At 43.9% G+C, this 55,322-nt stretch overlaps 3 protein-coding genes across 6 annotated transcripts in view; 2 read left to right on the plus strand and 1 right to left on the minus strand.

The window, feature by feature from the left end:
• Nucleotides 1–15,994: 15,994 nt before the first annotated feature.
• Nucleotides 15,995–30,586, minus strand: CMPK1 (cytidine/uridine monophosphate kinase 1). The gene is made up of 6 exons (XM_084211813.1): nucleotides 30,218–30,586; nucleotides 21,252–21,398; nucleotides 20,233–20,385; nucleotides 18,915–18,991; nucleotides 18,734–18,830; nucleotides 15,995–18,270 (listed from the first exon to the last, which is right to left on the minus strand). Exons 1-6 carry the CDS (start codon nucleotides 30,290–30,292, stop codon nucleotides 18,229–18,231), a joined length of 591 nt encoding a protein of 196 aa, XP_084067939.1. The 5' UTR covers nucleotides 30,293–30,586; the 3' UTR covers nucleotides 15,995–18,228.
• A 465-nt stretch (nucleotides 30,587–31,051) lies between these two features.
• Nucleotides 31,052–49,267, plus strand: STIL (STIL centriolar assembly protein). Its single transcript, XM_084210982.1, has 16 exons — nucleotides 31,052–31,106; nucleotides 32,144–32,251; nucleotides 32,580–32,695; nucleotides 32,810–32,997; nucleotides 33,957–34,204; nucleotides 35,026–35,109; nucleotides 35,228–35,314; nucleotides 36,962–37,109; nucleotides 38,247–38,356; nucleotides 39,162–39,276; nucleotides 40,056–41,108; nucleotides 42,400–42,565; nucleotides 43,309–43,534; nucleotides 45,396–45,588; nucleotides 46,191–46,444; nucleotides 48,242–49,267. The coding sequence occupies exons 2-16, from the start codon at nucleotides 32,160–32,162 to the stop codon at nucleotides 49,059–49,061; spliced, it is 3,900 nt and encodes a 1,299-aa protein (XP_084067108.1). The 5' UTR covers nucleotides 31,052–31,106; nucleotides 32,144–32,159; the 3' UTR covers nucleotides 49,062–49,267.
• Nucleotides 49,268–53,214: 3,947 nt separating this feature from the next.
• TAL1 (TAL bHLH transcription factor 1, erythroid differentiation factor) overlaps nucleotides 53,215–55,322 on the plus strand; it is a 10,658-nt gene continuing 8,550 nt past the window's right edge. The window contains exons 1-2 of one of the 4 annotated variants that reach the window (XM_084211109.1): nucleotides 53,215–53,340; nucleotides 54,653–54,701. In XM_084211109.1, the coding sequence (XP_084067235.1) occupies nucleotides 54,673–54,701 (29 nt within the window). In that variant the 5' untranslated portion in view covers nucleotides 53,215–53,340; nucleotides 54,653–54,672. Of the gene's footprint in view, nucleotides 53,341–53,738; nucleotides 54,803–55,322 lie in introns of those variants that run through there. The other 3 variants (XM_084211111.1, XM_084211110.1, XM_084211108.1) reach the window with 3 other exon arrangements.

Genomic DNA, 55,322 nt, shown 5'->3' on the forward strand with positions numbered 1-55,322 from the left:
CACACAGTGTGACAGTTTCTGGCACAAAGAAACACCCAAAGCACAGAGAAACATCCTTCAGTTAAAATACCCAGTTGAATTAAGGCATCTCCACTGCTGAAAAGCCTCTTTGTCCAGCAGATGAGGAGAAAGGCAGGGCACTCTCCATTTCGAGGGGGAACACATGGAAGCTGCTCCCAGGCCAGCTGCAGCAGAACAGTTTTGCATGGGATGAGTCCTTGGTGCCATGTGTGAGATGAACACATCATGTTCCCCAAACGCTTCCAGCTATTTAAGAGTGGGGAGCAGTTTGCATCCTTCCTCCCAGCTGCACAGCCCTTGTGACCAGATGAAGCTCTGGGAACAAGATCCAACCAAACAAGCTGCCAGAGTCCAATCCAACCTTGGCTTGGTCCTCCCACTGCCCTTGTGGTGCCAGCAGCACAGCACAGGTACAACAGTCACAATCTGAGGGACACAGACCTGGTAACAAGGGACAAAGCCTCCCTGGTGCTCCCCTGCCCACAGCACTGTTCAAGGGGACAAGTAGTCTCTGTGGGGTAGATATTTTGGAAATAATTCCATAGGGAAAGATGTATTAAAGAGGCTCTTAAGGCAAAATGTCCCTTTCAGAAAAGCACCAACATCTACCATAAGACTCACTTGAGTTTTTGCCTCTCACCAGATCGTACATTAATTTGCTTCAGCCCTTCACCTTCTGATGCTTAAAACACCAGTTGATCCATGGCCAGTTTATCCCTTGCTAGGGGAACCAACAAGATTCCTGAACAGCCTCCCTTCTCCCTTTGGGTGTTCAGTCACAGTGTTGCTCCTGCTCGTGCAGGGAGCTGGCTGGGCAGGGATTGTCCAGGACAGCCCAGGGCATGTGCCAGGAACTCTGTCTGCAGCTGAAGAGCAGGATAATTTTTCAGGCTGTGTCTCAGGAGGGGAGGATGGGGAGCAGGGGGTTGGTCCAGCCCCTCAGAAAGAAAAAGCAAAGACAAATAAACTCCTCACAGGAGGAATTACCAGACTGTGCACAAAGAGGCAAACCTGAAGAGACTTGTGCCAGGAATGCCTGGAGTGAGACAGGCTGATGACTGACAGCAGCACCCTCCCTCTGCAGCAGGCTGTGGCAAAGAGCAGGAGAGGTGGGCTCCTCTCAGCACCTGGTGTCTCCACACAGCAGTGGAGGTTTGATGTCTCAGTCCTCAGCTTGCATTTTCATGCTCCAGCCATCCATGAAGACTAAGGAACCAGGTGGACTTGGATGTGATACACAAAGAGATTTCAACCCTCACCCCCACACCAGCCAGACGCAGCAGAGATGCCCCAGACTCCACTGAGAACCCAACCAGTGTCCCAAGGGTGGTAGAGGGGGCAGGTACACTTTGGGGCACACATCTTTGCTCCCCAAGGCTGTCAAAAGACCCTCTTCACCTCTAGTTGTGCTTGTAAATATTTATGTCAATAAATATTTACACACCCATGACCAAGGATTGGCCATTGGGATGATTTATGGAGGGAGACCATCTGCATGGTGGAATATTCATGTACAACTCTGCAAAGCCTTGGCCCCCAAAGCAGAGCCAGGCTGAGAAGCTACCATTCCAAATGCCTGCAGCTCCAGGCTGCAGTTCACTGTCACACCCCCAAAAGGGATTAGTTTTTAACCCAGACCATTTGGGTGTCCAGCTAAACTCTTGGCCTTATAAAACAGCCACATAGCCTAAGGGATGGGGAACTGGGGCATAGCTGGGAGAGCAGCTGGGCCAGGAAAAGCTCATTTTCAGCCAAAGTGAGTGAATCATCTATGACTTCAGCAAAACTGAGTTGACACCATCTGCAGCCCATCCTGGAGCAAACTTCTAAAATGATATCTCATGGTGAAGGAAACCTCCAGAAAGCAAAGACAACAAAAGCCTGTGGAATGCCAAGGGTGCTCATCCATCACCTGCAGGGCTAAGGCATTTCCCCAAGAATCTTCTCTTCCATGCTTCCCCTCAGAGGGACATCCCACATTCAGTTAACAATATCCAAAATTGTAATATTTATATTCTTTCCATTTTCAAGGCATGTTAATTTCAAAACAAAGACACAAGACACTGTCCTTAAACATCCCCAATATTTCAAGTGCAACTTTGTTTCAACATCCCTAAAACTGCGTTTTTCAACAATTAAACAATTCATCTTTTTCAGATCCACTTGGGATCTCATCTAGATACACATTAATCTTCCTGATCTCAAAGCCAAGGAGAAAATAGGCATTTCTTTCCCCTCATCCTACAAAACAATACTGCCACAATATTTGCCACCACTTTCAACCCAGGCTGTCAATGTGTTCAGACACGAGGCTTTCCTCATGTCGCGACTCAACCTAAAATATCTGATTCTCACTCTCATCCCATTACATCATGCTCTCAAAATCCTAAAAAAAAAAACCAAAAAAAACACCCCAAATTCAGCCACTTTTTCAACAATCTGCTTCCTGCTGATGGCCTCAGAGGGGTCTCAGGAGCTGCTGTCTCTGCTGGAGATCAATGCATCCACCAAAGAAGGGGAATGATCTGTTCATTCACCCCTTCCTTAACCCAATTCCTCACCATTTGACCTCACCCACTCCTACACTATCTTGCATTCAGGTGCTGCTCCTTCCTCTTCTTTCCTCACCTCTCCACTCTTCAGGGGCTGCAGCTGAACCAAGATTCACTCTCCAGCAATTTCTGGAGCTGGTCCTGATATGCTGAAGTGGAAGAGAAGCTTTGGGCCAGCACCAGCTCTCTTCCCTTTCCCAAACGACGTCATTCCCATTCTGGAGCAGAGCACGATGGATGTTTTCACCACTATCAATACAGACAATGTACAATGCAACACAAACACTCTCAGGGTTTACAAAGCATATTCCTCCCCTCTCCTCCTGCCTTGCCTGCTTGAATTCAGAGATGGCCAACAACTATTAAACACATCAATGTAAATGTTAGTAGATTGCTTCTAATAGGAAACAAAAATGTTTTGAGCAGAGCTAATTGCCGGGAAATAAGGTCGTTCCAATATTTCAGCAGGGGGTTATAAATCTCTTGGTTCCTGCCTCCTTCCAGCATTAAGGTTTTACAGATGTTGCTGTCAGAAGGAGAAGAATGATTTCAGATGCTTGTTTCCACTGTACATTAAAAAAAGAAGGGCATAAATGTGTGCAGCAAATTGCTTGGCAAGCTTTCTTTCTAAAAGAGAAAAACCACAGAAATCTCAGACAGCAAAACATAGAAAATCTGCATTGGGACCCCTAAAATCTTATAATGATACAAAATGCTCAACACACTGACAACTGACAAAACTTTAACACGTAATTCAAGCCAGCCAGTTGCACTGACTGCCAAATTGCTTGTTCCAGTCCTCTGCTGCTTTTTTACTCTTCTGCACCACCAAATATTCACTGTACATGGAGGGACCCTCTAGACCCAAAAGAAGAATGTGAACCATTCATTTTTTCCTGGGCTAGAATAGGAGGATGAGAAGAGTCTAAGCAGCTGATAGACAGGACAGCTGTTTTCTTGAGAAGCTAGACCTAGACCCAAATTCAAATGCTAAGAGGGTGGGGAGAAGGAAGAAAGCTTATACTGAGTATAAGACAATGATTCAGGAAGAAAAGGAGACTTGGTGACTGTCTCCAAGTTGTCTTGCCAGGGTAGTTCATCATTTGTGTGGGAAATATCCGTGAAAGGGGCTGGCTCAGCTCCTTTTCCCTGGCACAGAGTGGCTGATGAGCTCTTGGGAGCACCCAGACAACTCCAGAACTGGGGTGTAGCTCCCCACCCCAGTCCCATGTGACACCCCATGGAACGTGCTGTACATGGACACTCAGTGTGCTCTCTTAGGAAACTATTCCTCAGGCAGAAGGATCTCAATAATTTAATAAAAAAAAAAAAGGAAAACCTACAAAAATAAAGCTCTCATCTGCACAACCAATTTGCTTCCTGGAAAGATGGGAAGCAATGAGAGGACCAAAGACAAACCACCAGAGACTAGAGGTGAGTCCCTGCAGGAAGATGCCCATTGAGTTTCTCATCATTGTTTTAATTAGGATAATGTAAGCATTACAAAGGACAATGCTCTGGCTCCTGCTTAGCACCACCACAAGACCTGGGTCACATCCCCAATCCAGCAGGTGTCCACACTGTCAGCAGCGCCTACACCCAGCATTCGAGCCTGGCACCTGCCAAAGGAGGACCTGAGTGGGCTCTGGATACCCACACCCAAAACTGCCACCACACCAGCCAAGGGAGCTGAAGCCCTGATGGGGACACGTACATCAAAGTGCACAGCTTTGCTCAGCTTTAACTCAGTGGGCCAATTTAGCTTTCACAGGTGTCACCATCACACATTGCAGTGCGTTAAGGTGACCTTTTTTCCAGCAAAGCACAATCCACTCATTCTCCTTCAGCTTCACTTCCTTTAACAACACCATCCAAAGGAGAGGAGGGGTCTGCATCCCCATGCCCAGCATCCCCAGTGGTCTCCTTGGGGCTCTGTGGCTTCCCTTTCAAGGCACCAGATTTGCTCCAAACACGCCTGACTCGAGCCAAGGGGCCAGGACCTCTCACGAGAGGTATTTGGGCTGCTTTATTTTTCCAATTCAGCAGAAACTGTGACTCTGCTGCTAAGAAGCCTGGAGCCCACTCTGAAGACTGTTCCAGATTTACACTGTTTTTCCTTAAGCTCAGAGATCACCACTGAGCTGTCTCTCATTCTGCTTTTGGCACTTTCTTTCATTTTAAAACGCAATCATACTCCCTCCCCCAAAATAAACCAACAAAAACAACACATCCAGACAAGGGACCATCCAGTTCTGCTCCTTTAACATTCCCAGGACAGCAGTACAACTTCTCCAACCATGGTGGGGTTACACTTTGGATGTGATTTCCACTAGACACAAGTGGCACCGCTTAAAAAAATAATCCAAGCCAGAAATAACCCACAGGGACAGAAGAACTGAAGTCCAACATCTCTCTCGAGCAGAGGGATTCATGCTTCCCTCAGAAGCCAGACAACCACCACATATGAAGAAGCAGCTCTGTGTCCATCTCAAACCTCTCAGTGCTCACGCACAGCTGGACCCCAGGGCCTGTATTCATGTTCCATTTTCTATCTCATGGCTACTCTGCAGGACCCATGAGTGGGGTTTTGTTTGGGCCAGCTGGGCCTGGGACTGATACCTGCAGCTGGAAGAGATAAGGATGCTGAGCTGGCCCATTTCAGGATCAGCTGTTAAATGACAGAGGGCAGTGTGGCATCCCAGGTCAGCACCTCCTGAGCTGTGAGTCAGCAAACCCAGTGAGAAGGAGATGCCCCAGCAACTCCACCCAGGACAAAGCCCCAGCCCCGTGCAGGGGGGTGGCACAGCTGCCAGGTGTGCACTCCAGGGTGCCCATTTTGGGAAGGCTCCCCCCCCCAGCTGTAAATACCAGTTCTGACCACAGGATCCCAGCAGCTCCCCGTGCTCTTCCAGCAGATGTGCCAAGACAAGCTGATGTGGGGCTCTGTAATCCGAGGTTTGTTGGTCTCCTGGGAGCAGTGAAAGCCCAGGCTGGGGACTGAGCTGCTGACTCGAGTGCACAAGCAACAGAGCTCTGTGAGGGCCACGAGCGACTGTGGAATGATTTAGGAGATGAGACCTTGAATTTGCCAATTATTTATCTTGTTGATGACTCAGACAAGCAGTTTTACTATCCAGTCCTCAGGGGAAAACATGTGGAACTAATCAGGCTACGCCAAAATAAAAAAGAAAAAGATCAAATTAACATGAAATAAATTGAATGACACACGCAATACCAAACCTGATTTTTCCTTCCAAATGGGCACTGTATCTGAGATGTTTGTTCTTGCTCATTTATTATTGTTTAGCTTTTAAAGGGCAACACATGGCAGCAGAAGTCATTTTTGCAAGCACAACAAAACATAATCTTTTCACAAAGAAAGGCAATAGCTGTTTATTCAGCAGGCCCCTCCTATTCATGACGTTGCCATCTGGAAATAAGAATGTCAATGAAAATAATAATAAACCAAGACATTTTTGTGATTAACTTAGAAAGACACCAATTTCAGTATTAAACCAGCCAATATGAAAAAGGTTTTGTGCTAATAAGAACCATGAGTTTGTTGCCTGTTAATGCAGGCTAAGGAGGAGACAAGATGCTTTCATTCTTTAATGTTGGCTGGGATATTTGGAGGCATTTACCTTTTGTGCCCCAGAATCTTTGGGGAAGTCACCTCAGCTCCACTAATCAGGAGCTAGATGCCTAGCTCCTACTGAGATCCACAATTTGGGATCTTGTAGGATTTGGGACCTGTGATGGGACACAGTGATGTCCAGAGCCTCACCCTTTCCCAGACAGGATCTATGGTATGTTAACCTCTAGTTTCAAAGGTGTGCACGCAGATAAAAACTAAAACTTTTCTTAAAAATTACACATTCTGATGAAATTTCCTCTTGGGGGAGGGAGAATTAAGTTACCAACCACACTAAACAACATGCTTAGAAACAGAACTGAAAACTATTGTACCCAGCATCAGAAAGGACACAGATAAAGTTGAGCCAGCTTAAAGCAGCCTCAGCCCAGCCAGCTCCTGCAATGCCTTGCATCCCTCCCCAGCACAGGTGACTCAAATCCCCTCTCCCACCAGCATCACCCCTCCCTAGCATCTCAAGGCTTGACTTTGAGCCAGGGGCTCTGGCTTGCCTGCCCATTTCACTGCCTCCTCCTCAGCACAGCTTCCCAGATAACATCAGTCCAAGGTGATTATGTCCTTCCCAGGCCAGCAAACCAGATTTTCTGAATGACCTGCCCAGATCACTTCTCATCAGCCTCACGCATTGGTCGGTGCCAGAGCTCTTCCTCTACACGAGTCACCAGGTATTGTCCTGGAGCCAGACAGCTTTTCCCTGCTTGTGTTCACTGAAAGACTGAGAATTTCAGTGCTGGAGCCATTCATTTCACCCACGCTCCAGTGATTTGTGTCCCTACCCCATCCTCAGGTCACTCAGACTTACCCTTCCCCTGAGCTCTTCCTGTTTGCCTTCCCTTCTCCACTGCCCTTTGACTGACACACTTAAAGGTGGCCCTGTCAAGTGGGCTGTGGTCTGGGGCCAAAAAGGGAAAAGACCCCACTCAGCAGGGAAAGGTACCTCCTGTGAGAGCTTGCTTCATCCCTGTCAGAGGGATTATGTTTCACCTGGGGTTTAGCATATCCCCACTGAATCAGCCCAATGCTCTCAAGCCTCAGCAGAGAACATCCCAATGCTGGTCCATCCCCCAAAGCTTCCTGGCAGCTGCTGGTGCATTTGTTACTCATGATGGGCATTTCAGGCAGTTTCATGGTTTTCTATCAGGGAGCAGCAGCACCCCAACTTCTGCTTGCCTCGTCCTCTCCCACCCCAGAGCTGGGCTCTCACCCATGAGGAGAGGGGTGACTCCAGGGTTCCTCTCACCCACAGAGTGTGGGGGACCTGCAGCCACCCTGGGTGTCTGTCATTCCTCCCTTCCCTACCAACAGCTCTAAGAGACCACAGTGACCCCAACAACAGGTCTGCTCACAGGCCTGCAAGCCTTCCCATCAGCCTCACTTTCCCTAAAACAACCCTTTCATCAGGAATGCACCTTCACTGGAGCCACGAGGCAGAGGAGACCAGGCAAACACCACAGAGCAAGTGACAGCACACCTTAAAACAGAGTCACAGCCTTATGCAGCGTCCCAGACTCTTTCCTTTTAGTAAAAAGAGTCAATCAGCATCCAGGCTGACTTAAAAGATTGAGCAGGATGATGACAGCTCCCATTTTGGGGAGAAAGGATTTGGTTTCAGATTAAACCCTTCAGCAGGCTCCCATGAACACATACCCAAGGTCACAGGTGGGAGGCAGCTTCTTTAAAATAATAGGAGAGCTCAGGGCTTTATTTACCTTCAGAAAGGCTTTTGGACTCTGCTGGTGGTGGCTTCACACCCAGGACCTAAATGTCACCCCTAAATAAGCAGGTTTTGGGGACCAGTGTCTGTGGGTGGGGATGGGGACAGCAGAGCCCAGACAGGGGTCCCATGTCCCCATGGATGTCCACCTGGTGAACTCATCCCCCAGACAGGGTTTCACACCTACAATGCACAGCCCAGCACTCCACTGGTGCCCTGTCCCCACCCTGCACAAGGCAGGGTCAGGCTGACTGCCAGCAGCAGAATTCCTCCCTTGCACTGATCCCCAGACACAGCCATGTTCTAATGCACACCCCATTTAGGCACACAAAGGACCCAAGACAAAAACACAAAGGTCAAGGCCAGGGGTTTGCTGGGAGCAGAGGGTCTGTCCCTGCAGCCAGGCACAGCCACAGCCAGCAGGTCCACAGCAGCATCTCAGCACTGGGACAAACACTTCCCATTTGTCTTATGCCTCTCAGGTGATAAAAACATCATTCTGCAGCAGAAAGGGGAAAATGGCTTCAGCTGTACATGAAACAGAGAACAGGGCTGGTGGGTCATGGTCCTTCTGTCTCACCTCTGTCACCTGCAGAGGAGGGGTCAGGGTTTACTCATGCAGCTCACTTACTTATCAAGAGTAAGTTAATAACGTAGAGCTGGCTCTGACTTAAAACCAGCCAAGAAAAGACCAACCTCTCAGCATCACACCTGCTGCTGATCTGTGGGCTGAGCAGAGCAGGCAGATCCTGCCACAGGTCTGATAAACCTGTTCAGGGCAGCTCCTCCAGCAAGCAAGGCTCACTGATTTGCTACAGGTGTCTGATTAACTCACTTAACCTTCAGCATTTCTTTCACTTGTTAGCCTTTACTGGTTTTCTCCATTTAAATTTAAAGCCTGCAGTACAGAGACGGCAAGGGAAGTTTTCTCACTGAATAGAGCTAGCCATGCTTCCTTAAAGCTTGCAATACTGGAGTCAGAGGGAGTTGGGTAGGATTTTTTCCCTTTAAATAAAGCTCCAAGAGATGATACAGAAATCTGAGTCCACTTAAAAAGAGAGAAAAAAGCAAACCATCTTTCCTACTCTTTGTGGTTACTGGAAAGAAACAAACCAAAAAAAAAAAAAAAATGGAAACAAAGAAAGAAGAAAAAAAAAAAAAAGACAAAAAACCCCCCAAAACCAAGCTCCAGATGATTTCTAACTGGATTTCATGCTCCCTGAGTGCCTGGCAGGCTTTCCAGTCACGGAGGTTTTGGGGCACCAAAGTCCCTCCCCTTAAGTAACTCCTCCGTCATCAAACTCCTGAATAACTTGGGAGCTTTGGGGCATTTACTGGTGGGGAAAAGGAACCGGGAGCATGGGAAAAACCTAAGCTTGGTAAGAACCTTTGCCTAAGGGATCCCGAGGTTTTGGGCTCCAGCAATGCTCTATGAAGGGAGCTCCTTAGCACTGGTCAAAACCAGCCCAGCACCTTCCCCTCACACAGCCCAAAGGACCCAGCAGCTTTTCCCCGGAGCAAACGGATTCAGTAAGAACCAAACCGAGAGCTCTCACCTCTGCTCCTTGCCCGGCTCCCCAGGCTGCGGCGGCAGGAGCAGCCCTTCCTTCGCTGTGTGCGATGTCCTGTCAGCAATTCCACGCTGACTCCTGGGGACCAGGAGGAGCCCGCTTGGTAAATGCCTGTCCTCACCCGGCTGGGCTGGGTTCGCTGCTGGAACCAATTAGAGCAATTAGCAGCACAGCAGCGTCTGTGCTAAGGACTCTCACATGTGGGTGTTTGCCAAAGACCTTACCCATTTCCTCGCTGTCAGCATCTCCTCTGCTGTTTGTGGGGGCTCCTCTCCCCCTTTTCCCCAGAGCTCGTATTGATAAGGGACTGTGCAGTTCGGGGAACAGCAGTCTAGATAAGGCACCAGTTAATTAATTGCTCATAATGGAAGAATAACAACCAGCTAATTAAGGGTCTTCATATGCCTCCTCCAACCTTCATTCGCTGCTGTGGTGGCCCTGTACCTGCTCAGACAGCAGAAACCTACCTGGTCTCTCAAAGAGACCCAAAACCTCCCTTCTCCAGAGCAGTCTCTATCACAGTGCCACTTCATGGATGCATCATTTTCCCCTAATTTTCGAAATTAAGGCTAAGACTTTTAATTCTTATTATTGATGCTTATGTCACTTGTGCCTTATCCTTTTCATTAACTGTTGTTTTTAACTTTTAAAAACACATGCCATCTGAAACAAAATTATCTACTCTTTCGCTCTGCAGTGCAGATGGGCTTTAGCAGGCTGGACATGACTGCTGACAGATATCACATCCTTCAAGGACAACTGGACATCCAAGCTAGTTTTGGTTCTCAGACTCTGCCCACAACTATGATAAATTGTTCTTGAGGCACTTCTTTACCAGTATCAGCAGGTGCTCTAAAAATTGCAAATTTTTCCAGGGAAAAACCCCTCTCCTCTCAGTCCTTTGGAAAAACAGCAGATTTAACATCCTTACTTAAACACCTGAACTAACTCTGGAGGCAAATTGAAGAGATGCAGTGAGTTCTCCTAAACCCCAGTAAGCCTGCCCTTCTTAAGGGACCTTGTCCTGCTAACTGTGGTGAGCTAGGAGCCAGTTTGGTCAAATTTGAGCAGCTGCTCTTTGCAAAGGCCATTTCTCTTTTTGCCAGAAAATGTACTTCTGTCAAATTTGAGAGTCTCTTTGTACATTGATCTCCTGGTCTGTAATACAGGCTGCTCAGAAAATGGGAACACATCTGAGCAGAGAGGAACAGATCTGCTGCAAAGGGGCTACAAACTCCTTAGTGCTGAGCCCCCAGGCAGCAGTGCTCCAAAATCTGGGGACTGTCACAAGACATAGATGTCACTGGAACAGCAGAGATGCTGAGCCTACCCCGGGGGTGGCTGCTGGTACCAGTCCTGCTCATGCCCCATGGTCAGAATTACTGGCCATGCCCCAGCACAAAGTGTTGTCAAAACAAAGTCTAACCCTGCTGGCACCTCCACACTTCTCATTTCTGCCCTGCACCAGCCAAGATGCCAACCCCATTCTGTCTCTTCCCATTCCTCTACCCTGAGGTCCTTTTGGGAAAGCACGGGCTTGTTATTGCTGAAGGATACTCAGGTAGCATCTGCACAGCCATGCCTGAAGAGTAAACTAGTCCATGCTTTTCCACCAGTGTCATTTGGAAGGAATAACAGGATAGAAGGGCAACTAGAAGATTTTGACAAAAAAATATCTATGAACAGACGCAGCAATTAAGGTTTTGACTGTGTTGCTACTGTCTTTTCTCTCTAAAATTTTCCTGTGGAAGAGAATCAGATGCAATGCACCTGTGAAAGGGAATCAGGTGTTTACCACTCAGCTCTTCCCAGGAGCTTCCCTTTTAGTGTCCCCTCTGCCATCCCAGGGTAGAGCTCACTTTTGAGGCACTCTGTGATGGAGAGACACCAGAAATACCTCTCTGCCATGGTTTCCAGGTATCAAACTCCTTCACTAGTGACAAAATCTCACTCAAGATTATCTGAGAAAGTTACCTTTTGGTCCATGCTGTCACGAATGTACTTGCACAGAAGAGCCAAAATAATTAAGTTGTCCCCATCCAATTGCTCTCATTAGATGCAATTAAATAAAATTACTTAAAAAAAAAGAGGCATGGCAATGACTGTTGTCAAGTTACCAACATAACATATCCATCTCAGTGCAACAAAAAACTAATCAAAAATCTATTTCTTTATAAGGATTTTTTTTTTTTTTAGTTACACCGTTAAAAATAGTCAGGCTTTTAAACTAAAAATCAGGTCTTTCAATATACAGCGCATCCCACGAATGCCACTTCCAAGCTGCATCCTGCTCTCCGCGAGCCTTGCACCCCTCCTTGTGGTGCATCGAAGCAACTGTCGTGTGAGAAAAATCCTCTGCTGGGCTCTGGCTCCCAAAAAAGAGCCCAGAGACATCCATCATCTCTGGCACCAAGCACCACCTTCTCCATGTTGTGAACGTCTCCGAGCTAGAGATATAAACAACTTCTGCCTCTTACTAGAAGTCAACTCTAAGCACACGTTTCAAACATCATTAAACTGGAGGGAGTAGAAATGTGTGACACATTGAAACAGTTACACTTCTCAATCTTAATGTTTGTTTAAAGGTTACTTTTGGATGAAAGCTGGTTAGAGAATAAATAACAGATGCTGAAAGCATCCATTATGTATTTTTGCAATTAGCAGAAAATCTTGGTACTTCTCTTAAAGAACATACATAATTTTGTGGGATGTTTATTGCTGGAAGCAATCTGCTCTTGCTGGCAGGAGCAGCATCCAAGAGCCCAGGGAAGCTTCACAAGGAGTCACACATAGTAAGCCAAAAGCAATGCTTGCTTCAGGAACAGCACTTAAACCCCTGTGCTTGCTGTTGCAGGGAAGTGGTCAAATGCACTTTCTTTCCACAGACAATTTTAAATTAGAAAGAACATGGTGAAATCATCCCTGTTTCTTTTCCACAGACATTTTGATTACACAGCAAAAAAAGTGGTTCCTGATTATACTTTCATTTGAAAAACTCACCCAGGATGTTTCATGCTGTTGTTGTCTTCTCTGTCCAAAAGGCTTCTTCCATGGCCCAGCTACCACCTCCCCTCCTGGGGTATGGAGATACTGCTGTGCCTTGGGAACTCCTGTGCATCCAGCATGCATGGCCTGGAAGGGAAAATGGAAGCAAGGAAGCCACTACAGCTCCCAGAAAGTATCTCACTCTCATCAAAATTTGTGTGTGGAACATGAGGTGGAGCAGCAGCTTTACCTGTTCCAGTCCTCCCTCTCCCTGATGATTTCCATCACATGCAAATGCAGCTGGAGGGGGTATTCAGACAGAACAGAGGTATTTGACTTAGAACATACTACACACCTCAGCATACTTGGTGACCATAGCTGGAAACTTCAGCTGGTTCTGGTTTAAGAGGACAACAGTAGTAATGCCTGCAACAGAAACCTAAAGAGCTGCCCTCTGCTCAGCCACGAGAGAGGACCACCAGATATTACATCTGCCATTCACCCTGATAGATCCTGATAGTCCTGAAGACCTCTACCATAGATTAAGCTTTGATCCTAAGACTTGATCTAATTCTATCCCCAAATCTCTTTTTATACCTCTTGGCGCTAAATAGAAGTTGTCCAAGACACCATTTTCACGTACCATACCCAGCCCATCCCACTTTGGTAGTCACACAGCAATCCGTGCCATTTCTCACCACACAGAAACAGCATTGTGCTGAAAAGCCCTCCAGAGTAAAGCAGATAATATCTTTTGGGATGGTGCCTTGTATTTTCCAAGAGTTGTCTCACTGCAGCAGTTATTACAAGAAACTAAACCAAACCCTCCTGTTTGTAAATTGGCTAGAAAAAGCACTACTCAAACTGGTATTTGGTTTAGGACTGAAGGGTTCACACAGTGCTTAAGAAGCATTTTAGACAAAAGCAAGCTTTCTGCCAAACATTTGAGGGGGAAGAGAAAACTTCTGCTTTGCTGTCTGAACGCAGTTATAAGCCAGGATGATGAAAATGCCTGGCACTGCTGCCCCCAGTGAAATACACTGTGCATCTCCTACCTCACATGCAAGGCTCATGTGGCTTTCATCCTGCCCAGTTTAGTTTTTACAGTGTTATCCTGAAGAAAAATTCCTGTCTCCACAGCCCCTGGCATTAAAGGTAACAGGGTCAACAAGGGGAGGTGAGGAACTTGTAGGCAGGGAGTGCTTTTGCATTAATTTCTATACAGCACAATCATGAAACAGCAAGACCCCACAAGCACTGCTGCCCTATAGAACAGGTATTTAACTAAAGCTGAAGTCTTACAAGTGAGGCAGAATTGACTGAGCTTCTCTAAGCATCTTCTCTCCCCTCTTCAACCATTTCACTTGCCTCCACTGTGCACAACTCATCACTGCTGGTTTAACATCCAGTGACTGAGGAGGTTTTCTCATGCAGCTGCTGCTAAGCACTGTGCTGAAGCAAGGCAGACACAGCTGATCTGACTCACACAGGAGAAAAGAGCACAGGTACTACACAGATTTCCTGTAGCTGGAAAAAAAAAAACCAAAAACCAATGTGCTTTATGTTGGTTTTGTAACAGCTTATATACCAAGTTCATGTCAGAAACAGGTTCAGATTGCTCCAGAGGAAGGTTTAAAGGTTTTCTTTATTTAGCAAGCACATAGAGATTGGCAAAAGCACCCCCTTCCCTATCCCAAAGAGCATCTGCAATTCAGAAAGGTAAGGAAAAGGCATTAAAAGGCAGAAAGCAAAGAGGATAGAGCATACCTCAGCTGAGGAGATTAGAAGACTCAATAAAGACACCTATTGTTACCAACAGAAATACTCTACAAATACACAGGCTGAAACCTACCATCTTAAATTAAGCAATCCATGAAAAATAGCAGAGATGCAAGATTAAATTCTTCCATGCTCCCCTATCTCCCCTGGAAGGCTTATAAAGGTCTGCAGATCACAAGTGTGCACATTGCTGCTATATGAAACCCTGTATTAATATTTTTATGTTATCTAATGTTTTGTCTCCTTTGTTACCTGATCAGGCAAATCCTCTTCACATCGTCTCGCAGTTTTCATTAACCCTGGGATGTTTGGACTGTGACAAGGGCACGGCTCCGGGTCTTCGGGTCCTGCTGCACCACAGCTTGAAGAAATAACCTGTTTGTGCCAAGGAGCCAACTGTTGGCCCCCAGAGCAGAAGGCCAGCAGAGCTGTCACAGATCACAGCCTTCAGAGACATCTGTGCCACAACAGGGACCAAACAGGTCCTGAAGCTCACAGCAGAGGAGGAAAGTAATCCCCTAAGCTGCAACTTTCCTAAATGCTGGCAGCCAGAAACTGCCAGCCGGTAACGACAGCTGGCAGCTCCACTCTGAACTGAGAGGTTTTTCCATTTAACTCTCCCCTTCTCCCCAGCTCAGCCTGGGCAGCAGCACACACATGTCCCCACAGCTGTAAGACAGAATTTTCCACAAGACCTTGGAACTCCCTCAGGAGCCAGCTCTTCTTATTAAGGACAAATTGTTCCTAGTGGGGGATATCTTACACTGAGGCAATCCTCAAGTGCATTAATGGTCTTCTCTGCTTGCTCCTACTCTCAAAGTGGGAAATTTAACTCAAAATCTCTGTCCAAAAGGTTCAAATCCAATGGGCAGCTTTGCCCCTTTCAGTCTGTCCTTGAGATGCTCCAGGGTGAGGTTTCAGCAAAAGTTTAGTCTCTGCAGATTTACCAGCAGAAAGGTATCTAGCACTACTGAAAAATCCCTTGCTTTTCCCCACCCCTTTCAGACCAGCTCTGCAAATCTTTCCAGTGTAAAGTTTCAAGCTGGAAGGGATGATCTGCCTTAGAGGTCTTTTCCAACCCAAATGATTCTATGATTTTGAGTTCAACAAGTTGTTTAATGGGAAGCCAAACTTGACAAAACAACCTCTTTTCTAACAGACTTTTACATAAAATGGGTTATTTTAAAATGAGCCTGGCAACCTCTCAGTTTCTTTTCTAGAGACTATTATGCTGTGCAAATCTCCTTTAAGAACAGCCTGTATAGCACGTACACATGTGCTGCAGAGCCAGCAGAATAGCAGTCAGGGGATCAGCTGCTGATTGAACAAGGAATCATGAGAAATCCAGGCCAAAAATGTCTCCAACAGCAGGTGCACAATAGGTTTGTGTTTCCTAGACCACTCCAAGTCACTTTTCTTTCACACATGTGCCAAATGGATTATCACTGCACAACTATATGAATACAGTCATTAGATAAACCTGTATAATCAAGAAAAGGTATCAATGCCTCAGGCAATGGCTTGATCTTCTCCTGTGCCTAAAAGGATCTTCAGGACTTCAGTTTTGATGGTGAAAACTGAACTTTTATACACATACCTGTGCATGTGGCCACATGAAGTATTTAACTCTAATAAATACTCATTTTATATAGATGGATACATTTGAAAACTATCCCTTGTGACAGGTAACTATAAGGCCAGCACTCATTAAGCCACAGAACAAAGTTTATTGGATCTCCTCAAATTCTTTATACAGTTTTGCTGCTAAATGGACACAACACATTCGCATATTGCCTTTAATTTTTATTTCAATCATGAGTCCATCTTGAAAGAAGTGGTAACACATTTAATGGCATCTTCAATAAATAAAGTCACAAAAAATCTAGTCCTTGCACAGATACATTACAATCCACTCCAAATTCAATACTGCCAAAACATCGTTGGGTGTTTTTCTAAAACTTGCTTCAGAGGTTGTTTTTTTGTTTCAGCACTTAAATACACAGAAAAATGTATGATGAGAGAAAATTCTGAACAGAACTTGTAAAAAACAGTAACTTAGAAACAAGAGTTAATGAAATCTCTGTAATTGGATTAAAGAACCCAGTTTGAAGTATTTTTTGAAAAACCCTGATTCTAACCTTCATATTAAAACATGCAGTTTTGCTGGATCCTATCCATGTCAGCATACTTACACAGGAAGAGTTAAATTCCAGGTTTTCTTCTTTTATTTTTTTAAATGAGAAATTCATTAAGTGAGAGCATTGGCCTCCCACACTCTCAAAAGCAGTCATGGTCCATATATTCAGCAGTAGTAAGCAGCTATTTGTGGCCAGTCCATTGCCTGAACTCCTACCAGACTGGAAAAGCTACTGCAGTTTACCCTTGGTTCTGCACCCATCTCTTGCCCAGTCCAGGAGCCTCAACAACCTCAGCAAGATGAGAATTCCTGAAAATACAAATCTGACTCCAAGATGAGGACCAACACATCTGATTCTGTTTAAAAATGAAGCTTAATTTAAACCTTCTCCTAAATAGAGAAAGTCATGAATAAAGAAAAGCTGAGCATCAAGATTCCAAATTGCAATTCTGTGTAATTAGCATGTCACAAACCAATTAGAATGTCAGTTAATGTAGGAACAACCACTCTAGCACTCAAATTAGTTAACACTCTCATCTTCATGCCATCAGTGGAAGCTTAGGGCACAAAAGGAATGCATGGTTGGGCCCCTCTGGACCTATGCATACTATATAGGGGACAGGAAAGCTTAAACAAAAGACAAAATTGCACCACATCTCTGCAAACATTCCAACCAGGTTGTTCCAGGTGAGTTCCCTGCTCACCCCGCTCCTCCTGCTGACTGCACTTGGCTTATTCAAGAGAACATGGGGAAGCAGGATTCTGTTTCAGGGAATGAAACTTTTTTCTGCAATTCTCTTCCCCTCAGCTGACCACATTGTAACAAAAGTGCAATAACTTACAAACTTCTCAAACAAACAGCTATTAAAATTATACATTTTTAGGGAAACATATTCACTAGTTTAACCATAAAAATATTTCCCCAGGTAGCAAACCTTAAAGCATTTGGTAACATAGTATTTCAATAATAATAAAGAAAAACCCCTCCACTTGTTACAAAAGACACAACTGTCAGATTTTGCCTACTGTACACTTTTTAAGAACTTTGCCATCTTTTGAAGACTATGCTGTAGTTAAGAACATAACTATCATTTAAGATAAATGAGTATTGAAATACTAAACTGACTTTCTTAATCTTTTGAAAACAAGGAAAAATCCAGGGCCATGTCATCCAAAAACTTGCAAGACAGTTTACATCCAGAGTCATAAGAAAGCACCACTTTCCATAAAGTACTTTGTATGTCTGTTCCTGAAAAGCATATTTAACAGTTTCTTGGCAACTGCTAAAACAGATTCTCTCACTAACTGTAGCTTGACTTAGAGAATTCAAGTCTGGGGATATAAGGGAATTTTGGGCAAAATTATACTTTGAATAAAAAAAAACCCTGTTAAATTTGGTCCAAGCATCCAAAAAACCCCAAGGTATATAGGTCCTTCATTGATTAATGCTGTTCAGTTGATCTTTAAAAAGAAAGTAGGTATACAGCAATAAGGAAGAAGAAGGACTGCCCATGACAGGCACAGAACTGCGACAGAATAAACAGTTTCTTCAGAAAGATGTATTAACTGTGTTTCTGCCATGTGAGTAACTGGACTTGCACTAATGGAGAACCCTGAAACTTGTATACTATAGCCACGAGAAATGATTTCCTATTTAAAAAACAGATCCATTTCTAATCAACTGTTTTACCAATCATCATTAGATATGTGAAAAAAAATAAAAAAAATCTTTTAAAATAATTACAAAGAGTGGACTGCAGTAGCAGCTATTCAAGCAAGATTCAAGCACAAGTTTAAATGGAGTTTCAAGCTGGGAATTAGCCTTCTTTGTCGAAAATTTGTACAACATTTTCAAAAACCTAAAAAGATAAAGAAGAAATTTGATGAAGCATTCATCAAACAGTTACTCCAAGTTAAACCAACTTAAACAGTATTTTCAAAAATATATAGGGTTTTTTAGAACATTCACAGCAATTCTTTAACAGTGAGACTGGCATCAATTTCAGGAAGCAGACAGAAGAGCAACACAACTTGAGAAGAGCAAAAGCTCATGAAAATGTAAAAGGCAAGACCCTGTTAAACACAGAAACACTGGAAATGTGTTTAGTCCAGCTCACACTCAAGCAGAACAGATCAATTTCCTCAAGTTATTCACATCTTACTCGGTCCTTCAAGAGTCAAATCAAGAGCTCCACAACATCCCTGAGTAAGAACATCAGTGCTTAATTAGCAAGCTAATCACACACACACACATCTCAGAAGAATGCCAAAAATATGCACCCTGCCACCCTGTCATCCCCATATTTTGGCCTATATACTTACTTCATCAACAGATTTAGAGGCATCCACTTTTCTGACTTTTCCCATTCTCTCATACAAATCTATGATAGGCTTAGTAGACTGCAGATACGTATGAATTCTAAGAGAAAGCACAGGGAGAAAAAATCCACATTACATAGAAAAATGAAAAGACAAGGGACCAGAACAGTTTTGAAGACAGTACCTCTTCTCCAGGCTCTCCCGGTTATCATCGCTCCTACCACTGCTCTTGCCTCTCTCAAGACAGCGGCCAATACAGATCTACAAAAAAACATCAGAAGGATAACTGCAGCCAGGAACACCAGCTGCCATCCTGAGAGCAGGAACTAACAAAAATCCTGGAAATCTAAATTGACCTGGCACACAAAATACAGCCCAGATCTGGTGGATGTAACCAGAAGTCACAGGAGAAGTTAGTTTCTTCTAGAGAAGGATGATGGTTTACAATCCAGTTTATGAAGATGAGATTGGGGTCAGAGGAAGTAAAAGCAGCATCAAGCTCTGTGATTTGACTGGATCCCCAACCTGAGACATTAAAAAATGAAAACCAACTGATTTTCAAGGATGTGTTTCTGAAAAGCAGCATGTCAAATGGGACTATTAATATATGTCTGTACTAAAGGAAAGTCACTGTATGTTGTCTCAAGAATTTTGTAAGGCAAACTGACAATAATAAGTTACTGTCAGTTAAAATGACTGGAATCACAAAATTAATGCCCCACCAAGTGAAAGAATTAATTTAGTCTTATTTAAGGTTTTAACAGAAAAACAGTAATCCCTCATGTGCTCTTTAAGATTACAAAATGATTGCAAATAAGTAAAAACAAAAAAAAAAAACCACAAAAAACCCCAAAATCTCAGGAAACTGGGGAAAGGGGTAACAGGAAAAAAGTCAGCTTAAGGTGCTGGGATACTCATAACAGTTTTTATGTTCAAGGGCACTGACAAATTAAAAAGACAGCACATCACGGCACTTGTTAAATATATGCAATGCATCACTGTCAAAATGCCCTTGTAATTTAATGACTTGCTGAATAAAATGTTGATTACTGACCATCCCATAGCACAGCTCATAACTATGAAAATAAAGATTGCTGCTGCACTTCAGAATTAAAGCAGACGTTGCACCAAGTTAATTTTGGACTAAACAACAAATAACTAAGAGTAAACAGAGTAATATTTTCTGAAAAATAACCAAATAATTTTGTAAAACATATTTAAAGTTTTGATAAATTTTCTTTAAGAATGCAATTGCCTGGATTACTTCCTCAACATAATTTATTCACATGATTATACCAATCATCATCAGCTGTCTATTTCAATAAACAGGCAGCTTTTCATCTGCTAAAACAAGTTGCCAAAAAATCCCTCAAACACCCAGGCCAAGTTCTCCTTCTACTCTTACATTAGTCCATTCTCCCTGTCAAGAGTTTAATTGTTCTTCTTGAATGATTCCCACAATATTGCAAGAAAGGAAGTTACAGAATTACACACTTCATTACCTCATTGTCACAATCAAAAAAGAGAACAAAGGAAACATCCGCTTTTCCATCCATAGTCTTATTCCAGCCTTGAAGATTATCTTCATTCCTGGGAAATCCATCAATCAAAAACTTGTTCTTCTGGGAATTGGCAGCCATTGTTTGATCCATAGCCTGATAAAAGATAATTCAATTCACAATCTCCTGCACATATGCTGATTTATCTACTTATTAATTTACCCCCAAGATGTTGACATGGTAAGTTGAGAAGCATTTATTTTAGGATTATTGCAGATTTACAAAATGTGCTTTTGTTTCACTTTCAATGCGTGCCGGTTAATTCAGTGGTGCACCAACACATCTATTGCTCAAATCAAATCAATTATTTCACAAAGCTCAAAAATCTCATAAGAAACAAATCTCATAATAAATCCCAGCTTTAAAGCTTATTTTCTACAAGACACTGGAAAGTGTCTTTACACAACAAGACATCAGAACATCCCTGATCTAAAGTTAATTTGAAGGGAGAAGCCCCAGATAAATTTAGTGTCACGAACAGCAGCTTTTTTTTGACTTAAAGTAGATACTCCCATTGTTTTCATGGACATCCAATAGAGGCTGGAGCTTTTCCTTTCAGAAGAACATCAGTAGGTGCTCTTCTCCTTCACCTATCTATTTTGACAAAACTTACAAATCTTAGTGCCTTTAAGGCCTCTGACCTCCAATCAAATATGACTGAATGGACCAAGAGGTCCAAAAGCTAATGCAGGGAAATAAGAAATACAGTTTCACTGCTTTTCCTAAAGATACTAAAAAATAAAGGAAAAATAAAAATAACCCATTTTCACAGATCCCCAGGTATGAGAGGCAATCAGCTCTCCAGCAGTCAGAAAGAAACACAAGTGATTGCTGAGAGAAGCAGCTCCGTGTCTGCCCATTCATACCGCTCACACTGGAAAAGCAGTTCTGCCAGAACACAGCCACTGCTTTGTTGCTTACTCTGCAGGAGTGACCCTGCAAGGAAATAGCCTTTTCCTTACCCTCTTCAGCAAGCTGATTGTTATTTCAACTGGCACGATCTCCCCCTCCTTAATGTAGTTCTCAATGAGTTCTCCATACTGGGAGCCCGGCCTTTTCCGCTCGTCCCGGAGAAGGTCACCAGCAGAAAGGTGAGTGTAGCCGTATTTCTGCAACAGGCAAAGCAAACACAGCTCCCTTCAGTCAGAGCATTTGTGCAAACCCAACATGAGCCAGCAGTGTCAGCCCTGTTTATCCTTGTATTGCAACAGAAAAACCCAGGGAACAGCATCTTGCTAGCGATGGATCTGCTCCATCTTCACTGCGCAATCCAACAGTAGAGCACACTCTGCACACAACACACAGAGTAAGAATCAGAGTCATTAAGGATGGAAAAGACCTCCAAGATAATCAAGACCAGCCTTTGACCAAATAGCATAGTGACAACTACACCAAAGCTTTAAGTTCCACATGCAGTCGTTTCTTGAATGCTTCCAGGAATGTTGACTCCACCCACCTCCCTGGGCAGCCTGTTCCAGTGTCTGACAACCATATCAGAGTGGAAATTCTTCCAGATGTCCAACCTGAAGCTCCCCTGCTGCACCTTGAGGCCATTTCCTCTTGTCCTGTTGCTGGCTGCCTGGGAGAAGAGGCTGACTCTTATCTTAGTACAAACTCCTTTCAGGGAGTTGTGAATGACAAGATTTCCCCTAAGCCTCCTTTTCTTCAGGCTAAAACCTCCCAGCTCCCTCAGCTGCTGCTCACAGGACTCACTCTCCAACCCTTCACCAGCTCCATTACCCTTCTCTGGACACACTCCAGCACCCCAATGTCTTTTTGAGGTGAGGGGCCCAGAACTGGACATCCTTAGGTAAAATGCTCAACAGGGCTTCGGTCAGGTATTTCTGTACCATTTTTAAAAGCAATTTTGTTATGTCTTGCAAACAAGACAAGACAAGAATTTTGTTTAATTACCCATTGAAAGAAAATACATAGGGTGATTGCAGATCCTTTGGATCTGGAGGAATGTCCCAAGCACAGGCTAAGTCAGAAATCCCTATGTTTGTGTTGTGGTTCTGGCACCAGCTTCCTCCCCTACCTTGGTGAAATCACCTACAACACAGCAGCTGCACAGTCCTCCTGCCCCTGCCACCTCCTTCCCTGGGATGACCACGGAGAAGAGCAGCCCTTGGGGAAAAGCAGTGACTTCTCCTAAGGATGACGTGACAGATGAAGGTCAATAGCTACACTGGTTCCACCCTCTGTCACACCACACAGAGTAAACAGGGAGAGCAGAGAGATCAGATTCAGATCTAGCAATATGATAGCACTGTGCAGGAAAACAGCACATGTCATTGCTCTTTCACCTCAAACTACAGAAAAAATAGTCACTTATGAAAAATACTGATGGAAGTATTTATTAGACATGAATTTCTCAGGCATTTCTCATTGTAAATAGATACCTAGTGCAAGCACACAAATACATTCCTACCAAAGAGAAATGCATGGTTACAATAATCATTTTCTCAGCTCATTTAACACTGCAAGAAAATGAACAAAGTGAACCATGCTCCTCGACCAAATATAAGTCCATCAAAACAGGCAATAAATACATCTCCTTGGTATTACCTAAGCTATACATCCAAAACACAGCACACACACACATTCTCATCTGAAAGTTTTTACACAAAACAAAAACAGCAGCAAAAACTTCAGGGTTATCAGTTTGGCTGCAGCAACATCCAAAGCAAATTTCAAACAAGGTGTCTGAGAGGCATAATAATGTGACTACACACTTGGTGAGGCTGTGAACTTTGGATTTAAAAACTTGGCTACTGAACTAAATACAACAGAAATATTACACAACCCACTAAGTGACTTTAAAACATTTCAGTTGCTTTCCAATTTCACCCACAAAAGCATGGAAAGTTAGTTCTGCCATAGTCATAATTTAAGAAGGGATATAATTACTTAAATCTCCAAAACTGTACACAGTTGGCAAAAAACAGAAGCAAGATTTTGCTGTAAGTAAGTGTGAAGGAAAAGCTTCACAGACATCCTCTGTAAGCTCACTGTACTCTTGCTTTAATGTACATTGCATTTGGATATGCCTAACTAATTGCAAATCTAAATATTTATAACCTACAGAAGCCACAAACCAGAATAAATTGTTCCTTATAAGCAAGAAACATTACTCTGCTGAATGCTAAATTAACATGCAGTTCTTCTTGCTAAAGTTATAGAATGATGATTTTTTTAACATCAGGTTTCTACAAAGAAGAAAACAGGAGGAAAATATAATTCCTTAGGTTTTAGAGGATTACCAAACCATTTAATTTTCCTTGGCATTTCCCTTTTCATGCATGAAAACGACATTGAGTCAGAAATTTTTTGGAATTCTCCGTCTTTTGCAAGAGCAAACTAAAGTAGTTTTTAGCAGCTGAACTGGAAAGCAAAAGACAGAAGTGTCTTAAAGTGCTTTTGTACAAATAGACTTGTTTGAGAAAATAATAAATTATATTCAAGACTAACCCTCAGAATGGCTTAACCAGGCAATAAGAAAAACAAACCTCTCCTTCAGGGGCAAAACATCTATTTGTGAACTGTGCTGAGCCAAGAGCCAAAGAAAACACGTGGGTTTAAACAATGCAAACAAGGGGGGAGAATGGCTTGGCTGCTGCTCCACACACAGCAGGCTTCAGAGATGTGGAGCTTGTGCTACCCTTGCCAGTTTTAATCAAGACATTCAGGGCACAAAGTTTTCTTTCATTTTAGGTCATAGAAACTCTCAGCAAGCGTCCTGAGCTGCAGCAAATCATTGCAGCACCAAGGGCTCACAGAAGAGACTGTGATGTAACAGCACAAAACATGGGTCAAAGGCTCAGGTCTGGACAAGGTCTGCCTTGTGGCAGCAGGACTTCCCAGCAGTGCCAAGCACATCTTGATGCAACCCCCAGAATGTGAGTCATTGCCACTCCTGCGTTATCCTCCGCAATCAAAAAGGGAGCAGGACTGTGGTTGCCAAATAATGAAAAAGCAGCTCTTTCTAGCCATGTAATGGCGGACTGAAAGGATGACTTGAAAAAAAAATAGGTCCAAAAAAAATTTTCAAATACTAGGATGCCAAGCACTTAAAATCTGGAGAGATTTTGGTATTACACAGAAGAAAAAGGAAAAGATAGAATTATCTAATTTAAAATGTATTTCAGAGATAATGCCTCCTGCTATCCTGTCAGACTGGTGTGTTCTAGAAGAAGAAAAAAAAATATTAAATTGGTAAGTTACTATTACACAGGTTCTCATTACTTCACAAGTAGTGCAAGCTCTTGTTGCTGCAATGATTTGCTCGAATTCAGGACGCTTGCTGAGGGTTTCTCTCACCTAAAATAAAAGAAAATGTTGTGCCCCAAACACCTTGACTAAAACTGGCAAGAGTAGTGTGAGCGCCACATCTATTTATTACATAAGTTCTCACTATTTTTAAAACCATTTTACTGAAGTATGGGTCTCCAAATATAACTTACAAAAATCAACTGTGAATGAAAAAGTGTTGTCTTCAATACCACTCAAGACATTCTCCTATTTTGCTTAAAAAAAAAAACATTAAAATCATTAAAAAAAAAATTCCAGTGAAATAGAAAGGTGAGCTCAAGTTTCCATCAATCCCATCGCAGCAGCAGTGGATAGAGCAGATCAGAATACCACTTGCTGTTTGCCTCTGCCTGGTGAGTCGCAGCAGGACAAACTGGGACACACAAGCTGTGAGCTCCACATCTCCAAATTCCAACCCAAGACTGCAGCCTCCCCAGGATGCCCTTCCCTCCCCTGTCCTCCAGCCCTTCCAGCTTCCTTCTGCCAGCCGGGATTTGCAACTTTCACTCTGCAGACAGAACACGCTTTGTTTTCAGTAAACACAATAAACAGACGCAAAGAAATGGAAATCCATGAGTCACATCAGGCTGGAACCAAGGCAGAGTGTGCCCAGCAATCTCAGGCAGTCAGGAAGGATCAGAGGTGTCAGGAAGGATAGGAGGTGAGCAGCAGCTGACGCTGGGACTCCTTCCACAGCCCCTTCCGAGAGACACGGGGTTTATTTCTGATTCAGCCCTGGTGGTCCTGCAACATATCTCCCACTAAACACACAGCTTGAGACTTCCTTAAGAGAGCAGAAGCCAAGAAGCAAGAGAAACACAAATTACTGCTTTGACCTTGACTCCTATCTTGGCTTATCATTGTTAGTTTGAAAACGAAAGTCACAGGGCTTAAGATTTAAACAAATAAAATACAAACTTTTATTGCCCTGGTTCTGACCTGTCATATATTGGGCAATCTTAATAAACAACCAAAATTTGCTACATGCACCATTCAAGAACTAGTAAAAATAAAAAACAGAACTGTGCAAAGCCTGCAGCCTTCAGGATTTTTTAGGCTAGAAAGCTTTTGTCTGCCCTACTAGCACATGGAGTTAAATCTTTGGGGTACAGGCTACAATGCAGTAAAGCCTTCTGTCTGCTTATTTCAATTTTAAAAATTGAAGAAATTTTCTTAGTTTGAAGTATGCTCTTGTCTCTGGGAAATAAAAATTAACATTATGCCACATTAACAAACCAAAACACACAATGGAGATCCCACTGACAGTGCCTGCAAGGGAGAGGGGGGCAAACAGAGCACGCCAGGTGCTTCAGTACCACTGACTCAGTACAAGGCACCTAGTATGTTCAGGAAAGTCCAAAATTTAATGCCTAGTGTTCTGCAAAATGGAAATGTTCAGGGATAAATCTTCAGGGGGTAGATTTAAACACTCACCATGTTTTTTTTTAAAAAGCTCCAAAGTTCAGAAATATAAATGTATATTCTAAAAATCAACTATGAGAACTTAAGGCTAAGTAGAATACTGAAACATGACATTCATTAAAGACATTTCAGAAGCTGAGTTTAAAGCAAACAATTTAAACCCTGTTTTTATTTCAAGGAAGTTAACACTGTATCTCAGCAGACTTCTAGAAGACAATTAACACATGACAGCAAAACCTAAATCCTCTGCTACTTTCAGAGGAGCATTTCTGATACAATGAAGGCTTCTTTGCATTGTTTCCTTCACCCTAGGAAATCTCCTTATCATATATCCCAAAGCAACTTAACAGCTTTTTCCATTTGGATATCAACTTATGCTCTTATAAAAACGAGAAGGCTCAGCATCCCACTTTGTGGAATTAATTTTGGATTTAACCACAAACGTACAGGATAGGGCTGTGGTAGAGGTGAATTATATTTTAGGTACACGGAGAGCAATGCCTTGCATAGTCCAAATCTCTACAGATCACCTTGCCAAAACAAACAGACAAAAAAGTACAACTCAAATCTTGCTTGGAATAAAGACAAATGATTTGGCTATTATTCTTCCCACCAACCAAAGAGCTTTACATCTCAAGCAGAAGTTATAAGGATTTAAAATTTAAGCACAAGAAAGTATATTTTGTGCAGATTTGCTGAATGCATTTTTTTTCCTTGACTTTACCGTAATGATTTTATACGCGAAGTTCAGAAGTCAGCAATAAAGCACATTTCATTATCTCACAGTCACAGAAGAGACACTGTGGAAAGCATGAAGGTTATTGCAAGAACCTGCATTCAAATGACATCATTCAACTATAGCTCAAATATTCTGCCTCACATGACAGCTACGCAACAGTCCCAGATGATGGCAAGCTCCACCTAACAAAGCCGTGGAAGGTTTCAGGAGTTAATCTGCAGAGCTGGAAGGGAGAGGATAAGAACTTAAGAGGGAATTCTGCTTCATCCCTCTCTAAATAGGAGGAACTGCTCCAGAACAGCAGCAGTTCTGCTGCATTTGCATTTCCCTGACAATTCTGTGTCTGTGGAACACACAGGAGTCGAGTCTTCCCTCCGTATCAGAGAAAACCAGTCTGGTTCAGCTGTCTCATCCAACCTTATCTGTGGAGATAAAGAATCCTAATCACTTACCCACTGTTCCCTTTCTTACATTGTGTCAATACTCATTTCCACTTCTTATTAGGTCTTCTTCCCTCAAATAATTTCTCCATTTGTGTCCAAATTTGGCATGAATACATGCCTTCTCCACATTTAGGGATTTCAGCACACACATATTGAGCAGTTATGATTTACACTAGTACTTAGCAAATACATATTTCACCTACAACATGGGATACCCATCTCCCTTTTTTGGGAATGTAAAGCACAGTCTGCAAAAAAATGACAAAACTTCTTTGAGAAATTGTTCCCAGGCACTAAGTACATAATATCCCCTTTACTCTACAAAACTCAGACACCCTAGGTTTTTAATAAAAATAGTTTGATGCTAAATTCATACAAGAGCTCACCTCAGCCAAATGAGACTTCTTCCACATGTGATGTGCTCTGTCCCAAATCTCCAGTATGAATAGCAACCAAGACGTATTTATAGCTCATACTGACTTTTTGTTCAGCACAACCTTCAAGCTCTACAGTAAGATACTGGGCCAGATTCATTCCAAATGTAAACTAATATTATTCCACCCATTTACAACAAGGATGAATGAGGTTTATTATTACTCAGCTACAGTCCCCTTTTCTCTGTGGCAAACTGCCAACCGGGTTTAAAACACAAATAAAAATACACTTTCGACCTAAAGGCAGCATTGACTGCACACAGGCTGCTCACTTGCCTGCAGCAGGGCTCTCTGGGGGCTGCCAGGGGCCATGGTGAGGATTTGTGCTTAGAAAAGCTGCTGCTCTCCAGTACCTCTGCTGTGTTTCACCCACACTTCCCTGTTCATGAGCCCTTTTTCTAAAGTTGTCCAGCACACTTGCATCAGTCCAACTGTTCTTTAAACTACCTCAGACCCTCTCTGCCTCCCAGTTTAGCCAGTGACTCTTGTGGAGGTGTCTGAGCCAGCAGGAAGGTTGTCCTGTGCATTCAACAGGTCTGAGCACTTTCTACTGTCAGCTCGCTGACTTCAATAAACTTCTTTCCATGTAGTCAACAGGATTAGCAGAATTAAAGCAAATTTGCATTTATTCGAATTTGGATTTCCCTTTCCAGGCTTAGAGAAGAAAATAAATACTGCATAAGCAAGGTTTTTCTTTTTTCCTTTCTAGCTGGAAGTACTATTTGAGTAGCAATGGCTCATTTGAACTCCTTCTAATAAAGTGGTCTTTATCCAATTATATCAGCCTATCCAGCCATAGGCATTTATCCTCCTAAACACAGGCCAGCAGCCACACAAGGTACTTCAGCCCTGAGGCTACACTAATGGTTTGCTGAAAGCCATTAATAACAGCCTACAAGGTTCCCCTATAGTTTAAGCTCATTTGTTTGCTACGTGCCAGGGGCTGAATTTGACCTTACCAAAAAGGCTTTATGAGCACTGTGAACCTTCCATGCCACAATTTAATTTAATGAATATGCTGGTTTGAATGCAAGTCTGTAATTTGAGGTTTAAATCCTTCAGAACTAAAGTCATAACGGCATTTTTTTAGTCTGGACCAAATTCACTTAACTTAGTTAGACAACTCCAAGGTCTGTGATGTAGCAGCAGGGTAGATAAACTGTAACAGCACTCCCAGGGCACCACCAGAACAGAGGACACACACAACGTGGCTGTTCCAGGAGTTTTGCAGTTCTTTCTCACCAACAGATTCAGGAACAGGGGCATCACCACAGTTCTTAGCCATATCTTTCAGTGAGGGTATGCATAAGCTTTGATCCTATATGGCTTTTAATAAGTATATACAACTGCTCAGTAAAGAAAAAAAAAAAAAGGAAAAAAAGATAAAAGAGCTGTTTCAAATCCAACATACACACATGTTTGGAAGCATTCATCCCTAACTACTTCCGTAATTATCCACCTGGATACACTGTAATTATCCCTGCGGTTTTTGGTGTTTAAAAGGACAGTACTACACTATGTATCATCCACCGTTCTTTCTTATGCATTTGTTGTCTCAAAAAGCTGGAAACAATGTATTTGGAAAACTGAGAATTTGAAAGTTTAGTCAAATTATACTGTCAGTCTTAGGCGCTTTAAAAAGAAGGAACAAGATGAACGATCTGTCAGGATCAGGATATCCTTTGATTTCTATCATATTGTGTCACAGAAAAAAAAAAAAAAAGTTCTATTTTTAACATATTACTTCCACAACTTACTGAGATGGCGCTGGGTAAAAAAGCCAACACCCTGCAATGTCAGCTGTACCAGCTGTAACATTTATGGGACAGGCCTCAGGAGACACGGACCTTGATCCATTTGAAGCACACGTATCCCCAGTGGCTATCAGACACCTCACCTCTCCACAGCTCCGGCTGCCTGAGCATCCGGGTGGCAGCCCCGCCGACACCGACGTGGCCTTGCAGACGTGTACGGAGCCACCCACTCGGGACGGGCTGCGGGACTGGCCCGACCAGGCAGCACGGCCCGGGCAGCCGGCCATTCTGCCGGGCCGCTGTGCTGCCCCCCGGCCAAGGCACCGCCGGCAATCCGCGCTCCCGGCCGAAACCGGAGCAGCCTCCAGACCACCAGCGGCTGTCCCCAGAGTGGATGCAAAAACCCCAAAGGTGTCCCCAGGGTGGACGCCGGCGCAGGCAGACCCACCAGTAGAGCGTGATCCTGGAGGGCTGAGGGAAAAGGCAGGAGAAGGGAAAAGGCCTGGCGGCCTGACAGGGGTGGAAGGGTAACGGAGGGGTTGGAGTGGGGGCTGCCCCACCATTTCACCCACTAAAGGGGCGATGTGGGTCAGTTATTTATATTTATCACCTCGAAGAGGGAGGAATAGACGGAGACTCGACAAGAGACTAGACCGAAAGGTAGATGGGGGTCCCGCCACCCCCGTCTGTGGGACATGACTCGCAGGCGACCACCCCAAAGAGGGCCCCGGACCCCACAGGGGGATCCTACAACTCCCAGGCCCCCCCGCGGCCGGGGCGCCGCGGGTCGCCAGGCCGCGCAGTCCCGCACCCCCTGCACCTCACCTCCACGATACGAGCGCACTGCGTCCCCTTGCCCGCCCCGGGCCCGCCGAGGACGAAGACGACGACGGGCTTCATGAGGAGAAGGAGGCGGCGGCGTTGCAGCAGCAGGACAGCGGCGGCGGGGCGGCGGCCGTGGGGCGGCCGAAGGGCGGGCGGGGAGCGGCGGGGCCGAGGCCAGGACTGTGACCGGAGCCGTGACTGTGGCACCGCTGCCGCCGCGCTGTCCCCGCGGAGGGAGAGTGCTTCCGGGTCCCGGGCGGGGCGGGGCGGGCACGTGGGCGCTGGGCTGGCAGAGGCGGCTCTGCGGGGACTCAGGGTCCCGGGCTCTGACTGGGGGAGGCCGAGGTCGGCGCGGCGCTCCAGCGGTACCGGGCGTGGCGGCTCATTGCTCGCCCCGCCACAGCCCTTTCCGGCATGGCATGGCCCGGCCCAGCCAGGCCCGGCCCGGCGGCAGCGCCCCCGCTGCCATGGCAACGCCGCCGCATCGCCGCACTGCGCCTGCGCGCTCCCCGCCCCCTGGCATTTTTAAACCCCCTGCGCGCGCGCTGGCGGTTGGTTTCCCCGGGGCGCGCCCTGATTGGCCGAGCGAGCCGTTCCTCGCCGCGCGCCGATTGGGCCGGGGCGGGCGGAGGGGGCGGGTTCTGCTCTCTGATTGGCCGAGGTGGGCAGAGGGCCGGCCTGGGCCGCAGAAGGCGCCGGGGCGAGCGGGACGCGGCGGGAGCGGCGGAGCCGGGGTTGGAGCCGCCACCGGGGCCGCTCCGGTCTCACGGCAGCTGCCCGGCCGAGCCGGAGGCTGCAGAGGAAGGGCCCCGCGCTTGGGAGAGGGAGAAGAGGAGCGGGCAGAGTTGCGGTCCTGTCCGGCCCCCGTTCGGCCCGTCCCGGATCTGAGGTACCCGCTCGGCGCCGGGAGGGCCCGCATCGCTCCAGCCCCGCCGGGCGCACCGCGGCCGCTGCCCCTCTGCGAGTGCGGCTCGGGGTATACTGAGCTGTGGGACGAGCGGGGGTGGGCTTCGTGCTTGTCAAGTTGAAACAGTGGTGCTTTAAAAAATGTCCTCTTCTTCAAATTTAACTTTAAAGCTTGTTTGCGCATTTGGTTTTTAAGTGGAGTTAATTAACTGTTGCTGGACGCATCAGAGGTGGCTGAGTTCCTTGGAGGTCTGCCTTAACAATAAAATTCCTGGCAAGTTGAAATGCAGAGGAAGCGCCTTTGCTTGGCAAAGTTTCATGCTTGAGATAACTACAAAGAGGCTTCTTGCTTATTTGTTGAAAGGTGTTAAGGTAATTGCCAAATTTTATGGGCTGTCAATTGTTTTGTATGTTACTTTGTTTAGGCACCTCAAAAAAAATTAATCCTGATAGTGTAAATTAGTTAATGTGATTACATGCTGATTTCTTCAGGGCTCTTTGAAGTCTGACTGCAAGTTTTGCACTATGCTATTTGAGTTAAGCCAAGGCCTTATTTCAGAAGTCTTCAAAGTTTAAGTGGTTTGAATGCTCACTTGAAATCCGGAGACAAAAACAGGGCTTTGGGAAGCTGATCTAGTATTAAATGTGCTAAATCAGGTTTTTTGTGCCATGGGAGTTTCTAATTAGCAGTGACTCTTTTTCTCCCTAAACTATATCCAAGCAGTTTTTCCTTAAGCTTTACCTGCAAGCTTGTATTTTGGCCTACACATCTTCCAAGGTTGCACAAAGAAACTGTCAGGTGGACAGTGAAGGTTTTGTGTTGACTTCATAACTCTGACAACTTTGTAGGACAAAGTTTCTGCTTTGTTGGCCTGGACTTGAAACAAAAAATGTCCCAACAGTATATGTATCCAATTTCTTTATTTTCTTACTGTGTCATGCTTTTGTTCCTTCTTTTAAGCCTTGTAAGATAATGATGTACCTTAATCTATTTTTTTTTTATCTCTGTGATCTTCCCAGATTTGTTCCCAAAAGGATGGTCCCTTTCAGTTTCCCTCTGTCCAAGTGTGCACTTTGGGACCCAGTCCCCATGGGCGATGTCATTGGCACACACATCACTTATTACAGGTATTGATGCCCTTTTTGGGCAAGCTAAAGGTTAAAATAAATTATGGATTGTGTGATGCAAAATCTCATTTTGTCTTTTGAGTCTGTTCTATGACAAGGCCCAAAGGAAAAGGAAGCAGTGTGTTTGTTATAAGCGTGTAGGGATTTTCACTGGAAAGATTTCAGTTTCCTTTCCTTTGTGTAACACAGTCTAGTGGCTTGAAGGTGCATCAATTTAAAGTAACTTAAAATTTCTTTCCATTTTCTTCTTGTATGGATAAGTGATACTTTTAAAAAATAAGCATTAAAAAGAATTTGTGACTTAAACTTGCTTACTGTCTCTTTTTAGAAACCCCAGAATATGTCTGGTGGAGAAAACCTTGCGGCTTGCCTATCGCCATGCTAAGCAGAATGAAAAGAAATCATTTTCCTGTTTTCTGCTTGGCACCCTGGCAGCAGATGAAGGTAATTCTATTCTAAACATGAGGTAGACAGGCAGAGTTGGTTGGTTGATTAAGCTGTAGTTAAGGAGCCTGAGTTGTTGCTCTTGGGCTCTAACTTTATTTATTTATTTTGAAGATGGGGAAGGCATTACGCTGACTGTAGATCGCTTTGATCCTGGCCGAGAAGTCGCTGGTGGATCGGGCAAAATTCCAACTGCATCCCTTCCTGGAGACTTTTTGATTCCATGTACAGTTAATGCCTGGGGACCTTGTTCAGATAATATAATAGTGCACAGTGCTGAAGATATCAGCTTGGCTTTCAAGGTAGGCAGCTCTTAGTAACTTTTGGGTCTCTCAAACACTGAACTGTCTGCCAGGCAGGACACTGGACTATGCACAGAGCTTGATTTCCAGCACAGCAGGGTTATGGCTGAACCAAGACTATGTAGTTAATTGTGTGAAACGAGCTGTTTGAGTGTCATTGAAAAGTGTATTGGAAACTGGTAAACTCAGTTAATCCTCACAGGTGTTTAAGGATCGCACAGTCTTTAATCTTGGATGAAAATCTTGCTGACTGACCAAAGTGTTTCAGCTGGTCTAACCACCAAAACCAGCAAAACAAGAGGGATTTCTGCAAACTTACTTAAACAAGAGAAAACAGCTTTTTTTTTTTTTTTGTCTTTATTACCCTCAAAACTGTCATTAATCAGTTGCAGTATTTGGGCAGTTGTTGAAGTGTTGCTAGGCGAGTGACCCGCCCAAAACGTGTAGAGCCTTATGTAAGTTAGCAGGCATAGCTGAAATGTGTGCTCTGCTGTAATCTGCTAAATACACTTTCCATTCCTGTAGACTTTTCCCCGTAGTTGTTGCAGTGTGATTTTTATAATACAAATTAAGCCTGCTTCACATCTGAACGTTCTCATGATGATACATCCAGATATTTAATTACATATTTCTTGAATGCAAGTAAGAAAACTTTGGCAAATCAGCTTGAGCCTTTTAGTTGTCTATTATATTAGTAAGTAACCCCAGGTTTTCTAGTACATCATAAAATAATGCTAAGATGTGCATAGCTAATTTTCAAGTGTATTCTGCATTATTCATTATATTCAGTAGAGCAGTGAGCTTTGGAGACCTGGGCTAATGGTTTTTTGTATAGTACCTACTGCAGTAATAGCTGTGATGATTGATTTGAATTCCTAGTGTAATGCATCTTGAATCATGGTAATCATAGAAAATAATTCAATGTATTTACCTTTTTTTTTTTTTTTTTTTCCTTCTAGGGTCTGCAGCAGAGTTTGTGCAGTAAAGAATCTCTGGATCTTTCTAAACTGCTCACTGTTAGAGCTCACATTGTTTTCACAGAAAAGCTGGATAATCTACACTTTAATTTTTGCTGGGCTTCTCTTACTCTGGCCAATATTTTGGAATACACCCCTGTGAAGTCTGTCCCAATTATTCCAACAGCCCTAGCAAGAAATTTGACCAGTCCTATGAATATTGCACAAGTTCAAGGAACTTACAAATGTGGGTGAGTAAAGGGTGGTGCTAAATCTGTCAAAGTTGCCTGTCAGTTTCTTACCTTTCCTAAAAGAGGTGGGTAGGAGAGATCTCGACTGTATTTTGCTTTTTAGTGAAACAACTGGTATAAAAATGACATGTCTTCTGGCCTTGGGAATGCATTAAAAGTTATGAACAAGAAACAGGAAATGGGGTGGAGCAGAAACATTAACTGGTTGAGTAGAAGTTCTTGCTTTTGGCTTCAGTGAAAGGATCCTCCTACTGGGGCAGGAGAACACACCTCTAGTTAACATAATAAATAGAAACAGCTCCCAGCTTTTTAAACACCATCAGTGCATGCCCTACAATGAAGAGCAGATGAATGCAAAGTAAAGCTTTCTTTTTGTTAATAGTGCTTCTCAGATGTATTGGGAAGTCATCATTCTGACTGGTAATTAATTTAGTAGGATGAACTAGGGATAGATCAGGGAAATAATTTGAAATAACTGAATGTTGTTTTATTTGTACAGGTACTTTATGAATGCCTCTCTGAAAGTTACTCTTCAAATTTAACATGACTTGTCCTTAAGGATTTGTTATGAACACTAATTATAGTATTCTCTAAAATACTACAAATAGTACTAAGTCCTTGATAACCCTTTAATACACAGGAAGTTGCTGAAAAGCTGGAGAGTTGCTGTTAAGTGTGTAGAGTAAGAGTAGTTTTGATCTTTAATTTTTTTTTTCCCTAAATTTGTTTTACCGTATTTTCTAAACTTGTACATTTCAAGATTTTTCCTGAAAACCTGCCTTCCAAACTACTGAAAAAACCCAACTTTTGCTTTCTTTCAGCTACCTTACTATGGACCAAACACGGAAATTGCTTTTGCTGCTTGAGTCTGATCCCAAGGCTTATGCTCTGCCATTAGTTGGAGTGTAAGTGTTTGTCCAGATTAATACACACATTGATTTGAGATGTGTCTGAGAGATTATATAGCAAAATTTTGGTAACAGAGCTGTGTCTAATTAGATTTTTTTCTTCTCTTATTTCTAGTTGGCTGAGTGGGGTTACTCATATCTATAGTCCTCAAGTCTGGGCCTGTTGCTTGCGATATTTGTTCAGTTCTTCAATTCAAGAAAGGCAAGTCAGTTTTATAAGTAAAACATAGAAGCTATTAGCTGCCTAAAAGAGTATTCCACAGAAATGCATGACAGCATGGGCTCTGCTCAAAGATTTGAATTCTGTGATTTATATGTTGTATAGAGGTAAAGCTGTCTGGTTTAAATGTTCTCTTTGGTTTTGGCTTCTCCACAAAAATTTTATGCGACTGAAATATTGGAAAGCTGAGCTGATATGTCAAAGTCAGAAGAGGGTGAACATTAATATCCTTGAGGTCACTGCATTTTAGTTTAAATAAGAAGCCACAAGCAGGAAACAGTAGTTTAAACAGTGGTGGGGTTTTGTTTTTGAGCTTTTCTTAGGCATATTTTCTTTGAGATAAGTTTTCTTCCTGGTTGTGCCTGACCAATATTGAAGCATATTGATTTGCAGCCTATGCTGTCCTGTTATGACTTCCTGTTAAATGTTCAGGTTTTTTAAGAGTGTTTGCATTCTGGGGTATTTTTTCATTGTGATGTTAGAGGGTAATCATTCCTCATTGTCTAGATTTCCTCACTTGTAACATTTGCTGAGTTCTGTTTGTATGGAGCTGGGAGAGAGTTTAGGTGTTTATAGTTTGAAACTGCACCTCAGGTAAATGAGACTTTAAAATATGCTGTATGCATAAGCACTTCTCCTGATAGACCACATTTGTTTTTGAATTATGAAATGCAACCACGTTTGATGAACAGATGTGTCTGCAATTACCAAATAGATTTCTTTCCCTTAACAACTGAAATATGTCCAAACACAGATAAGAGCCCAATTAGATTATTAGATAGGCAAGTTGGGTGCTTGACTCTCATTAACTTTCACTGATGCCATCATGGAAGTGGATTAGGTAGATTTGATGAACCATGCAAACAGAATTAACCTCTGCAGGCTAACTGCTTAATCTGTGCATCATACATTTTTAACTCTTTAAGTTGTAAGTGAACTTTAAAGTTGCATGAATGTGTTTTTCAAGCATCCTGTTTCTACTGTTTTTTCTATTGCGTATATTATTTAATGAAAAATCAAACAAATAAAAAACCTCACAAACAAGCATGTTACGAGTACTATTAAAAACAAAACTGTTCTGCAAGTAGTATTACCTTTTACTGGAAACACACATTGTTGTCATTATCCTTAAACTTGTGTTAAATGCTGATTGTTGTTACTCACTATTCTCAAATTATAGAAAAAAACCCTTCAATATAATTTTCCTAAAAAAAAAAATCTTTTTGCTAATGAATGTTTTTTGAATGTTTAGGGATAACTGACTCAGTAAGTGTCTTTATAATGCATCTTCAACTGAGAGCGAAAAAGAAAATAAAACACAATATCATTCTTATAGATGTTTTCTTCTCCATTATGTTTGAACTCTTCCAGGAATTCATTGAAAGTACTAAGTGATCATAAAGGTTTGAAATACAAAGGGAATGGATTATTCACATTTCTCTACTTTTGATTCTTGCATGTGGCTACAGTCATAAATCCATCTGCTAACTATCTATAGCTAAGCACCATTCAAAATGCTGTGATTCACCAGTTTGCTAAACTGTGTGGAAAATTTGCTCACTGTATTGAAAATCTAAGTGTCTTCTTCATGTTAAGATTATTTAAAGATGTGGTTTTCTTCTATTTTAGGGTTTTTTCAGAATCTGGGAGTTTTCTTGTTGTGCTTTATTCATTGACACACAAGGAACCAGAGTTCTATGAGTGTGTTCCGTGCAGTGGGCAGACTGAGCTGGGATTTCAGATCCTTACTTGCCATGAAACAGTTCATCTGTTCAAAGTAAGTGTCTTGCTTTCCTCCTGCATTGTAGTACTTCAAAATTTGCCTTAAAAGAGTCATTATGATGTGACCCAAATAGATCTGCACTGTTTGATAATGATGTAGCTCTATAAAGCTGCTTTTTCCTGGGCACTACTTTAAATTCAGTTTGTCCCTCAAATTGAGAAATGACTTACAAAGTCAGCACTGCTCACTTTTCCAATAGCGTTATGCATCTGTCTTTTAAGTATACTGTGCTGTCTTGTCCTTGGTTAGTGTTCCTTCCTACCAGTGACCCTCTGGCCTTGTGAGCAGAGACTCAGACTTCCTGCAGCATTTGTTACTCTGGTGTGCTGTATTCACCTTGGCCACATCTAGCAGCTGCTCTGGGTGATGCTTGCTGGAGAGCAAAGCTGAGTGTTGTGCTTTGCTTGAAGTTGAATGCAAAAAGGAATTCAGAGGTTACTAATTTCACCAGTTTTATTAATGGAAAATTTTATCTTTGTGCAAAGTAACTCTCTGAAAGAATTTTATGATAGTAGTCTGGGAGATGGCTAGTAAGGTTTGAGGAAGTTCTGGAAAATCTCAGTTCCTTATGTGTTTTCCAAGGCTTGTGCAGAACCTGAAGTTGAGCTGTTAATTTGCTCAGCAGATGCTGCTATGCTCTGTCAGAGAAGCAGTGAGTGTAGTGTGTGCTATGCTGTGTACTCAGTTCTCTTCTCAATTGAATTTCCTTGCCAGGGCCACCTTCTACCTTTAGCCTAGGGTCAGCTCAGCTTTCTGAAGATGAGATCTCTCCACAGAAGCTCACTTCTGTTGTCTCCAGGAGTTGCCCAGCTGTGGTGTGGGAAGCAGTACAGGAACGTTTGCTGTTTCCTGTAGTGGTGGCAGCCCTGGAGGAGTATCTGAGCAGTTACTGTGAGGAAGCATCTGCTCATAGCTATAATTAGCCCGACTACTTTACAGAGTAGCAGGGGAACAGTGTTAAACAGGAAGGGAAGTTGCCTGCTTCCTTGTAGTGCTGAAAACTTTGAAAGTAGGGGACAAGCAGCAAATAATCATATAAATGTCCTTAAAGCTGTTTCTTTGGGAGTAGTACCTCAGTGACTGAAAGTTTGAAGGTTTTGTGCTTCATAAATATGGAACATTTCATTCCAGAATGTTGAACCATCAGACAAGAGCCCTATCCAGTTTGAGTTGAGTGCAGAAAACCAAAATGCAGAAACTGAGTTCTTCAGCAGAATTTGCAAGAAACTTCCAATCAAAAGGTAAATCTCTGCGGTGCCATTTATGTGCAAAAATGAAATATTTATTGGGTGAGGGTTTTGATCTGTTCTGTGCTATGTGTCAGTTGAGCTTGCATACATTCTCTTGCATACATTCTCTCTGTATGTGCTTTTATTTATTCCTAGAGTTAATATTTTTCAAGTAAGATGGTCAAGCTGTCTGTATTCCAAAAAACCTACTTGGTACTGGCAGTTTTAATTTATACTGTGGATGTTTCTAAAAAGGCTTCCTCACTGATGAGGCTTAGTTCACTGTATTAAGCTTTAAGTGAGCTCTGTCCTTTGAAGCAAATCTCTAATTGAAATCTACTTAAGTTAAAAAAAAAAAATCCTTTTTCTTCCCACTTTTCAGAGCTCCAAGACCTGGATAGGTTGAAACTTAGTGATTTTTTTTTTTTAAGAACCTGGCTTATCCATCAAATTTTTATCTGTGACTAGAAGATGGCCTTTATTTTCCTTCAAACAATGTTACAGTCTTTACTGTAGCACCTCCTATCTTTTTACTGTATATGAGTGCTTTGCTGTTAGAATGCCACTTAAAAGGTGTGTTTGTGTGATGCTGTGGGGAGGGGTTTGTATCTTCTTGCCCAAAAGCAGCTTTTCTATTTTCATTGTTTGATCTTAGAAGTGTTTGCTGGGTTGACTCTCCAGCTAACAGGGAGAAGGTGGATAGCAACTGCTTCTTAGAAAAATGATGCACTGTAGATGGCACATTGAAAACTGTGAGGTTTCATGTTTGCCAAATCTGACAAGCAAAGATTTTTACTTTGATTTATTTTGATTTCAGTCCTGCCCAAGGCTCTTCACCCAGCAAGCTGTCAGCAAGTGATCATGACTCTGGTGTGGAAGATGAGGATTTATCCCCCAGACCAATTCCAAGTCCTCACCCAGTGAGTCAACAGGTAACTAAATAAATAGTTGCTCTGGGTATCGCAGATGTGACACTTAAAGCAGCAAAACTCATTGTAAGGGAAGTGGAGAGTGTACAGCTTCTCTCTCTCAAAGTGTTAGCAAGGGAAAACAGAATTGAAGAAATTACCATGAGTCCCACTCCTGTAGTTAATCTGCCATTTTTCCAGGGTTTTAAACACTTTAAATTCCTGTACATGCTGTGATTTGGGAACAGAGAGAGTAGTTTCTATTTTAGGAATCTCACTGTTATTGAATGGAAGAGCTGTAGTGTCTGAGATAGACAGTCAGCTCTTGTGGTTTTTTATTTCATTTACCCAAAAGACCTGCTCTGTCCTTTTTTTCACTGAAATGTGTACAAATGCAATAAATACCAGCCCTTGTACAGCATAGGTCAAGAAGGACGTGGTAATTGTGTATAAGATATGTCCTATTGCAGCTGTCTCCTGGATCTAAGAAAAGTAAGAGGACACAGAGTTTACCTCTAGAAGGGAAATATCCATATTCTGAAATGCACTCCCAAAAGACATGGAGCATTCATTTGGCAGACAGGGCTGTTACACTGTGTAAAAGCAATTTTCCTTTAAGGATGATACTAGAGATCTTGCTGCTTTTTCTAGATTCTCCAGAATGTTTAACATGTGGTTGGTTTGGAAGCTGATAATCATCATATATTGATTTTAAATGAAAACATTTTCTTTGAGGAAACTCTGCATTCAAAGAGCAGACAATATTTTAAAATTGTCATACATGTGTGTAATTGTCCCTTCAGGTTACCAGAATTTTTCCTTCAGTGCCGGAGCTGTCGCTTATTTTGGATGGGAGTTTCATAGAATCAGGACAATCATCTAAGCCTGTGGGGACTTCAAGTGCTAAAAGTCTGCCCACAGTGCCAAATCAGCCTATGAAAAAGAAGTGTTGCATGAGGCCTACATGTCACCCCAGCCAGCACTCTGAAGACAGGCAGAAATTTCCTGCTAATATGGGAGATCCCTCTTTGAGACAATTACCCAATCCTATAAACCAGAAAATTCCAGCTTCAATGCCTTGTAGAGGAAATCAAGCTCTACTACAGCAGCAGGTGCACTGTAAGAAGGCTTCCCCTCAATCAAGAAAAAGTTCAGGATCATCTTCTCCTTCAACCCCTTGTAGTGGGCCTTCCCCAGATGCATCTGTGCACCACCCCAGAAAGCCATTGGAAAAACTTGTAATAAATCCTGAGAGTGTCACACCACAGGGAGAGCCTCTGCTTAGGAGAGCATCCATGTCTGGATCCAAGCAGCTTCCTGCTGTCACACAGCCAGTCCCCCACAACTCTGCTTTGTCACCACAGAGCTGCAGACAACCACCAGATCTGCAGGTGCCAGTTCAAGTGCCACCTTCCTGTCCAGCATGCAGCTGTCAGTGTCCTGCTTCTCTCCAGTACAATCCCATAATCCCATGGCAAGGAGTTGGTCAAATGAGCCCCAAACACGGAGCAGAAATCCCATCGGAGATGGCTCAGCAAAATCCTTGTGCAGTGTTCCATCAAAATATCATTTGCCCAAACGTTTGCTGCAACCCAGGATATGCCACGAGCAGCCCTATAAACATGAGATATCCTGGGAAAACAGGGAGCTGTTCTCTTGACAATGGCTTATCAGCTGGAATAAGGATGGCATCGAGTGCGAGCCCCTCGAGTGTGCAGTGCTGTGCAGCCCACTCGCCGTGCCTGCACACGCCTGCTCCTGCAGCGGCATCAGATAATGGCATGATGGGATTATCTCCAGATGCATTCCGGCTCCTTACTGAGCAGGACAGACAACTCAAATTACTGCAAGCTCAGGTCTGTGGAAATGTCAGCTCTCTCCTCTACCCTCTCAGTGATTATGCTTTGATAGTTGCCCTGCCAGAGGAATTAAATTAACTGTTGTCTATCTGTGTTGGAACAAGGGAGCCTGTCATACCAGCTGCAGTCTGAGCATGGAGAGGGGACTCCATTAGCTCTACCAATTGATGTTCCTTTAAAAATTATTTGAGTTATATCTAAGTAAATTTTGCATTTATTTTTGTGGTATTTCCATAATATGAATGTTTCTTTTTAGTAGACTGTTTGTAATGAAAACTAATACACTTTCTGTATAAATGATTTTCTACTTACATGCTTGTCCATGTAAAAAAAAAAAAAATATTGCATAGGCTATAGGCTTTGGAATGATTGTAAATAATGCAGCACAGAGTGTTCTCATGTGTTGCTTTTTCCTCCTTCAAGCCTGCAGCTCCCTGAGCTGTTGCTTTGAAGACTTAAGTTGTCTGCATCAATTCCTGGTTCATCAGGTCTTTTCTGTGCTAGAAAACTGGACTTTGGGGGTCTTGCTGTGCTCTGTTGCCTCACCTGATTAAGTTTCTTCAAAATACAGTCCCTTGATCAACCTGTTGGCCCTTTATTTTGGAGGGTATGATTTGGGGCTGAAGAGACAGTTTAAATTTTGCTTCTGTTGATGAATAATACAAACAGAAAAGTTTGCAGTACTTGAACTAGAAAATGACAGCTGGAATTTGGTTTTGGTATGGTTCCTGTATGTAAAGTCAAGTGCCCAAAGCATGGGTTGTGCATGAGGGAAACCTTTCCTTACTGCAGCCTTCGCTGTTTACTGCATTTCTCCCTGGAGCTGCAAGCTAATCGTTGAACAGGGTGGATGAAAATCCTAGAGGGAAGATTGCCTGGCAACCTTAATTTTATCATTAAATTGCTTAGCTTTGTAATTAATACAAAGTTGGTGTAGGGACAGTTGGCATATAAATGCTTGGCTGGTAAGTCAGTTAATAGGCTTTGTGTGTGAATGAAAGGGAAGGACTACTTCCAGCAAGCGTGGTGCAAACCGGCTTTACCCAACTTGTCTTGGTGCTGCCTCTGCCAATGTGCTTAAAGATCTTCTTTGCTAGCTCTGCCAACATCAAAATTGGTGTTTTGATTTATGCTGTGTGCACTGCTGACAACTGGAAGGTGTTCAGGCTGCTGTGGCAGCGCAGGCTGCGTTTGAATCCAGATCTTAGCAGAACCCAATTAATTCACTTTTGCCTGTTACAGCTGATATTTTATTGTGCAGCTCCTAACTTTGTGATGACCGTTCCAGATCCAGCGCCTGCTGGAAGCTCAGGCTCGCCAGGAGGAGGGCTCCTCGGAGGCGGCAGCAGCCCAGGCAGTGCAGGCAGAGAAGGCAGGGGAGTTTGTTTCCATGGAAACTCAGACCTCACCGCGATCGCACCCGAGGAGAAGCGTGAGCGTTGCCGTGAGCACAGGTAACGCTTCATTCTTTTAAAGCAGACTGGCACCGCTTCTTTCTGGACGTTTCTGTGGTTTGTTTGGGCACGGAGGAGATGTTTTTGCAGAAAGAAGCTGTGCAAACATTCACCTAGATCCAAAAGACACCTAAGTTGCTGAGGTGTTATTTACAAGTTTAGGCTGGAGTTACTTTTGTCTTTGATTGCCATCTCTGAAAGAGTTATTTTTCCAATAGGTTTAGAAAGGTGTTCTATTTAAAAGGGTGTCTTGTTGAAATGTAACTCCACATCTTTTTTTATTTAATACGCTGTTTTGAAAAGTAATTGTTTCTATGCCATGTAGTGTTCCAATAAATATATTATTGATGTTGTTTGTAAATCATGCATGAAGAGAGATTGTATTTGCTTTAGTTTAGGAGAGTTATGCAGCTGTATCTGTACAGCTGCATATTAACATATTGGCTCCTGCTAAATCCATGGAAATGTTGTGCTTAGGCTGGAGGAAACTTTGAAACAGGCTCAAGGTCAATGCATTCAAGTTATTTAATACAACCATTTATTTTCATCAAGTATACTTTGGAAGAAATGAGGACTTGAATGATGTTTTGGCAACTTTAAGCTGATTTAAACTGTAAATAACTTTTAAAATGATAAAAGAGACATGAACAGGAGAAAATTGCTCCTCTATCTATAGAAAGCCAAAGGGTCTCAAAAAAAGTAATGACTCTTCCTAAATAGTTAAACCTCTAATTTTGTCCTAGGTGCTAGTTTATTTTGGAATACAGCCTCAGAAAAACAAGGCAACTCCATACCACGAGGAAAAAAAGAAGATGGAGAGATTTCTAAGGAGGACATAAACATTTCAATTAATGCTGAGCAAGATGCAAGTAATACAAGTATTGCTTCATCCTTAAGGGTGGTTGACATGCCCAGCTTTGTAGAGAGTGTTCACCTTGTGGAAGAAGGAGCTAATCAGAACACTCCCCAGTAAGTAACAGAAACACTCTGTGCTCACATAATGTGCTGAACTGCCTTATGTAAGTTATTACTTCTGTAATATTTTTTCCTTCAGGAGTTATAAATAGTCTGACCTCAGCTGTTGTGTTCTCTCCCTTCTTTATTTTTTAATTATGCTTTGAATTGTACAGCTCACCAAAAGACATCTGCCTTTAGAGTCTGCATTTATCAGTCATGCCGGTTTAGCTACCTGTCAGCAGCAGCTGATGGCAAAAGCCTTTAACTTTCAAAAGCATGCACTGTGCTGGCAACATTTCTTTTCTTACCTTAAATCCTGACTGGAAAAGGGGATGCTGCTATACTCAGTTGTTTTCCTACAGTGGCTTTTCCTTGTCAGCATTCAGAACCTTTCCAGTTCTGAGGGTTTTGGGATGAGGTGTTCATGATTATGTGGCTGTTCCCTGAATTTCTCTTTATTTTATGCCTGATTACTTGTGAGTGGTGCATGCAGATACTGACTTCACTGCTGTTAATTATTTTTAAGCTCAGTTGTTTATAGTGCAGTGACTAATCTCAGACTAATTTGGGAAGTGGTTTTAAAAATATTTTTAATTATCTATATGGATGCTATTTCTACGTAGGGATAGCTCAACAATTTAGCACTTTAGTGATCTAATATTGCCTAAGTATAAAAAGCCAAAGGAAGGGAAATGCCCTTCCAGTTAAATTAGGTTCCTAAAATACTCATATTGGGAAAAATTATGGTAATGAAGCTATAACTTGACTATTCATAGTCCTTGATTAAAGTGCTGTCTGCAAACATATACTGCTACCAGAAATCTTATGGATTCAGATCAATCTTACAAACATTGTTTCTGGACAATGCCATCCTAAGGTTCTCTTCAACTTGGATTCATAAACCAGTAAAATAGCTGTAAAGTGTCTTATAGTGAGAATGTAGAGCATCACCCAGTTTCCTTTGAGGAGGAGGAGGGGAACATTTTTGGGAATGATGAATAATTGCTAGTGTAACAGTAGCTGATAACCTACATTGACTATCTGGTATGTCACGTGGTTTAAATCTTATCACTTTCAACACAGGCAATTGATCAGTTGAGTTCTGAAATTCCCTTATCTTACGCTTGTCTCCTCAGGAGGAACAGGAAGGGGGAGGAGGGTTGCTTGAGGATCTTCTTGGGATGATAGTAGTATTGATATGTCTGGTCTCCAAAGGCTTATGCAATGCACACACCAATGAGGGGGGTGCAGAGCATTGTGTTGTAACTCATTCAGCCTTTATAGCTCCTCTTTCACATATCTTATTGAAAAATATTTCAGCTAGGTGTTTGGTCTCAGTTTGTGATACTCAGTGTGCATGTGTGTACTTGTAACTGTCTTTAAGAAGTTTTTAAACTGCCACAGGAATGCCATGGGAAGTTATGTACTTTGGTAAAAGCAGCTTTTTTAATAAGTCATGTGTCAGAGCATGCAGAAGATATTTGCTCCTAAAGGCTTATAAGTGATCTGCTGAAAACATCAATTCCAAGTTGTTAATAACTTTCCTTTCATCTGTTTTAAGTCATGGTGTGTCACTGAGTTTTGACTAGTCCAGGGATGCCATTGCCACTTTCAAATCATCTTTTGGAAAACTAGTTGGGCTGTTGTAGTTGCACAGTTGGAAGTCTATTTCTTGAGTCCTCAAATGACTTTTGAGACTTTTGACTGCAGAAGGGGGCAAAGCCTTGAGCAGCAGGCAAAACTAAAACCCCTTAGGATCTGTTTGCAGTACTTGATTGTTCTCCTCTGATGTTCATGAACAAAGTACACATAGTGATAATGATGGTTATGCTGTTGCAAGGAAATATGCAGCTATCCTGGTGTTCTCTTCCAGAACTGGAAATGTTTCCCAGGCACTTGTTCGTGGTTCATCTTTGGAAGAAAGTGCCAATGTGTCTTTACAGAAAGAGCCATCGGAGGGAGCCAGGAGCCAGGTGGTGGTAACAAGTGAGCAGAGCTCAGAGCCACCCACCTCGCTGCTGCCTCAGCAGCCCTCAGAGGAGCTGAAGCTTTACCAGGACTTACTGGTAACTCATGCATATTTTATATTCTGCACTGAATACAATAGTCAGAACAGCGCCCTGCTGAACTTGTGATGTGGTATTGGCGTGAATGAAAGCTGCTTGTGGTTTTCAAATTCACATTGTGCTCTACAGAAAACTCCAAGTTTGTGGTTCTTCAATTTTTTTTAAATGTTTAAGTGGTTATTTTGTACTTCTCTTTCATGCATACGTGGATTACTTTCTATTATCTAATAAATAATATTTTTTTAATTCAAGGACATCAGCTGATAACTTCCCAAACTAGTGGCCTTTAAAATAACACAGTATTTTACCTTCAAGTCCCTTAAAGGGCAGATATTTTCATCTTGAAGAATATCAGTATGTGATGTGTTTAAATTCAGAACAGACTCTTTTAGAAAGCTTGAAGTGTAAGATGTTCCAGTGTTTGACTACACTGCTGTGAGTTTAAGTGATTGCATCTGAACTGTATCTGAATTTGCCTTCTTTATTAGAATAAGCTATTAATCCATCAAGTTGTATTTGAAGTTGTGTAAAAGTAAGTCAGGAATTTGGTATTTGACAGTCCCTGTATGTCATGTTTTTGCCATGTGCTCCTTTTTCTGTAGGGCCAAGTAAACCACCTCTTAAAAACCTCAGAAGAGCAGGATCACTTGCCTTTAAAATCAGGATTTGTTGTTGATGATGGCCCTACATATCAGGATATTGATGATACAGCAGAAGTGGCTTCAGAGACTCACACAGGAGAGGTGGACAAAGAAAGTGTCATTAGTGCCACACTCAAACAGCTGAGGAGTCTTGGAGTGACAGTGGACTCACCTGGCAGTATGAAGGAAAATACACACAAAGTGGAGAATGCCAGGTAAAATGCTGGTGGTTTTGAGTAGTAATGTGCAGATCCAACTGAAAATGAAGATTTGGCTCAATGAGTCAAGAGAAGACTCTGTTCACTGCCCCTGGGATTCAGGTGCACCTTGATCTGCATTTCCTGCAAAATTGAAATGCTGGCTCATGCTATGGGCATTTCAGATAGGTTTAAGAGCTCTGCTAGAAGAACTCTGAATCTTTAAATAGAGCACAAGTAGATCTTGCTGTTGGAGCATCTGGTGATTCTTAAAGGGTTGTGCAGGCAATTCCCTAGAAGAGCAAGGAAGCTATGGGCAATTCTTTGGTCTGTGTCCAAGCATTCCAGAGCAACTCTGGGCTTAGGAGACTGAACCTTAAGCAGCTGTGTATTTTGTCATTGCTTCTTAACTTTTGTCTTGCTCTTTACCTGTATATGTGAAATTGTTATTGTGGCTTTGGTATCTAATCCAAACTGGTCCTAATTACTTGTTATTGTGGGTGCTGTGCCTTGAGCAGAGAAAGTGCTGGGGAGGGAAACAACAACCTTGTTGAAACAGAGGAAGGAACAGAGAAGTAACTTCTGAAGGAGGGTTTTTAGGCACAGGAATTTACTTGCATAGCTGTGTAGGCATAGGCTGACTGCCTGGTACAGCTTCACTTTCATCCTTATTGTCTTCTTGATCCTAGTGTGTAGCTGTTATGTAAACAAAAAATCTAACCAACTCCTAGTTAATCTTCTCTTCAGCCATGTGTCAAAAGCTGTTTGCAGTCATACAGTTTCTAACCTCTTTTCTCTCCTTTTCACTTTTATTTTATTGGGTGATTTTTCTGGGATTTCTGGACTGTCTTCCTGGCTGGAGTCTGTCAGTGTTCTTGTAATGTCAATAACATGCTAACATGTCAGCCTGTGAGGCAAAACTGGAACTCTTGGGGTTTTTTTCTTCAAACTTGGGGAGTGGGGTGGAGTTCTTCCTTCTGCCACTTTCAAGACTGATAAACAATTCTGAGAAAAGGTCTACAGCTCAGTAGAGAAGGAAACAACAGTGCAGCTCCATAGCATAATAAGTGGTTGTTGTTGCTGAGCCAGTTTATTCTCCCTGGGCAAACTTCAGAATTTGTGCTCAGTGAAATAGGAAGCCTCTTAATTCTTAATATGAGGAGCTTAGGTTTATGAACTAATATATGATGTGTGCGCTAAATGCAGTGGTTTACAACCATTACTGGTGTACCAGAGCTTATTCTTTCAGTCTTTAAACACTTGATATATGTATACAGGAAATTGCTGCACCAGGCAACAGAGCAAATGAACATTCCTCATTTGAAGATACTTCAAAAACTAGAACCTTGTAGGCTTCTGGAAACAAATGCTATGTCAGAGTTTCTGTAAAAATCCTGGAATTACCATGCCTTGGGAAAGATGTTCTTGGTCTCAGTCATTTGGCTTGATAAAATTTGGGCTAAATGGCAGAATTTAGAGTTGTAGGATCAGACATACGTAATGTGTGATTCGCTGGTGAGAAAAGACCAGGAGTTCAAACCTGCTTTAAAACCAAAACTAGCACTGTAACCTGCTAGAGATGGGTGATTCTTCATATGAGGGCACTGTGAATTGAAGGAGAAGTGAATATTATCCATATACTGACAGTGTTTGGATCCTATGGGGGTGAGTAGCTGGTTTTCATTATGTGCAGATAATATGGTCTCAGTCCTAATGGGGTTGTGTCTGAAGAATGGAGAAATCATTGTGAGCAAAATTGTGAAATTTGATGCTTTTTCTGTAATGCTTAGGTAACTTTTTGATGCTTTATTTCAGCATCTTGGCCTGCATAAATCCTGAAGCAGTGGTGCCTGGATTAAATTCCATGTTACTTGCCAATGTCAGCATGTGTCCCAACGTTGTTGATCTGAGCATGGAAGCAAACGCCATAGCCCTGAAGTACCTCAGTGAAAATCAGTTATCCCGGCTGTCCCTCAGCCACTCAGGCCAAAATCCTCCCACAGATTTCTCCTTCCAAGACATTTTGCAGACAAATACGGACAAGAGCATGGTGGGTCTGAGTTTAATTTCACCCAACAACATGTCCTTTGCAACCAAAAAGTACATGAAGCGATATGGGCTGATACAGGGCAGTGACAGCAGTGAAGATGAGGAGGAGCTGCAGGCTCAAGATGGCAATTTTGGCACTGTCAAAAGCAAAAGTGTGCCAGACAAAAACTGTGCCCCTGCATTGGACAGCTTCAGCCACCAGACTGAATTACCCAAAAGACTGGATGGAAGGCTTCCCATTCACCTAAAAAGTCACAGCAGAGAGTTGACTACTAATGCTTCTCCATCAGAATTAAACAGCCCTGTGTTAAGAAACATTACAAATGAAATTTTTCCTCCCAGAACAGGTCAAGCAGATGAAAACTCACTTCACTTCCTGAAGGATTTAAAATCAAAAACCAGATTGTTACCTGGGAGGGTTGAATTCACTGAACAACCTGTCAGGAAAGATGAAGGAGATACTCAGGCCTTTTGTGGAAATCTGCACACTCCAACTCTTGAAATGTTAAACCAGTCAAACAGCATCAATTCTGTTGGCACCATTCTTGATGTCAAACAACTCAGGCAATTACCAAAGCTGTTCTGAATATCCCTTGAGATGGCTGCAACCACTGCTTCAAATCAGAGGGCCCTCTCTGTAAAAGAGTACAGGAAACCACGGATTGAGCTCTCTTTGAAGAGGTCACTCTGTTGTAGCAATGTAAAACTTGCAGAACTGAGTTTTCAGCCAGCTCAGGGACAGCCACCTCAAAGTGCCTGGCTGAGGCAGTGCTGATCAGCTCAGACATATGTGTGCACTTTTGTTTACAGTTAGGTGTGATTTTAGAGCATATTGAAGGTGGATCAACCTGAGCCCAAGATGTACTTTTAATATCATTTTAACAGTGGTGATTACTTATGTGTTTTTGTTGACTTTTTTAAAACAAATTTTTCCATGTTTGTGCCAACTGTGAGCTACTGATAATGTGTGTGGCAGAGCAGGGGTAACAGAGCTAAAGCACTGATTTTTAGAAGTTTGCTGAAATGGTTGGATTCCTGTTTGTGGGTTTTGCCTGTGGGGAAGGGAAATATAACTTTGGCTTTACTTTGCATAAAATTATTTTGAATTCAGCCAAAATGGCACATGTAACTCTCTGTATCATGAAATCTTTGAAGGAAATGGGGAAAAGCTGGCACTTTTAAGACTTGTAATTTTTTTTCACCTCTATGTTTTCTATTTATTTAAAATTACATACGGCTGATAAAGGTCAAAGTTTTCATTAAAAAAAATTAATCTTCACTTGACTAATGTTGCCTTTATTTAAGACACATGTGACTTCCCAGTTGTTAATAAATTGGTTAACTTGAAGTTCAGTGGTTCACCTGCTCCTGAACTCACCAGGAATCTGACACTGGGGTGGCGGGGTAAGCAGAAATAATAATTTACTTTGTTCTGAATGAACACATAAATATTCTGTCACCAAGCACTCCAGTCTACCACTGAAGCAGCTCTTTTCCATAACCTTGTGATGATAATATTGCACAAGGTGAGGAGTTGGCTGGAAGTGGTGATTCATTCCCATTCCCACCGTTCCTGGTGGGAGGACTGGAATGATGGTGGAGCCATGTGTTTTCTCACTGGCCTTTTAGGTGCATCAGCATTCTCTCACAGGCTTTGGAACAAACTTTGTTTTAGTGATGGCATTGTCTCAACAGCAGTTCAGCCTGGTGCTGACCTTGCCTTTCCTGTTCTGAGTGTTAAACCAGAGATTAAAACACCCTGTACTGAAATTCTTGGCCTTTCCCAGTCACATCCTAAGGACTGCACTGTTCTTGGTATGTTTGAGTGGGCACTGATTGTAATTAATTTATTACAGAATTAGGCTGAGGTAAACCATGTGCTGTTTTGAAGCCAGTACAGAGAGAGGAAGGCTGCAACTCCTTTTAAGCCAGAATTCAGCCTCTCACGCAGCCTCTTCCATCAACAAGGATATTTGCTTCCTTTCAGGAAAGGTGCTACTTTACTGTGCTGAAAAATAAAACCTTTCTCAGTCCCTGAATCTCTACTGGATAAGGCATAAGCTTATTATCTGCCAGCACCTTTTCTGCTGAATCAGTCAAAAAATAGTTAATGTTTTTGAACATTCCAGTGAGATGAATGAGGCAATTCATACCTCTGAGCTATTGTTGCAGGGTTTTGTTCTTTGTTTCCTATTGTAAAATGTCTGGAAACACAGGAAGATGACAGCTGTATTGGTTAATATTTTAAAGACTTTCTTCAAATACTCAAGGGCTAGAAACAATTTGAAAACAAAAGCCAAAACTACTTGCATACAGCTCAGGACAAGGGTGTGGTGTTATAATAAGTTACACAAAGCATATAATCCTGGACAGCAACCTCCAAGCAAGCAAAATGTTAATTTACTGGACCAAAACAACAAAAAACACCCTTCCCTTTAAGCAGCATTTTCCTTTCATAGTGTGGTGCTGAGTAATTTCAAGATGTCTGGATTTTTTTTTTCCCCTGAAGCATCCACTGCACTTTGAGGTAGCAAAAAAACCCCACATATTACACCAGGTCTGGCTTTGCTTTATTAACAGAGCACTGAGGCCTAAGCTCGAGAGCTGGCTTGTGAGGTGATGTCATGGGCACTGGGGCAATGTTAAGATATTATTGATTTGGTTTTGGGGGGTTTTTTCCTTCTATTATTTCTAGCTATTATTTATTATAATTAAGGGAAGATATCAGTGCTAGCTGAAAAGGTGCTGGGCCTGCTCGGAGCATCACTGACCGCTTTACTTTGGATGATTTCAGTGCTCCCCACCCTGACTGAAGGGTTTGATCCCTCTTCAGTCAAGTAAGAATGCGGGCCGGAGGTGGGCTGAGCACGGCCCGGCTCCCACCGCAGCGGGCACAGGCCCGGCTGGGAATGGCCCTCGGTGCTCAGAAGATGCTCGGCTTCCTAATCTCCCCCGCCCAGCCCCGGCTGTTCTATCTTTAACGCTTCCTGTTGGTGAGAGGAGCCGGCTCGAAAATGGTCGTGTTTCCTGGCGGGAGGCACGGCGGGCTCTCCGGCGCGTCGTGACCGCCCCTGCCCCGCCGCCCCACGCACGCCGCCGGCATCGTGCGGGCTCCTGCCGCCCGGGACACGGCCCCGGCCCCGGCCGTGCCGCGGGGGGAGCGCCCGGGGCTTGTGGAAACCTCTCCCACGGCCGCGTCCAGAGCGGGAGGCTGAGGGGAAGGAGTGAAAGGAAGAATAACAGCTCCGGCATTTCCCCCTGCGGAGGGCGCGCAGGTGGCGGGGAGACAATAGCGACCCCCGCACCCCGGCCCCGCCGCCGGCCCCGCTCCACGGCAGGTGCGGCCGGGCCTCGCCGCCGCTCGTCCTCGGGCCCCGCGCACGGCCCGAGCCCCGCAGAGGGCACCGGGGGTGTCCCGGGAGGGGCTCGGCCCGGGCCGCTTCGCTGCCGCCCCCCGCCCGCCGGGATTTCGTTGATTTTCGGGTTCCCGCGCGGGCCGGTCCCCGAGCTGTCCGAACCCGCTCCCGCCGCTGCCTTTAGGGCCGCGCTACCCGCGGGCGTCCGGAGGAGCGGATTTGGGACCCTCCGGCGACCCCTGCCTCCCCCCTTTCCATGCCGGGAGCCTCTGGCATTTCGGGGGGGTTCTCACGCCTCCCGTCGCTTTGGGATCGCCGCGCAGGGCACCGCGACCCCCGCACCGCCCGCTCCGTCCCCAGGAGCCGCACCAGGGGCAGGGGGCTCTGGCCAGGCCGGGGTCCCTGCTCAGGCCGGGGGTCCCTGGCCAGGCCGGGGGTCCCTGGCCAGGCCGGGGGTCCCTGCCCGCCCGGGCCCGGAGCGGCCTGGCTGAGCCCCGGCCCCGACGGGGCGCGCAACCGGTCCCGAGCTCGGCCCCCGCGGGGCGCGCAGCCCGGCCCCAGCCCCGCTGGATGCCCCGCACTGCTGCGGGGCGAGACAGGGCCGTTTGCTCCCTTCCCCGAGCTCATCTCCTCCAGGCTCCGCCGCTAACATCCCAAATTCCTCGAGGGAGAGAGGCGCCGGCTCGGTACCCGCTCCGCTCACAGTGCCCAGCATCCCCCAGCTCGGCAGGGATGCTCGGCCTCCTCCCACCCCAGAACGGGAGACGAGACAGGGAGCTCGCCCCAGTTCAGCCCTTCAGCAAAAAACACACAGTGCTGGGTGGAAAGGCTGGGGATTGGGGCCGGTTTTCTCCAAAACATCTCCTTTAGGTGTGCTTTATTTACCTCCTCTTGTCCCAAAGCCGCCCACACCCTTTCCCCCTCTCTCAACATCTCTAACAATTTATTTTGGCTCATTAAATTTAATTAAGAACGGAGTAGGTGTTCCATATTTAATAATTAAAAAAAAAAAAAACAGAAAAAAAGAAAAAAAACCAAAAAAACTAGGGGCATAATAACCTCCAAGAGGACTAAAATAAAGAATCGCTATTCAGATGCGGGCAGCCACAGTGCAATTTTTTATTACTTTTTTTTTTTTTTTTTAGTGTCTTTTTAAGAGCATCTAAGCACACACACATAAAAAGCTAGAAGGCATGCATTCCGGAGTTATTCCTATGCATATCCCTGCAATAATTTTCCGCTTTCCTTCGATAAAATTGCCAAATAATAATGAATCATTTCATAAATAATGGGTTTAGAAGCTTATCAGGGCAGGCGGGCCACTGCTGGGGTTTTATCTCTCTCGGCCACATTGCAGTAGTGTTCCGCTCTCCATACTAAATAGGAAACTGGACGTGATGTGGAATTAGAGCCTACCCAGCTGAAGCCACCCAACACTTACTACAAATATAGCCGCGATGCGTAGGCCACAAAATGGCTCCACTCACTTTTCCCAATGAAAAGCAAATGGTGAGTAAAGAGGAATCGGCTCTGCAGAAGTCTGGGCGCTGAGGGCGGCGGGATGTGGTTTCGGGGGGCTTCAGAGGGCAGCGAGGGCGCTTTTGGGGGCTTCTGCCCCACATGAGAGACGAGAAAAACACAAAATCTTTTCCGCGGTTGGGTTTTAATCTTTTTTATTCTTTGATGCGGGGTCGGTGAGGAGGAGAATACACTTTCCCCTTTGAAATTGTGGGGTGCGGCACCCCCACGGCCCCGGGACCCTGGGGCTGCGGCAGTGAGGGACGGGCTGGGGGGCGCTGGGGGCGAAGCGCCCACCGGGCCCGGCTCCCCCAGCCCTCCCCAGGGACAAACAGCGGGACACGGCCCGGCCGACGGCCAGAACCGAAGCGCTTCTCCCGACACCGGGGTCCCCCATATCCCGCTCCCTCCCGCCCCTTCGCTTTGGGGCGATTTCCCTACAAAGGGCCGGCGGGAGAGGTGCGCGTTTGGGTTGGAAATTTCCTGCCGATCGGCTGCTGGAAAACAAAAGGATTTTGCGAAGCAGAAACCAGCGGGCGGAGATTTAATGCCCCCCCTCCATTTTTTCTAAACGAAACCACCCCGATTTAAGGCAAAATTCTGCTGATATATTTGCGGTTTTGCGTATTTCGTTTTTAAACAAATGCGGGAGCGGACGCCATCGGGATTATTCATTTTTTTCCGAAGGGGAAAACCTGATTTTTCGTGATTTCGTTGGCGGGGTGAGCCGGCCTCACCTTCCTGGGCTGGCCGGCGGGGAACGGGCTCACTCCGCCGCCGGCCCGGTGCCGGCTCTCGCGGTTCCTCGGCCGCTAACCGGCCCCTTGAGGAATTTAATTTGCCCCTTTAGGAATTAAATTTTCCAGCCGGAGGTGGGAGAAACGCCGCCGCCGTCGCCGCTTCGTGCGAGCCCATCGGGAGAAAAACAACCCCGTGTCCGGCCCCGTCTGTGATTTCCTCCCGGGAAGACCGGGCTTGCAATGTGTCCAAAAAACCGCCCAATTCGCCCCAAATATAGGGCGCTTTTTTTCACGCCTTTTTTTTTCTCTGTTTATTTTGATTTTTCCACGCCAGGCCATGGCCGTCGCTCGTTGTGGCCCCGTGTGCGAGGCGGCGGCTCCCGGCGGCGGCGGGGGGGGACCCGGGGGTGGCCGCTGTCCCCTATCACAGGGGCCTCCTCGGGGTGCTGTTCCCTCCTTCCCTCTCCCCTGCACCTTTCTCCCTCCACTGATCTCTAGCAATCCGGACCCACCAGATCCACCCTCTCCTTTTTTTTTTCCTCCCCCCCTTCTCTTCCTCCCAGGATTTAGCAGTTTTATCCCGATGCGGGTGTCCTTCCTCTCTGTAAAGTCGTAAGTACCTTGAGGTGGGAGGAGTAAATTCAGCCTGACACTGAGAGCGCTTTTGTTGAAACAGGAGAGACTTGCGGTGTCCCTACTTAAATATGACACATGTGAGTAATCTCTTCCTATACAATATCGGAATAGGCAATTAGATTTTTTCTTTCTAGAGGGCTGGCGGGAAGGTGGCCGGAGGGAAAGCAGAGAACTTGTTCTTTAGGTTGGGTGGTTGTAATTTTTTTTATTTTATTTTCCAGAGAGATAGTGATACATGGCAAAAAACCCCAATTGGGTTTTTTGTTTTGTTTGAGGTTTTTTGTTGGTTTGTATTGTTTTTCCTCGCGACTCAGTTTATCAGAAACGGAATAAAAAATAACCCGAGGCAAAAGAGCGAGAAGGATGAGTGGCAGCTCTCTGCTCCGTTAAGCTCCTCATTTATATAGAAAAGAATAACTAATCAACCAAAACAACAACAACAAAAAAAAAAATCCAAAAACGAACGAGGGCATATGTGGGAGATAAAGCATAGAAATAATCGCGATGTCTGTCCGAGGCGCGAGGTGCCCTGTCGCGACAGCATTTGTTCTGTGGGAGACGGGGGACAATGCTGTGCGTGCGGCCGCGGCCGGGCCC

This window comes from Fringilla coelebs (genome assembly GCF_963513975.1).
Source record: "Fringilla coelebs genome assembly, chromosome: 9".
Classification (NCBI taxonomy): Eukaryota; Metazoa; Chordata; class Aves; order Passeriformes; family Fringillidae; genus Fringilla; species Fringilla coelebs.

Excerpts from the sequence above, each read along its gene's own strand:
- CMPK1 (XM_084211813.1), bottom strand. The coding sequence starts at position 30,292 with ATGAAGCCCGTCGTCGTCTTCGTCCTCGGCGGGCCCGGGGCGGGCAAG. Across the intron at positions 18,992-20,232 it reads TTTTTGATTGTGACAATGAG|ATCTGTATTGGCCGCTGTCT; the intron begins GTAATGAAGTGT and ends GTTTTTTTGTAG. Across the intron at positions 18,271-18,733 it reads CCTCTAAATCTGTTGATGAA|GTTTTTGAAAATGTTGTACA; the intron begins GTAAGTATATAG and ends TTATCTTTTTAG.
- STIL (XM_084210982.1), top strand. The coding sequence starts at position 32,160 with ATGGTCCCTTTCAGTTTCCCTCTGTCCAAGTGTGCACTTTGGGACCCA. Across the intron at positions 32,998-33,956 it reads ATATCAGCTTGGCTTTCAAG|GGTCTGCAGCAGAGTTTGTG; the intron begins GTAGGCAGCTCT and ends TTTTCCTTCTAG. Across the intron at positions 38,357-39,161 it reads AAGAAACTTCCAATCAAAAG|TCCTGCCCAAGGCTCTTCAC; the intron begins GTAAATCTCTGC and ends TTTTGATTTCAG.